Below are 72,089 nucleotides of genomic sequence, written 5' to 3' on the forward strand. Positions count from 1 at the left end.
AAAATAAAATACAATGAAGAAATAACTAAATAAATAAATGTGTAATTAAGTTAGTAACTGAATAACCCTTTCATAAATGTAATCAGTTTCCAGGAAAAGTAATTATTGCATTACTTTTCTGAGAAACCTTAAATTTTGCAAAAATAATTCTGTTTTTTTTAGAGCAGGTTTTGCTCTGGGACATAATGTTCACATGTATGTTCTTCCTTTTCCATCTATAATGTTGAAGCGGTGTCTGTTTACTTCCATCCTGTAAATGACATCAATCTGCATATCCTGTCCTGTGTCTGGCAGAGAGATCCAGGTCAGATAGACCTGCCAACTCTCCTGATTTTAGAGGGATTCTCCTGCTTTTTAACTCTGTCTCTTGCTCCACTCCAGACTTGTAACTTCTCCAGATTAACCCCTTATTTTTAAGTCTGGTCATGTCTCTGATATTTTTTTCAAGTCAAAACAAGTGAGCAACTTGTGCTTTGCATTCACACCTCAAAAAGCATCCACCCCTCTCCCTGGAGTTGGTTTGATCCAAAGATGCTGCAGGAGATCCTCTCTGACTGCAGGTTGTACAGACACACACAGGTAGCTGTGTGATATTTGCTGCTGAAAAGTTGACTTTAGTATCAGCTCTTTGTTAAAGACGTGTCAACATGATTGTTCTCATCATTACATGTGTGTCTGACGCTTTTCCCCACATTTTATTTGCAGCTCCTTTCTGTGCCTGGCTGAGCGAGCCAGGTCAGGAGTAGCGCGCCTCATTTTACTGTCAGTAATGGTAACGGTGTAATAACCATTAGAATAGTAATTAATTAGATCAGACTGTACTGGAAAAAGTAAGTAATGGCGTTAGTTAGTTACTTTAGTTGTAATGCCATTATTCCCAACACTGCCTGATGCGCACAGATACACAAACACATTTTTTCCTGATGTTGCAGCATCATAGATCTCCAGCCCTATGCTGCCTCATGTCCAACAGGCCACCATGCGCCGCAGAAAACACTTTGCGACAGATTTTACCCTGTCCTTTGAATTTGTTTCATACACACTGTAAAGCCATTCATTTTAACTTTCACACTCATGTCTGTGTTTCTGCATCCTTTGCTTTTCAACAGGGCACGGGGCGAAGTCCCAGATGCAGCCACAGCCATGTTTACTTCTGATTTCCTGTGACTTTCTCTCACCCAGTCAATGATGAGCACTTATTCCATGCTTAAAATCAACCAATCGACTGTTGTTTCTAGTGGGCGGATGCAAACACATGTTGAATTCAGGTTGAATGGTGCTGCGTTCAAGGCAAACTGGCAATACAGGACAAATTGTGTCCTGTATTGATTTAAAAGGGACACAACATTTAAGAATGCAATTCTGTATTTTACAGGACAGGTGGCCTTCGTGCAGCACTCCTAGTGAATTTGTGTGTGTGAAAATAAAAGCTGTTATGATGATTTTAGGCTTAACTCTCTACTTTAACCACAACCATGTAAGTGTTTAGCCGACCCCCTACAACAGGAGCCACTGCTTTAAGTACGAATGCTGCAGCTCCCAAAATCGACAATCCTTTTGGCGTTTAAAATGTGAACTATTTAGAGTGAGAATATTTCCAGATCCCTGATAAGCTCCTCACAGGGCCTTCAAAGAGTCATGGTCCAGCTTTTTTTTTGTCTTGAAAGGAAAAAAATTAAAGGAAGAATTGATCTGCTCAGCGTCTGTGGGGAAAACCAAACACAGTGGAGCTTTTTCCACTGAAGGGGATCACTGAAGAGGAGGACGACGTACTGTATGTGCGTACATCAAAGAGAATGACATAAAGAGTGATCAGCAGGCATCTCAACCTTCTGTGTGGGTTTGTTCGCTCTAAATGCATCTGCACTTTGAAGTGAAGAGCTTTATTTAGATCACATGGGGACGCTTGAAAGGGTTGGAGAGATCGAGGGGGGCAAAATGTTCCATCATCAGGAAAGTGCTGTACTGTACTGACTTAAAGATTCATGTAAACTAACGACAAAGCGCTGGGGATCAATAATTCACTGGGAGATGATCACGGATGCTGTCTGAGTGTGATGTTTCAAACATTAGCATTACACAGCCACTCTGCGTAACACAAAGTATGTTGAAGCAAACATATGAGCCTCATTACAAAACCTGTCAGTGCATTAATCTGCCAGACATCCAGAAGATCCAGATCATGCAAACGAAACGCAGAATTATGCATTCACAGTGTGAGAAACATCAGCCCGCTGAGCTGCATCGTCGGTGAGCTTCATGGAGACGTGTTCACAGAACAGCCAACCTGTGGAGGAGGAAGAGCATGAGCGCCATCCCTGAGCTGTTTCTCCTCAAAATACATCCAGCATCCAGCCCCGTGGTGTCCCCCCTCCCTCCCTGGCTCCTCAAAGCTTCCCCAATGAAGGAACTTGTCAGCCGCACACCTCCTCTGTGTCATGTTTTTCCTCCCCCTCCCTCCTCTCTGTAACTTTCACTCGCTGTGCCTCGTCTTCTGTGGAGCTGGTCTGTGGTGACAGTGCTGCCTCTCCCTCTGGACGCTGCTGGGTTGACAGGGAGAGGGGGGGCTCGGGAAGCTCAGAGAGACCTGCTCGCACTCATGCCAAGACAGGCAGGGAGAGAAATAGAAGTGAGGAAAGGATGTGAGGAGTGAGGGAGACGGGAAGGCACGCAGAGACAGGAAGGAGGGAGGAAGGCTGTGATGGGAGGCCTACAGGATGGGACGGAGGGAGAACACTGAGAACAGGTTAAGAAAAAAGGACAGAAATACTGAGTGATTAAGAAAAAGAGGCGAGGAAGAAGGGAGCAGAGTGTCAGGGCTGTGGGGAGATGAAACCTCCTCAGGCTATATCTCAGTCTCAGCTCTCACGGTGAAAAGACTAAAACTTGACTCCTATGCTGTAAACTTTGCTGCGTTGTAGACAGATTAAGAGTAAGTACGCTGAGGATGAGAATGAATACAAATGTTAACTCCCTTTTGACCGCAAAACACAGAGACTATAATAGAGCTGTCAGATGACTTAAAGGTGTAGTCAGCGATTGTCTAATCTGCACTATTTGTCAAAATCGCCATATTTCTCCTCTCCATCCACAAGATATCATCACTGACAGCATGCTGAGAAAAAGTCCGGTTTCAATACGCAGCCTTGGCTCTGAATTTCAGCAGGTAAATACTGTGGCTCAGACCAAGCCACCAAAGCAGGGTACACCCCCACACATCCAGGGGGCGGATCATACTCATGCGCAGATCAGACAGAGGGGGGAGGGGGAGTAGTGTGTTGCGTAGCGTGCACAGTTAGCGTAGCGTTAGAGACAGGTGAGCAAGATTAAACACTGCAGTCCACTGATTGGCTGAAAGGATCGTCACTTCCTGTGTGAAGGCTGATTTATGCTTGGAGCGTCCGTGGGGTCCATGCGGCTTTGTATGGACATCCACGTCTGCGCCAACACTTCCGTGGCCCTTTTTGCACAGAAAATTTCCACGCCACACACACTCAAAAATCTCTAACTTGCCAGGCAGAGATGTGCAGACAAGATGGCGGATGTGCTTAAAGTGCAGAAATACGGGCATCTGTATGACTCTTCATACAGGGATCACTGTGGTAAATGAGTGGTAAATAATTTATGGCGTAAACTTGTGGCCACTATCAGCAGAGAAGAGGAATTAGTAAGAAGAAACTGGAAAAATCTCTGGGACAGAGATGTGCGTGTGTTGTAAACAAAGGCAAACTTCTTCCACTCTTCTCAGTACTCTGGTTAATGTATGTTTATGCTACACCCCCCTGCAGTTTGGGAATGGACACCAACAGACACCACGGGGTGTGTTAAAAAGCATAGAAGCCTCACGTGTTCTCTTGTGCGGATCTCATGTGTCTCTTTATGTCCTCAAAGGGTACTCATTCAAAAATCAGACACAACAAAATAAAAAGTAATTATGATAACAATCCTGAGCTTAAAAAAACAAAAAAAGTCCTCTTACATTTTAAATTAAATTGCCTGAGTGAAAAAACTCATTTCTTTCTTTTTTTTTTATTAGATAAAATAATGATAAAACATAAAATAATGAAAATGGTGACATTGTACAATCGAATGGGCATTCGAAGGGTTTAAATAGTAAAAAACAATCAAATATTCAGTATATTTATTTAGGACCAAAGCTGATTAAAAGATTTGAGCAAAAAAAGGTAGAGAAAATATTAATTTTGTGTGCTCCAAGAGAGTTTTCTGGCAGAGAAATTTTTTTGTTCTCTGTTTACCTAAAATAGTTGTAAGTTCACCCCGTGTATAGTTGACCCTAGAAAGAAATGACTCTGAGTTTTAAGATTTTTTATATAAAAACAACAACAAAAAAAACTTCTTACAAAATATTGTTTGATATGTAGAAACAACCAATACTACAGCCAAAAACTGAGCAAAAATCACCTGAAAAGACAAAAATGTTCCCCTGGGGGTTAAGTGCGTAGTCTGACGTTCACCACTACACAATCACACCTCTGATTTTATCAACCAGTCTTTCATGTCTCTGCTCGGAGAACAAACTGGGGATCAAATTATAAAGAAGTTCAGTTACTGTGGTTGTTTAGTGTCTCACACTGCAGGTGGCAGAATAAACTCCATCCATCGTCTCCCAAAGTGTTTTTTAAAAACAGCAGGCAGAGCGAAGTAGAAAAATGTTGCACATGCAGTACCTAACCTCATAGAAGATGTTTCAAACATGAGTCTACTTTCTCTTCCATTTTCATTTACAGCCACATCGACCCCACTCAGGCCAATCACCACTGTTAATCCAAGGGGTCTTCATGTGTTAATCACTTATTCCCTGCTATTCTGTCTTTTTTTTTTTTTTTTTTTGCAGAAGAAACAAAATGTGGGAGGTAGGGAGTGGGGATGTCCTGCAACGGCAACTGCTGCTACAAGGATTCTAGCTTCTATAAACCAGTCAGCTCTTTAAAGGGGACATATCATGCTTGTTTCTCCTTTTCACTTTGCCAGACTAGGATGCCTGTAAAGCATTTCTGCCCTCAGTACAAGTCATTTAGTTCCTTCATTTCCCCACAATAGTGTTCTCAATATCCTCATTTTAGGCCATTCTGAAGATCTTGTTGAAACGCTCCGTTTCCAGAATGACCTCCAGTAACCGCACAACGTCACAGCCCTTTGTGCTCTGATTGGTCAGTTCTATCAGAGGGGCGGAGGGGGTAGAGCCAGGGGCGGTTTTTGCTGCATGGCAGTTTTTACAAAATCGCCATATTGGATGGGGCAGACCGAGCGAGTTTGCTGTTTGTCAAAACTTCACCGTAAGGCATTGATAGCACTAATAAAATGGCAGAGTGTAGGATACGTCCTTTTGTATTGGACCCCGAGTCAGACCCGGACGGTTCTGCAGCTCAGGAGGAAGAAAATCCACCTGGACACAGATCATCTCAAGACGCTTCAGTGTGGTGAGTCAAAGCGGTACTGTATCATGTATAGTTTATACGTTTATACTCGGCTCTTGGTGGGTGTATCCCTCGGTGGCTGTTGTGTGACTAACTGACATCACAGAGGAGGAGCTGCTTTATCAGATTACTCCAATAAAAAGAAAGGATCCTCGTGTCGTCAAAATCTCGCGGCCAAATGGCAATGACCTATTTTCAGAGGCATCAAATCTTGTTCTAGGATATCAGAAAAAATACAATATCTCATTTTTTTGAAAATTCAGGGTGAAAGGTCTTGTTTTCAAATTGATTATATTATATGCAAGTGTTAAATCAGGCATCAGGATGATATGTCCTCTTTAACCAGATCAGCTATTTGAGAGTTGAGATTAGTTCAGTGATGCAAAATGAAAAAGAGCATTTGATAATGGGACTGGTGTGTTTGGAGTTCAGGAAAGGTTTGGTCTAATTACCAACCCATGGCGCTGGAAAGAAAATGCATAGTGAACATTGTCCACCAAAATAAGTCTGAAAAACATGGGTGTGCATGTCACATTAGCTCGCCTGGAGAGCAAACACTGGCGTCTGTAGTCAGTAATGTTAGGAGTGGAATATAAGCTGAGGAAAACTGTCTGGTCTGGTAACCTAAGAGACTCTTCTGGTATATTTTTTAAATTTATGACAGCTCTGAGGATTCTTCTTATTTAAAACAAGTCAACTAAGATGTTTAACAGTCGGCTTAAGACCATTTTCCCATCAACATGTGCCTCTCATGCTAGCTTAATTAACTAACTAGCTCTAGCTCAGGTAATCTGTCAGTGCCAGGTGTAACTGCAGCTGGTTAAATGGATTCTTGCCCGTCAAAATAACAGAAAAAAAAAAAAACAACAACTTGGTTTCGTCTACCTCCAGGCTCTGTCTGGCCATCTGGAAATTCTTAAAGATGCCAGATGGGCCGGTCCAGTAAGTGGGCCGCGAGATAACAACCGGCAACGTGTGATAAGAAGGGTGTGGACAAAACTGACAACCGCTGAAAAGTCATCATGTCATGAGGTAGATGCAGGTCTACCAGCCCAAAGGCTAGTCAAACTATAAATCAAACTAGTATATGAAATTGGGGGTTTATAAGTTTGATAAATGCTGTCTGAAGCTGTAAAAACGTGAGATGAAGAGCAGCTGTGGTGCTCGTCTGCACGCTAAGATTTTCAGAGTGAGCCTCAGTGAGAAATCAACAACCCATAACTTCAGAAGTTGCAACAAATTCCATGCATTGCATTTACTGCTGCAGGATGCATCCGTGCAGCACAAGGAGAAGAGCTTTAAAGGAATGTGAGGGGGGGATACGAGAACAGTCAATCAGCCGAGAGAAGCAGCTCATAAAGGAGCTCTTCCTCTCCCATTTCAAACCAACGCCACATTTGTTCGCACTCCAGATCCTCTACAGCCTTTTATGCTTAGTTTTTATTTTCTGCCACACTCCTTGTTTAAGGCTGTGAAGTGTGTGTGCGTGTGTGTGTGTGTGTGTGTGTGTGTGTGGGAGGTTTAGAGAGGTGTGTGGGTGCAACTGAAGCATTTTGACTTCTTCAGAAGAACAAGGTCTGTGCAGCTAACATGACATGTGTCTCACGCTCTCATTCCTCGGCTCCCCATCACTTCCTCCTTCTCTTGTCATCATTATGAAGTAAATTGGCGTGCGGCATCACAGCCGGATCGTCTTTTAATGTGAAGTAGGTCATCACATACTGTGGTAATGACTCGCTCAGGATCCTGCACGCTGACTCGGAGCATTTGCCCGTGTTATCATTAAAGATGTCTGCTCTGTGTGCTCTGAACACGACACAAATTAGTTAAGCGTAAGTTCTTCCTTTCATCCCGACGGGACGCAAAGTAAACGAGCTTATTACCAAAATCATGAAGAATTGGACCTTCAGAGATAAATATTTCTGTTTGAGGTGTAAATTCAACTTCAGCTATCACAGAAAACATCCAGCAGTTGTTTCAAACCCTTGATGACATTTCAATAAGCTCCCAAGAGGTGGATTGTGATCAAATTAGAGTCACATCATCCAAACTCATCATACTCAAGAAACAAAAACAAACACATCAGAATCTTTTTCATCAATTATGAATTCACTTTCTGCAAAAGAAGGTTTTTGATGTTGATTCATCATCATTTCTGTTAAAGGAATCACACTGTGCCGTGCAGAGGACAACTGAAAAAATCATTCAAATGGTGATGCAAGCATGAAGTTTTGCACAAATACATTCTAAAGGAAAACCTATTGGAAACAGGGGGTTGATGCTCAAAGTTTACAGATGGCAACCTTTTTTTTTGTAGCCTTGGTTACATCAGCCAATCACAGAGCACGTATTACGCAACTGACTTAGTGTGTTGATGATAGCAAGTGGAAGAAGCTAATCAGAGCAGCTATGATAGTGGACCTAGAATAGAATATAAAATACTTTATTTATCCCCTAGGGGAAATTCAGGAGTCACAGCAGCAGTCAAGAAAACAAAAATAAGAAAGTTTATAAAAAGTGCAAAAAGGTCCACAAGAAAATAGATGACAACATCCCGTCCACCACTCTCCAGCCCAGCCAGTCTCCACCTCCACAGGGTCCAGGACTGAGCCTCCCCAGCAGTCTGTTCAGTCTCTGTCTCCTGGATCCTGTCTGCTCACAGCAGGCGAAACTCCTCCAATGTGGCGCTGGCGTCCGATGTCAGCTCTGTCAGCCACGTCCGTGAACAGCACGATGCCACTCTGCCCTCCGACAGCCCCTCTGCCGCTGGGCTAGCACGGCTAGCTCGTCCATCCCACCAGAGCTAGATCCCACGTTCCCAATAACGATGGATATAAGAACAGGTCCACGTTGTCACCTTCCAGCTCACACCTGAGAATCAGCACGTCATCCTCACCTCTTCCTCCTCACCTTGAGCGAAATCATCAAGTCTTACACTAGTTAGCATTGACATGCTACAGGCTGCTAACAGCTAATTTCACATGTAAACAATGCAGCCATGGTTACATGTAGGATCTCCAGACAAACACAGGAGAAAATTAGTAAAAATATCCCTGAAGACACAAAAAGTTTGGTGTCCATGACCAACAATGAGCCATACAGAGTAATGATCCACTCCAAATACAAAGACGATGAAGAAGAGACGAAAACAATTACGAGAAAGGGACAACGCAGAGAGAGCTGCTGCAACAGGCAGCTACTCGGGCAGCGCCTAGCAACAAAGACGAAGAAAGAAAAACAACCAAAGTAAAACGAAATACCTAACAGATTAAGCTGTTTCCTGAACGACGATGAAGCTTGGCTCGACTTTCACTCACTTTCGAGAACTTGGAGAGCAGCTCAGGACGAAGATTGATATGGGTTAGCTTTCTGCTAACCAGGTATGTGTCAAATACCAGTGATAAACTTGTACTAGCTTGTAGGGCTAATTGTTGTATAGTAGTATCAGGATTTTTTTGTTTAACAATTGTAAATCGCAATTTTTTTGTAAAAAATAAAAAAAATAAAAAAATAAAAATAAATCATTTTTTTCCCCCTAAATTGAAGTCTTTTATTTTTGTCTTTGTTTTTAAGCTGGGTTGAAAAAAACATTGAGATGTCAGATCCCCTGAATAAATCCTAAAAACTGACGCTCATGTGATGTGCATTTTTGGGGAAAATATGGCTCCTGATATAGTCTGTAGACATTATCATCATTCAACACTTTCACATGGTCTGGTGACAAAAATCGGGAATATTGTAAATGAATCGAATCAGGAGAAAAGCATCATCCTAGCCCTACTAACATGACAAATCAGGTGCACGGCTCTAGAGTCTCTCCCACGTAGAAACGTGAAGCTACAGCTAGCTGGGCTAATGAGTCTGAGGGTGTGTGCTGCAGCTGGCACTGACCCAAGGAGGAGGAGCCCAGTTTGAATTCCTCTAGTAGAGCCTGACGACCTCCTCCTGCTGTTTGAGTTTAGAGGCAGACTGCTTAAAGCTGCCTGCATGATTTTTTACATTGACCCCCTACAGCTCTTGTCTGGCTGAACTTTCCACCTTTAGTCTTTCCTGCAGCTCAAGGGTTTTGGTGTTTTTGAAGTCCAGTTTGAGGTGAAACATTGTCCTCATCCCTCGTTCCTCTTGAAGATGATGTTAACCTTTTCGATGTGGCTCTTAAAACTAGCCCCCACCTGCCATCAAAGGGTCTCTCGGGCACTGTATTGTTGTGGACCTGATTGCTATAAGTCCTGGGACCTCCTGCTTTCCTTTGTCCAGGATCCTGGGGCTAGTATGACCTTGCAGGCATTTCCTTGTGGTGGTTCTAGTGCCCCTGGTTGCTCCTTACTCCTCTTTGTTCAGGAACCTGTTGTTTCTCCCTGTGGCCTCTGTCCTGCCTTTAGTTAGGGGCAGGTTGGGTGGCTCGATTACTGGACCGCTCCTGCCCCCCCTTGTTCAGGGGTCTGGTATTTGTATCTGGCATCCAGGCAGGGTATTTCCCTTCTTTTTGAGGAGCCTGGTGGTTCTCCTGGGTGCCTCTCGCCCCGTTTTGATCAGGAGTCTGACATGGATGGCCTGGATGTCCAGGCAGGACATTTCCGCCCTTTTTTCCAGCATAAAAACATAAAACAGTCTATCCCAACAATCTTCACCATTAATTGACTGAGATAAGACCTCGCAACCACTGAAGCATCATACTGTGTCTGACTTAAGTAAATCCACGGCTTTTCTCAAACATCTGAGAGAATCTTCATTTATGTCAAGAGTCTGATTGAATATTGATAATAAGTCCAGGAGTTGTGTGCTAGAGACCTGCGAGACCTGTTTTATCTTTATAATAAATAAATTCATCCTATCTGGACCACAGATTTCATCATCAGTAGGGCAAGAAACAACAAAACGTGAATCTTTATTTACGGTTTCTTTTCCCCCACATTAGCAGATCAAATATCAGCAGAATGTGGAGCATGGATTAAATATTGAGGCCAGACTCTGCAGGTTTGCATCGCCTCTTCTTTCCTCAACAGACTGCTGCGAGCTCAGACCCACACCACAAGTCTGGACTATTATTTAAAGAAGCACCCATGGGGGTCTAATGTTTGACGTCACGGCCATTGTTGTGGGTGTGATTAGCCAGAAATAGATCTGGAATCAGAGCAAAGAGTGGCATCTTCAAGGCAGTGTGATCGGTGTGTGTCCATATACGGCTTCCAGCTCCACTGAACCACCAGAATAACTGAGCGGACATCCTTTTTTCTGCATTTGAGTGAAAAAAGAGCATCTCAAATACACTGAAATAATGTGCTGGAGTTTAAAAAGAGAAATGAGTCACTACAAATTCTCCCTCACAGGAATAAAACACTGAAATGTTAATCTGCTCGTTTCCTTCCTGTTTTCATGAAGGTGGGAAATGATCGAGCTCAGTCAGACAGATTAATTTCAGGGTCCTTTGCTTCAGAAATTTCTGTTAGTGCCACGTTGAATTTTTACAACCTTAAATTTAAGATGACAGCACTTTACATTTTACTCCATTAGATTCCTCTGAAGTTAAAGACTGAGAGTTTACAGCTGTTATTAAGGCTCTGCTTCGGCACAGTGAGTCCTGACAAAGTTAGCATGTTAATGGTGAAGTAGAATAGTTGTTTCGCACAAAGCAACAAAATGTCCAGACTTTCCTCACAGCTAGAAAGATATAGTAATCATGTTTCAGGCATACAAAGAGATTCATATTTTCTTTACTGAAACAAGTGTTATTGCAGGTTGTCGATGCAAGAGGAGGAGAAAATGAAGGTGTTGCAGGTACCTGAACAGTTGATTGCTATTTTAAAATACTTCTGTAAAAACTGAAAACTAAAGCTTGGCTCACACTACAGGATGCTCGTCCCAATTTAACCCCGATTCAGTCCTCCCGACGATTGGGCAAGAAATCTGGTCGCGGACTAAAATCAGCCCCGACATTCGGCCTAGATTATCTTCTAGTGTGAGCGGTTGACAGATGAATCTTTAGCCCAACGATTGTCTCACAGACTCGTCGGAGCTGCCCTGATAATTTTCAAACATGTTTGATATTTATCTGGATGATTACAACATTCATTCTCAGTGAGGATGACAACAGACAATTAGAAAGAGCCACAGAGACCGGACAGCAGACAACAAACTCAGGCTCAAAGTGCAACTGAAAGGCTCTGGGTCAGCTGACTGCATGCTCCACTGGCCCACTCGAGCCAGTTCAATAATGCCTTTAAAAATAACACATAACCACGCCATTTTCATACAGTAGCAAACTGTTGTTTTATCAGTGATGGGTGTGAGATCATGCCATTGTTGGTTGATACAGCAACAGTTTCACCTCTGTCCCTCTGCGTGCGCGTAATGGATGAAAGGCACCGCTGCAGACAGCTCCGCTCCTCTCTCCTCCTGTCCCACCAGTGCGCTAAAAACCTCAGATCAAACAACTGAGCACATGTGGTGCATCACTCTCTCTGGTCAAATAATCTTGGTGAAATCCTGTAGTGTGTGCTGGTCAGTATGTTCAAATCTTGTTTTTAAGAGAATTTAAGAGATTTAAGAGAAGATGATCTGTGAAGATTCTCCTTATGTGTGAGATACAACCTGATTTCAGAATCTTTTAAGATTTCTAAAATCCTGTAGTGTGAGCCAGGCTTAACAGTGTCAGCGTTTGTCTTATTTTTAGTCAAATGTCTTATTTGACTTAAAATAAGCCTTATTTGCCTGACAAATCCAGGAAAATATCTCAATCCAAGATATCAAAAAAAGGACACCTAGTCATAAAAAATCTAAATGGAACTAGAAAAGTTGATTGACCAGATTGCTGCAAATTCAAGGAACTCAGAGTACTTTTTTATGCTTTCTTAAGCTCTGAAAGGCAGACATCAGGACAGATCATAAATGGAAAATCAACCATTTCCCTCGGCATTTCAGTCTTTTCTTTTCTTTTAGTAAGTGTAAGGAACTATGTGCAGCATGAAAAAGGCAAAGTTTGCAGAATCAACCAAAGATACAGCATAAACAGGCTGGAAGCAGAAAAGCAAAACAAAAGCACAATCAAACTGCAGATTATAGGGGACCACACATTCTATATATCATGACCTCCACAAATTCTGTCTGAATGGATTTGACGTATTAAACCCAGTTGATTAACACTTGGGGCTCTAATTTCGTGGCACAGCGCAGGGGGCGCAAGCCTGGCGCAGCCTGCGCAGTGCTAATTTCGTGCAGTGCACCTCCATGCGCTGCCAATTTGACAATTTGGTAGACCGTCTGCGCAGAGATGGGTGTGACAGCGCGCCTGGGGGAGTTGATGGCGCACCAGGGGGAGGTGTCAGCAGATTCATGTTGGCGCAGTGACAATTTTGTGCCAAAAAAGTGCGCTGAAAGCTCGCCAGCTCCAACCTGGTCTATCCTCGGCGCAAGGCGGAGCGCACCCCACGCAGCTGTAATTTGGTGACAGGCGCACATGTGCGCACATGTCAACAAAGCCTCAGAGGCAGGTTTCCAAAGTGTCAGGCACATTTTAATGCAGTAAACAGTCACAGCAATCACTATTTAATGTAACCAGCATATACATTTATATCTATATTAACTGTCCCGTCACATCTGAAGTCAGATTAAAGCCGTTTGTCATAATGGAAAGTTAACCTGACGGCAGCTGGAAGTTTGATGCACATCTTACAGTTAAACAATAAACAGCCTTAACATCTGATACTGAGTATATATCTGGTTCTCTTATTTCATTTAATTCAAAGAAAAGAGGGAGAGAAAAGACGAAGAAAAAAGAGACGAAATAAATTTATGTCACTCAGGATTTACCTGTGATTTCCCATATTTCTCTGTTTTAGTCTTTATTTTTAACCTGATCTAAAAAGATGGAGTACATTATTGTAAGGAGGATGAGGTGGAGACACTGGGAGAGTATACAGTATATCACCAAAGGTTCTGCTATTTGGCGATGACAAACCAGGAGTGCAGGTGGATCAAAAGTATTCTGAATGGATAAGCCAGCTGTGTAACTGTCTCTTAATTTTTTACTCCGAATAAAGACAAAGAAACAGATTAAATCTGTCCCGGGAGCTGGCCCACACGGTGACGCGCTTCGTGTCCTCCGATGTGCCCCGCTGTCCATTGTCCTGCTGCAGGGACAGCAGCTCTGACCATCTCCGCTACCAACACTCTGGTGCTGAGGATCACTCAGACCAATCAGATGCTGCGCCTCGGCCGCAGGGCATTTAAAGGCGAGGAGAGGCGCTCATTTGATTGGTGAAAACAGCGCTCGGCTGTGTTAAACCCACTCACAGCTTTTCTCCTCCCTCTCTGCCATTTGCGCAGAGGGAGGCGTGGACGCGCAGCTCTGCGCTCATTTGCGCTGATGTGCGCCTGTACTGCGCCTCTCTTGGCACTGCAGGAAACTTGCAAAGTGCGCCGGTCACGCCCTGTGCGAACGGCGAAGGCGCCTGCGCCTGCGCCTGCGCCTGCGCCTGCGCCTGGTCTACGAAATTAGAGCCCTTGAACTTTTTTTTTTTTTTGTCTGGACCTGTCAGGTGAATGTGGCTTATACTTGTTCTATCTTCATGAAAAATGGGACACAAACTTAGTTTCATTCATTTATTTATCAATTTATTTTATTCTATTTTATTATTTATTTGTGTATTTTGTGCTGCCATTGTTTTGTATTACAAGCTTTAACACTAAATAAAAATGTGACAGAAACTTCATTTTAAGTGGGTTTTTTTTTATTAATTTATCTTTTTATTTTATTGTATTTATTGATTTATTTGTTTATTTTTTGCTGCCAAGGGTTTTTATTACAAGCTGAAACAATACATAACTGGGACATCATTCAAGTAAAATTAGTTTGATTTTTAATCAGCATGATGAAAAAAAGCTCAAACCATGGACAACATTTTTGAGAAGACAACTTTTATTATGTATTATGATCTCAAAGTTTGACCCATGTCTCATCTGTTAACATAGAGGACACAGGCTTTATCAACTTTACCACAGGCTGCCAGCAGGGGGAGTTCTCCACTTTTAGGCAGCTGTCATGTTATCCTTACTTTTGCACAGCTCTGATTTGAAGGGTGATTATTGCAGTGTCCGGATAATTTGAACAATTAACAGCATGCATTTAAGGCTAGGAGGTAGGCTGAGTACTTTACCTTCAGTTAGCGGCAGGTCTGTTGGTTTGATTACTGGGGCAAAAATGAGCCTGAATTCTTTACAAATAAAAGTGCCACTGGTGTAAGAAAATGAACTGGTTTGGTTTCTTAAAAAAAAAAAAAAAAAGGATATTGTCTGAAAAATTCAACCAAGTGACAAGCAGAAAATATGAAGCTGATCCAGAAATACGAAAAAGTTTATCTTCGGTTCCTCAAGTGTCCACCAGAGGGTGTGTGCAGAAACAGCAGAAACCACACACACATCCAAAAAGATAAATAAGTTTTACAGTCTGTTTCCAAACGTTATTTCATATAGATCATTTCTCCATCAGTGCAGACTTAACAGGGGAGGAGGTTTTTTTTTACTCAAACTGAAGAGTTTTGCCCACATAAGGGCACTGCTAATGTGAGACTCTCCCCACACAGCCCTATTTGTAAACAAAGACAAAGGTCAGATAACACTTCATACTAAGCTCAGTTTGGCAGAGTTCAGATTGAACCTTTCTGCAGAGCACGGGGGCGACGCCTGCTCTGACTTTATCCACCAGTGAAAGATTCAGTTCTTCTTCTACTGTTGTTTCAGGAAGAAAAATCTGCCTTTCAGTCGAGACAAATCCACTTCCTTCTTGTAAAAAACAAGCTGCACTCTGAGTTCTCTTCAATCATTCGACTTTGCTTTGAAGGTAAGAAGGAGTAATCCATCTTGTTTAAAGACACTGTCTCACCTCTGCATGGCTGGATGTTTATTTGCTGAAATAAGGTTCCAAGCGTGCAGGAAAGTGAAGTTTTTTAGACGGTAGTGGAGGTGAAATAGCTTGATTTCTTCACAGTTTGCAGCGTGGAGAAGTCTCAGAGAAGACATAAAAGCCTGGGGGCGCTTTACAGAGGGATATAGGTTATTTGAATAAGACTGTGCAGCAGACATTGGTCTCTTTGTATACAGCTTTTCTCCAGAGATGTCTGTTCTTGTTAGAGATTTCCCTGTGGACTGTCTTCAGAGCAGACAGGAAGTGTTGTGTTTTATAAAACAAAAGCTAATGATAGTGAACGTGGCTTGAACTACATATGTCGGCTGTAAACACAGCGCCTAAAGAGGAGTAACACACTGCTGGGAGGTTTCCCTCTCGCTGTGGTTTAAGTACTGCTCCTTCTTTGGATTCTCTGCACAGTTTTTCTCAAACGCCACGCTCTTTGAATGAAACTCGATTTAATACGAGTGCTTTGACTGCTGCATGTACACAGAACAAGTTTACAGATCTCCTCCGCCTCGCCGCAGAACAGATCATTTTCTTTATGTCACTTGTAAAAGAGGCATTTATAACTGTGAAATTCAGTCAATAAATTCTACGGCCCTCTGCGGCCTTTTCTCCCCCTGCAGAACACATCACAAAATGTCACCATGAAACGCCTTCAGAATATTCCCCCAAACCCTGCAATAAACACCAATGAGCGGGGACATAACTCACACTGTAAACACCTCAGGCTCTCTCACAGGAAGCTCCCGTCCCCAAAATAATGTTTCATTGCATTAAATTTGATGCATTTTCTCCACGCAGGGACAATATCTCCTTTCTTTCTTCGTTCTTTTTTTTTTTTTTTTGTGGAGGGAGACTCCTCTTTGACACAGCCAAGCTGAGCTGCAGGGGTTTTATGATGCACTGAGAGTAACCCTTGACTGGTTTCATGAGCTGTGAAGTCACCACGGTCAACTTATACAGAAGGGTTCAAGGAGCAGAGGTGTGGAAGATGCAGAATCAGCTCTGCAGAGAGCGCCAAGGCAGCCCCATTCATCCTCAACATCTAAAGAGGAGCCGCCTCAGAGGTTTTTGTTCTTTGTAAGAAGAGAAAAGTGGATTTTATCACTTTCAATCTGGTGTTGCAGCAACATTTAGTCATAATATATGTGACACACACACACACACACACACACACACACACACACACACACACACACACACACACACACACACACACACACACACTCAGGTTTTCAGGAACAATTAGGCAGACACTGTCGTTTTTAAAATTCAGAGCTCTGCAGATTTTTATGTAAGACAGGATTCAGTGTGCATGAGGTTAAACACACAAACAGCTCAGGCCTAAGTGCTTTCTCATGTCTCCGTCAGTGGATTCAGCTCAGCAGCGTCCAGGTGTGCAGGACTCCGACTGCAGCAGCCTGGATCCGGACCCTTGCAGAGGTTTTGACGTAACGCGTCTAAGGACTGATTATTAATTACATCTATCAAACTAGTTTGTCTGGCACATCATCTAAAAGTTATGCCATGTTCCATTTACATCGGTACTGGGAAGTGAGGAGTGGGAATGACGTCATCTCAGAGTTTAAAGTGTTCCAGTTGCCATAACAGCAATATTCCTCTATGAACACCTGGGGCAGCCATCTTTGATTGTAAAATCAGGGGTGGTATGGATCCCCCGACTTCCCAGTAGTGAATTCCAACTTCAGGGGGCATTCTGGTTGAAATTTCCCGCTCGGAACACGTAAGTTCGGACTTTCAAGTACAAATGAAATGCACCATTACAAGAAGAGAAAGACTCAGTCCATGTGTTTGGACCATGGGTAATGTGGATAAGAGTCAGAATGAACATTAAGTCCAGTCCAGAGGGGTGGGGTCGGCCAATTGTAATCCAGATAAGTAACCATGTGACAACTTGATCCAATCAGGTCTTCTTCTTTCTTTTAAAGTTATTTTTTGGGACATTCCATGCCTTAAATGAGACAGAGGAGGAAAGTGGAAAGAGCAGGAAACAAGCCAAGAGCAGGGAATGATAAGTGGGACTCAGGCCAGTGGCTGGATTGAAACCCAGGCCACTCACCCAGGGGTGAATCTCATGTGGTGCGACCCAGACAACCAGACCATCTGCACCTCTAATCAAGTCTTCTTTGGACAGAAATTACTGTTTCTGTCACGTCATATGGGGCAGAGAGGACCTGCACAAAAATCAATCTGTAGCTGTTCCAAATTTTCTGTTGGACACCTTAAAGAGGGCGTGTTGGGCTTTTTCTAGGTTTAATTCTGTCTCTCTGGTGCCCCCATAGTACTTTTACATTATTTACAGCTCATAAAATTCTCTATTTTCTGTCCCTGGTGTTTTAGAAAATACTTTTTTCAGCCCCTTTCTGTCTTTGTATTAGCTGCTGTCTCTTTAAGGCTCCCAGCTTTACGAACCCCCTTCACTCGGATTGGCCAGTCCCTCTGGAGGATTATCAAGGTTGGAGCTTAGCGTTTTAGGTTGGAAACTCTCAATGACCTTGTCATTTGGTACAAGTCTGGTGAAACAGAGCCAGAGCTGGCCAAAGGGAAAGGCGAACTAAGTGCCTGCTTAGGGGCCCACAGCCACTGGGGGCCCCCTAAAGAAGCTGACAAAATAAAAAAATACATTTTTTCTATTTGATTTATTTATTTTCAGCATCTAAAAGTGATTATTTCTATACAATCAATGATACATTACTGTACAAAAACACAATTTCATGTCACATAGTGCTGCTACTGATGGGGGTTAAGTGATTCTTACCGTCTGTTTAATGTCAAAGCTCCACAGATGTGGGCTTCCTGCTTTGCAGTGCGCACTGTGCATCCAGGTAAATAAAGGCAAAACAATGACGCGAACAAAAAGTTACCCTTCAGAGAAGAGAAGAAGAGAAAAACACCAAGGTGAAGTGATTTATGCATGTCTTGTTAAAGGAATGTTTATCAAAGAGATTTGTGGAGCCATTAATAGGAAATAAGTTTAAATTCATGCTAACCTGTTTGTGTTGTGCAATACTATGAAGCATGAATCGACGGCCCCAAATTAAATTTTACAGAGGGCCCATGGAGGCTTGTACCAGCCCAGGAGTGTTTTGACCACTTTACAGATTTAAGGATTTCTATGTCATTTGAACGTGTAAAGGTTTGAAAACCTGCACATGCTCAGTCTGAACAAAAATCTGTGCACATCAAAGCAGTTTTGTTTTGATTTAGTGGTTAGTGTTTGTGTTCTTGTCTTATTAAGACTTCACGTAAACAGTGAAGTCTGAGTTTTTAAGTTGTCTGAAGAAAAATTTCACATGGAGGTTGAGATGGAAACCTCAGTAATTTATGAAAAAGCTGTAATAGATTCTGTTTGTTCTCCTCTCACCTCGTGATGAGGCAAAGACGGACTGATGCAACAGAAGCAGACTTTTAAAAACTCCTCTGTCAGAGTATTTATCCTCAGACTGAGACTTGAACTGTGACCTTAAAACTATGGAATTAAGAAGCCTCATATTCAATTTGATTTTTTATATTTGATTTGACTTTATTTATTCCACTCTGTCAAAATAATAATAATAATAATAATAATAATAATAATAATAATAATAATAATAATAATAATAAACATTTAGTACAAAAAATGGAAAAGTTCTTGTTATGTCTGCCTCACAAAATATAACTTACAAATCACTTAGTGCAAAAATGAAAAAGAGCTGCAGCCATACATGCCATATTACATCCACACCCCCAATAATTAAAATAAATAAAGAACAGAAAACAGCTAAGAAAAGAAGCAAGGATCCATATCTCTGTGTAGACTTCCCTAATTTTCACACACAAATAGTGATTTTTATTTCAGCTCTCTATCTCAGTACACTAATAATCTGGTCCACTTCTTATGGTCTCATGACCTGTTCCGTGTGCTGCTTCTTGTGTATATCTCTCAACAAGTCTGTTTGGGGAGATGATTTCACAATCAGGATGAAAACTGGAATGGAGAACTGATTGCAACAACTCAGACTTTTTTTTTGAGTTGTTCTGACTTACTTGATGGGATTTTTATTCCCTTACATTGTTCTTTGTGCATGTGAATGTGAACTTTGTGTCTGTTTCTATTATTGTAACTCTGCTCTTTCAGCCAGGTAATTTAATCCTCATTACCTGTGGTGATCACTTCATGACGTCATGATAAGAAAGTGTCTGCAAGTGTCTTTGCAAGTCGGACCGTGTGCAGGTGTTTTTCTTTGAAATTTCAGCTCTTATCCCCATATTTTCTCACCCTTCTAGATTTGAATTTTTTTTTTTAGAGATAAACTTTGATTTTGCCTCTTTTCCATATTATTCCATAAGTTTATCTCTCTTACCATGACATGCCATTCCTTTAACTTGGTTGTAAATCTACCTCTTTTTTTTTTTTTACATTTTAAATCTTTTTAGATTCCAACAGTTTCCTTTTTTTTACAAAACAATTCTGGATGCTGCTTGGTTACAGTTTTGTAAGAGCTTTGTACATGATTTGTAACATATTGAAATGCATTATATCATGGAACTCACGTTTCAAGTACTCAACAGATGACAGATTGAAAATTCTCACCTTTTTGGATACTAACAGTTAAAAGTAAATAGTAAAGCCTGAAACGCCTCGTCACACTGTTCCTCCTCACTCTATGGAAACTTTGACGTGATGCATCGATCTCAGAGGACGGCGACATAAAAGAACATATGGCGAGCTTATAGGAAACGCTGCACTGCGGCGACAGTAAACAAAGTAGTTAACCTGAGCTTCATCTAAAACAACCAGACCAGTTTGATACCACACACACGCACACACACAAGGCAGGAGCGTGATTGGTCCTGAGACAACGTGTAAAAAAGAAATGCACGAAAGAAGCGCTTGTCCCTGAAAAACTGATGTTTGCTTCTTTTAGGTTTTGAATGCAGTGAATTCAGTTTTTACTTTAGAAAATGATCAAATCTCCTCCAGCTCTCCATGATAAAGCTGCTGGAGTCCATTCAGAGGTATGAGAAGGATAAATATTGAGAGTGAACTTTGATTTCTGTGGAATTAAAAGCATAATTACTAAAGTGGACCTTGGGAAACAGGACAGAGGGCCGCTAATGTTGACTCACACGCGGCTGGCATCGATAAAAGGCGCTCTGAACCACGGCGAACCTTCTGAAAGAGTCCCAAAAACAATTAGAGTTCATTAAAAAATCAGCACAAAGGCATCTGCTCATCTGAAGAGAGGACAGCATCGGGCTCTGTTTCTACAGCTCTCAATCTGGATTTCAATCAATCTGACGTTTGATGATTAATGTTGTTTTGCCTACATGCTGATGAAAACAATAAACGTGTCATCTCGTCAGGATGAAACTGGCAGACGAGGAAACAATTCAAAATTGAGGACAAAGGAAAAGCTTTTCACTTGAATGTTAATCAAAGGAGGTCCGCACACGGCTCGTGACCTCCTTAATGAACACATCAGCATTGAGTTATAAAAACAGGAACATACGAGCAGCAGCCCCCCAGAGTTTACGGCTTCATACCTGCTCTGGATGCAAACATCCTGCTGCTGCTGCTGCATCGTTACACAAAGCCGGGGTCTTCACAGAGGGCAGTCGTCCCATTATCACAGGCCCAGGCTGGTTTGCAAATTCACAGGCACTCAAATCTTAAGCAGCATTATGAAACATGCAGAACAAGCAAAAGAAGAGGAAAGTATGTAAAGTGTTTGAAAAATTGCATAATTACTTTTGAGTTTGAGTGAGCAGCACCTGAGGCATGGAGAAATCCTCGCATCCAATTAAAAGAAATCTGTCTGAATATTCTCATGGCATTGAATTTATTCATAAAGGTCACACATTTAGGAGTAAACTTCTCAATAAATTACTTTGTGCAATTTACATGTGATTTGAATAATTTCTGGAGTTTCAAAAAGGAACTAAATGAGGGCTGTGACTCAACCGAAACTCCCTGAAGTCTTCAGAGTCAGGACGCAAAAACACGCGGAAAGAACGAAGAGGAGAGGAGAGGAGAGGAGAGGTTGTATTTATTAAGACTTGGAATGAGACACAGGTGGAGTTAGAACAGCCTGCAGCGGTACACTCTTTGGATCAGAACTCTCTGGGCTGACAGATGATGTACGTCTCTCTCCTCCAAGGCGGCGGATAACCCTCCCCGACCTCCAGGAACATCAGTTTGTAGAACATTGTGTTAGAAATCCTCCTGGGATCCAAGAGTGGAGCTCTGGAGCTAATAGGTACAGATATCCATTTTCTTTCCTGCCTGCGTCTTCTTCCTCATTCCCCTGCACTGCAAAAAATATCCGTCTGCAGAAACGCCAGGAAGTGGGAGCTGCTGAGCAGAATGAGTTAAATTCATTCAGCTGGCGATGGAAACCAGTCTAGATTCTGGAGCCAGACGCTCAGCAGGGGGGCAGGGGGAACGATCCGATTAGAAAATGAGCAGAGATACGGAGGCAGAAGTATTTTATTCAACCGCTGTATTCAGCAAATCTCCTTAAACCGTCAAGGAGAAGTTTCAGTTTCAGCGTTTACCGATGAAACATTCTGTGACCTACATAAACAAACAGGACCGCCAGCTCCAGGACCGCGGAGCCATGTGTCATTTTTTTCTCAGTGTCTGAATTTGATTCCTACTCTACAGGCAGAGGGCAGATGTTTGCAGCAGACTGTTATGGTTATGGTTTTATTGTTAGAAATACATTTTAAAGATCAGACGGAAAGATCAGGATTCAAAATGGACATCCAGTTTGTCCTCTGCTTTTATATTCTCCATAAAAAAATACAGGATGATTGAGTCACTATTGAATAAAAGCATCATTAAAAAAAATAAATAAAAACCAAAACTAGAAGTAACCAAGGAACAGTTATGATCCTTATTTCCTGTGCCCGTCATAGTGCGATGAATCAGGGGTTAAATGTAGGTAGATTTAAAAAAATATGAACATTTTGCATTTGTTTTGCACTATAAAAGTTGAAAATATCACTTTTTACTTTGGGCCCTTTAAACCCGGGAAACAAACAGCATTTCATCCCAGCTCCTGTGATAAAATACATGCAGTTCCACAAGTGACCACAAGAGGGCTGGCTTCAAAAGCCCCATAGGCCTTAGTGAAACCAATTCTAAAATGAAAAAGCTGAGATGAACATGTCTACAGCCTTGTACAGAGGATGTTAAGGCCTGTATCGCTCATTGGTGCAGGCTGCACAGGGGTTTGAATTATGTTTAAAGCTGAGGGGACGGACTTTAAATATCAGAGCTGCTCAGACCTTTTAAACTTTAAATCTTTGCTTCAAACACGTTTCTATCCCCTGCTGATTTTACTCTTATTTATTGTGTTATCTTAATTATTTCTCTGATTTTTAGTGAAGTGTTTTGAATTTGTGCAGCACTTGTGTGAACTGCAGCTGTTTTTAAATGCGTCACATAAATAAACTTTGACTTCACTTTGCTCTTTGTCTGGTTGGCTGAGTTGGTGTTTGGCTTTAAATTTTTTAAGTTCTTCATTACTTCATAAATTAAAGCTTTCTTTATTAATCATTAAGTTTAAAATAGATATTCAATGGTTAAGATATTGATGCAAGACTTGAAGGTGTTTAAATACTCTTGCAGTTTCTCTTCTTTGCATAAGACCTAGATACTTTTCTCTATCCTGGTTGATCAAAACTGTATGGAAGCCAATTAGGGCCAGCGTTGATGGAGGAAATAATTTTGGTTAAGTCAAGATTAAAGTTGAAATTATGAGAAAAAAGTCAAAAGTCAGTGAGAGTAGCAGCAGCTGCTCGTACCTGAGCCTAAACAACAGTCTTCAGGATCTGTGTATGTTAAGTTAATTGGGTTTTCTGTTCAGAAAAGGATATAAGAAAACAAAACAAACAAACAAAAGGTTTTCATTTTATAATTTAAAAACGGATATTGAAAATTGGAGGCATGTTTCCTTTTTTAGGATCTAGAAGGAGCAAATAAAACTTGGAAAAAAATGGTTGATTGTCATTTTTTACCTTTAAAAACAAGGAAAAACAATGTTATAGAAACAAAAAAAGAAACCACCGGTTTTTTAATATTGTGCGCCTGGAAGTTGCCTTTTTAAAGTAAGAACACAAGTGAGGATGGTGCAAGAAAAAAAAAAACATGCCTTTAATTTCAATAATCATTTTTGAATTTGAATTTTAAAAGTAGGTTTTGCAGGAATTTCTGCAACTTATTACTAAACAGGACATCCAAACTAGGCTTATTCTCTTTGGATCAGTGCCAGCAGCAACACACACCCACAGCCTCCGACTGTAACTACGTGAACACACTCACTAGCCCAGCAACCACCTGTAGCATCGCGTTTCGATGAGGGAAGGACTTGAGAGCCGTGCACCTGACTTGGCATGTTAGCACAAGCTAATCACAGGTATCTGACACATACCTGGCTAGCAGAAAGCTAACTCCGGAAAGCGAGTGAAGGTCGAGCCAAGCTTCACCCTCGTTTAGGAAAAAGCTTTTTCTGTTTGGTGTTTCATTTCACTTTGGTTGTGTTTTTCTGCATCCGTGCTATGTCCACTATCGTAGCCGCTCAGGGTAGCTTCATCGTAGTCAACAGGCAAAGTTACTTGTGCACTGGGAGCACTGTGATTGGCTGATGTAACCATGCTTACTCTCCACAACCCAGAAATGTCTCGACACAACCAAAACATCAACATACAGGCAGAGGAGGGGGTTGAGGCAGACACAGACACCAACACACATGTATAGAGCCCCACGGGTGACAAACGAGCAGGATTATTCCTGTAAAAGTTGACATTTTAGGAAAATCCTGCAGACTCCACCTTGACCATAAAAAACAAATAACTACTCATTTTTTATTTAAATCATTTCATGTTGACTTGTTTCTCATCATTTCAACTTTAAAATTAACATTTGGACGTAAATCTTGACCTGCCCAAATTATTTTCTCCACGGCCTTAATCTGCTTCTGTAGAAACTGTCACATAAAGGTTTTGTTTGCACTTCTTAGTGCTCATGAATGGGTTCTGTTTGAGTGTATCACGTGATCAAACACATCCAATCAGCTGACTGCTTTAAATTAGTCACAGTTTAAATCTTCACCTGCATTTTCTGGAAGAATTTAAGTATTCTTAGATTAAATAAAGTCCCTTAACTTCTTTTGTTCCACTCATGCACTCGGAGGTGCTTTTCCACAGCTTCATGTGAGCTCAAGGATTTAATATTCAACATGTCCACAGTTATAGAAAACACTTTATCTTCCTCTTTAATGAACAAGTTCTTTCTTACATCACCCAGTCCACTGTGACAGACTTGTTAATGGACATTTTTTGCAGCGTGCTTCACCTCCGACAGAAGAAGACATAGATGAGAACAGGCTTCTGGGAAATGAATGACGGCTGCTCCCAGCCAACCAGAGCAGGGATGCTGCGAGCACCTCGCCCGCTTCTCTGATGCTATTGGCTGTCCTCTGGAGAGTCCGGGTTCGTTCTGATATTAATGACTGCTGAGGAGACGGCGGAGCATCTATGTGGTCCGCCTGACACTTGATCGAGGAGAGAGATGCGCCCTCAGCAGCCGCGGTGAGGACGGGAAGGGAAGGGCACGGGGAACACATGAATCTCCATCCAGACTCCAGTCTACCTGCGTTTGGACTTCTGCGCCTCGTTTCGGTCGCCCCCCCTCCCTCTCTTGCAGAAGCCGTTGGTGGAGGGGAGGCTCGAACTGATTTTTGACCAGCTGCGTAAGAAGACGGAGAAGAAGAAGAAGACCACACATTGTTGACGGGCTTTATGTCGCGCACTGGGCTTTTCTCCTCCCTGGAGCGGCGCACTTGATGGAAATACAGAGAGCACATTCTGCTTGAAGGGCTGCGATGGTCAAAGCGGGTAAGTTTGCTCTGAAATGTGCGCCTGTCAGGAGAAATCATCGCACGGGTTGCGTCTGTGAAATGCATTTTTCCAAGTTGACGAAAAACGCCTCGATCTTGAGCTTCTGGTGTTTGAGCGGACGATTATTCTTTAGAAAAGAATCCTTCCGCTTGTCAGAGCGCGGACACTCCTGTGTGATTTCAGGAATAGCAGGAATATGACAGGATAGTTCTGCTGCCTTTAATTATGGCCTCGAACACTCACTAAACGTGGAGACGCGCTTTTGCGCAACTATGAGTGTTGCGCCTTCGCCAAACCCTTTTCTGACTGAGGCGGTTTCTCTTCAAAACGGATCAATAGTTAGGTAGACTTGTTTTTGTGTCTTATTGTGTGTGTGTGTGTGTGTGTGTGTGTGTGTGTGTGTGTGTGTGTGTAGGATGGACAGGCAGTTTCATGTTCCAGGTCCTGCTCAGTGCGCGCATACCAGACACGTCTCGAAGAAATCCACAGAATGGTCCTTCCCCCCACCTCCCTCTTCTCCCCTCACCTCCTCATCCTCACTCTCCCCTCTCCTCTCTGTCAAGCCTTCCTGTCGCAGCATTGACCGACACCTGCCATGAAAGCAGACATCTCATACTCAGGGTTTTAAAGAGGGGGTAAAAAATGCTCTGCTTTCAGACATCTGCGCACGGTGCATGCCGGGCTTTTTTTTCTGGAATTAACTCCGCCACAGAGTGGCACCTCTGAGCAAATTCACCATCTTTGCTTCACCTGCTGGTGCTGAGTACACCCACCCACACATCCTGAGATCCAGCTGGAGAGAGCAGGAGAAGGAGGGAGAGTATTCACTAATCCCTTAACTGCATTGGGGCGTCTCTCCCCCTCTTTCTCACCCTGCCTCCCCCTCTGTATCATCCCCCCTGTCTCTCCTCTGTCCAGAATCCATGTCACCCAGCAGATGCATCACTCATGAATATTTCAAAGGCAGATAAACAGATAATGGCCGATAATGACAAATGTAATTTTCACAGAGGGGGCTGCTGGATGTGATTGCTGTAATCTTCAGTGCATGCAGCCGGCTCTGGTGTGTGTGTGTGTGTGTGTCCCCGTGCTTGTTCCCGGTGATGGATACAATAGAGTTTGGCCTCCACAGTGCGAATGAGTCACCCCAAAGCAGCTGCTCGATATGAAACACAGTCAAATGCCACACGAGAGCCACGGTGGCTTTGTAACCAGCACGGTGCCCACATGCTACGTTATTGTCCCTGCGTGGAGACGCTTCCTCGCCTTGTGACGTCCTCTGAGGCCGTTACAACTCAGACAACTCAGACAGAAATCCTGTAAAGCTGATATTAGCGAAGCGTTTTCCTGCTAACGTTACACTAAGAGGACATATGTGTAAAAGAAACAGTCCCAGTTTGAAACACCAGCAGAGCGGCGATGTGTTTCTTTATTAATTTGTCACATTTGTTCAAAACAGATCAATAAAACATGTCCACGTCAAGTTATACGCTCAAAGTGAGTGGCTTTGCGAATTGCCTATTGATCTGTGTGTGAAACACTTAAAGGCAGCGTGTGTGAGAGTGTGTGTGAGTGTGTGTGCAGGGGGGTGGAAACCTGCAGTGGCCTTGTGGAGGTTTGGAGAGTGTGATCGGCAGCGTGGTGTGGGTGTTCCATATTAATTCCTCTATAGGCAGACGGCAGCAGGTGCCCGTGAGGTGAGAGGATGTGTGGGTGCCGTACCAGAGGAGAGAATTCAAACCGTGCCGTCAAAACCCCGTTTATGTGCAGGTTTTTGTGTCATATCGGTGGTAACAAGAAGCCCCGGGATCCATCGGTGCTCCTGAGTGAAATGCATGTAAACATATTCACAAGACGGCTGCAGGGGATCAGCCTGTGCAGCCAAGCATAGGCTCTGTGATAGCAGCGTGTTCCCAAACAAACACAGGCTCCCATTAAAATGGAATAAGCACAGACAGAGGGCAAAAAGAACAAGGGAGAGGAACGGATGATGCGCTTTTTTGTCTTAGATCTGGTTGATGGATTATAAAAGGCCTCGCTCGTCTGAATAGACACAAAGAAGAAGAGAGGGAAGGGATCAGAATGTGGAGGACGGCAGCATCTATGACATTTTCAGCCCATAGCAAAGGTCAGAACGGGATACGGCACTTCCTTTGTGTCCAATGACATTTACTTTTACATTAGTGCTTCAGCTATTTAGCCAAAGTGTGTGTGGGTTTCAAAAACGCCGCTTTAACAGAAGGCTCAGTGAAACGATCGTCTATAAATAGACGCATGATGCTAACAGAAAATCAAAGATGCTAACCTGTAATTAGCATGTTATGCTGCAGATTCATATCAGAGCTGGACATGATGGAGACATATGCAGTTTCAAACAGGAGGAGAGAAGAAGGAGGACATCTGAGAGCTGCTGCTGGGCCGTCCATCTGTTCTGCACTTGGATTGATACATTCTGGATATCAGCGCGCTAATGAAAAGCACTGAGCATGACACAAAACTGAGAGTATGAAACAGATTTCACAGGTATGATTGCAGAATAGTCCAAATCAGGCGCGTGTTGTGTTTCAAAGAGACAAACAGCCACGTTACTATCTGACACATCCACTTCTCTGATGTGTTTCAGCTGGAGACGAGTTGCAGAGAATGGAAACAGAAGGAGAAGCCCATATCAAACCCCATGAAATCATAATAAAGAGCTTCGTGCCGGGCGATAAATGCATTTCACTGGCATATAATGATTGATTCCGTCTGCCGAAGGATCTTATTCCCTGCAGGCATGTGGCCCCTTGACCAGCCATATATTATTCATATAAATATAGATAGCTGCGCATCTCAGAGGCAGCACACACGCCACATTTGCACCTGCAGATTCAATTTGGCTCTGACTTTGAGGGATACGCCATCGGCTCCTCTCTCCCTCCTCCTCCTCCTCCTCACACCTCCCCTTTTTCATTCTGGCTAGCAGCAATACACGGAACATTATGCAGATTTTTTTGTCAAGAGTGAGTGCGATTATGTTGGGGGAGAAATGAGTGTTGGAATGTTCGCTACGCCTTTGACCTTATCAGCGGCAGCCCCTAAGCTGGATACCTGGGCTTAATTTTAATGGATGCAGCACGAGGCGAATTAGACGAGGAGACCTAGCTGTGCTCTTTTCATGGCCGGGCGCGGTGTGCATGCATTATTCCAATGAGCTTTGTTTTTCCACATTCCCTGTGTGGACACAGTTAAACATGCATCCTGGCGTCTGCGAATGCATGCGTATTTAAATGGATTTGTGTGAGTTCCAGGCTGCAGCGTGGGCGCACGAGTGCAGGTGGGCGTGCTACTATGTTCGATAGTGCAGCATGTGTGTTCTTCCTCACTCAGCCCAAGGGCATGTCTTGTCCAGAAAAGGGCGGAAAAGCAGAGACAGGGTTCCTGTGGTTAATTCGGAACATTGATTTTACATTAACAGTCGGCTCGCTACTGATTCATGGTGGTTCGTGCATCCCATCTCCCACACACTCGCATATACATACACCGGAAGCTTCATTATGCATACATACCGCATAGAAGTTTCCCTTTAATGGACTCTTCCTTACCTAAGAGAAAGTATAATAGTAAATCAATGAGGTGAAGGGTGGAGGGAGGGACAGTCAAGCCTCCCCGGAGGCTTCCACCCTGCAGAGGGCTTACCCAGGATGTCTATTGGAAGCTGATTGGTTGTGTTCTGCTGCTCTACACATCCACTGTGATGCTGGGAGATTTCTGTTTTTTTTTTTCCCTCTTAAACTGTCAGAAAAACATGAGTGGATGGAAGAAACCATTGTAAAAAGATGGTACAGAAAGATACTGTCCCATAAAAACCAGACTACATCAGGATGTCATCTTTCATTAGATTGATTGAAGTGATCCAGACTTAGCATCACAATATTTCTCTTTTAAAAAGATAATTTTATTTTTCGTTGAGTATTACATTTTCAAATGATGCCAAACAGGTCAGACATAAAAACAGACGAGGGAAAAAAGAAACTGCGTGTATGCTTCACAGTGACTCACTTGGTGGATGGTAATCTACCGTGGCAGAGGTTTAACGCGACTGAAAACAGCACCAAACCACATCCTTTAGGGGTTAACGGAAAGTCATGCAGCACCGTCCAAAATAAACATGCACAGGCTCAACAAATAGGCTGTCTCCTGAGACGATATGCAGGAAGTCTAGATTTGGCACAGCAGGGGGTGACAACTATTGAGAATGCAATTAGGCTGACAGCAAACGAGCGACGAGACAGTAGGAGGCCCCGGAAGATAAAACTAGAACCTGGACATGCAGCGAGAAAAATCCGCTTTCATTTCTCCGTCGTCCAGTGCTTTCATGAATCACTGCGAGGGTTCGATGAGCAAACATCAGAGCGGGAACGCCAAGGTTCATCGAAGGAGATGAGGATGGAGTGGTCATATTTTTAGGAAAAGCAAATGAGAAAAAGAGCCGAGAGAAGAAAGAGTTGGAGGACGAGTGGAGGAAAAAAAAAAAGCCCTGCGAGGCTTATTACCAGTGGATCAAAATTCCCAGAGAACCATTTGTACAATACAAAGGCTATTCGCTTGAAAGAGGAGGCAATTCTGCTGCGCCCTACTTTCCACTTACACCTGACCTTTATGTCTTCCCCCCAGTTTTACACCAGCTAGCATAATGTCTACCTCTCAGCAGATGCAACACCGCCTTGTTTCCACTTAAAGCGTGCAGGTCTCATAATCATCTCCCCAAAGGGCCGATACGCTCGTCGCTCAAACATACATGTGCACTTATTTCACAGCTCAGATCTGGGTTTGATTTCCGCCTAATGCTTGAAATACCCCCAGATGACCTTGTGTGATTTTCTTTTTGCATGATCTGCAGGTTCTGTAGGATAATCACATTGTTTTTTGCAAATATTAGCATCATTTCTACTCATACTTTTTCTCATTATTTTCTTCTTACTTTCTGCTGCAGTTCTCTCTTCTGCTCATTCACAGCCGCGTTCTGCAGATACTTGACCTCCGCTGTGTCTGTGTCTGAGGTTTGTGTCTGTTAAAAGGATGTTTTAGCTTCATAAATAATAGTATTGATTAGGCCTGTCACAATAAGAAATTTTGCTAGACGATAATTTTCCAAAATATTATTGCAGATAAACAATATTATTGTCAATAATATTTTGATTTTTTTTTTCATTTTTTCATTGATGTAATTATGATAAATGGGATAATAAAGTGAGAACACCAAATCAAAAACAAGAAACTTTAATTTCTTACGAGTATTTAACTGTAATTAAAAGGTCAGGATCTTTTCAATCAAATAAATTAAACAAAAAATATAATAAATTTAACAAACAAGAAAGAGAAAAAAAAATACAATGAAAATGAAATGGACTCTCTTTCAGAAAAAAAATACATGTCAATGAAAATAATTAATACTAATCAAAAACAATAAAACATAGACCCTGTTGCTAAAGAAAAAACGAAACTCAAAAAAAAAAAAAAACAACAATAAAAACTATAGCCTAAATAAAAGGGAGTTTATACAGTTCCTGAACTCTTTGTAACATGTACTTTTTCCCAGTCATCCGTCCTGTCTGTCAAACATTTTGAACATTTCTGGCTTTCAACCGTATTGAAGGGCTGCATTTCTTTGGCAATGTAGCTGTCTTTGAGCGCCCACCATTTGGTGCTTTTATTTCTATTTACTTTGCAGACCAGAAGCCTCAGTAAGAGCAGATTGTCAAAGAACAAGGCTCCGCTGCACCTCCCTTTCTTCTTCTTCGTCGCCACTATTTTCAAACAAATGCGACATATCAGCTCGTTGGTGTTCATGAGCTCACACTTTGTTCATTCTGATAAAAAAAAAAATATTCCCACTCTGGGACTGTGGCAGGTGGCTTAAGAACCGTATCTTTGATGCCATCACTCATATTAGCGTGTGTTTCCTCCTTACCCCTCAGGACGCTCGCTTCAGCTCTCTCCGTGTGTACGTGCGAGCAGCCCCGTCTTCACCCCAAAGATCGCATTTTTGACAGATGCTCACTCCGCTATAAATCTGTTATAGAACCTATGCACCCCGATGTTAGGAAAGATAGACGTAGTGAGCCATCTTCTCATTCAGCCTCTTTGGTGGAAAGAGAGGAGGAAAACAAACATGCACGTGTCAGTTTATCGAGGCTGGCAAACTTACCGAGGACGTTTTTATTTATTGTTTGGTTAATTGATTTATTGATTATCGTGACAGACCCAGTATTGATACAGTTTTTGCAGCGCCATCTTTAAGACCAATCCGAAACAGGGTGTTTAAAATGAATCCACCTCTGTCCCCTGAGCTGTATGAGGAAGAGTTCAGGACACCAAATGAAAAACAAAGAAATATAAGATTAAAACAAGAGAAAAAAAGTCTCATAGTCTATTCTTTCAGTCTACAGTTAGCCTGTATGTTATTTGAAGGAGTTTTAAAGAGAATTGTGGATCATTTTGTAAAATTATTCTTTCTACAGATTTCATAAACAGCCAATAGTGAAGCACCAAGTTATCATAGTCAATGGGAGGTTAAAATACTATCAAATGCATTTTTAGCAAACATAGATCAACAGCAGCTAATTATCACATCTTTTTTTATCCAATTAATTTTTTAATCCTGTAATTCACTTTACTTCTAATCGTTTTTAATCCTTAATGATGCTAACCCTCATCTTTCAACATATCTGTGAGCTGTAGTTACAGTAAAGGGAAAAAACTGGACTGACCTTTCTGTAATTAATCTAATATATCTTTGTAAGCAGACCTCTCCTCAGCCTCTTTCTATTACAGTGAGCATTCAGTCTTTCATCTTTATTAACCGCTACAACAACATGGACAGGTCCAGACCATAGACTGTAGGTATATAAAATGGACAGGGTGGCTCTGCCTTTTACTGTTGTACGGTTTTGAAGCCAAAATACCCCCCTCATACCACGTCCGTAGTCTGTGCCGTCAAGACTATGAGGGACTAGGAGAGAATCTGAGTGGAGCCGGGTGACAGATAAATTTGTTTTATCTAAACTCTTCTTGGCTGTTGTTCCTGACGTATCTTACTATTCCTGAAAAAGCAAGAACGTCAGTTGTCAATCATCGTTAAACCCACTTTTTAACTTCTAATAACTAGTGAAAAAGAAACTTTTCAGATTAAAGAGAGCTTGAACACAACACAGCTCAATAATAACTACATTTCACCACAGCATACGGATGTGAGAAACATTTCCACTAGTTGTTTTTATTTATTTTTTTAAAGATTTAAAGATTGACCACGGCTAATCTGTAATGACTGGGGAGATGGAGTTTTTGACCTGTACTGCAGCCAGCCACCAGAGGGAGCAGTTTTTGTGGTTATTTAAAGCCGAGCAACATGACATCTATTTTTTTTTTTTTTTTTTACAGTCTATGTTGGACCTTTGTAGCGTTTAGTGAGTTACAGAGGAGTGGATGAACTTCTTCTAACAGACAGAAACCTTGAGCAGAACAAGAGTTGTAACTTTATGACTCAGCTTTACTTTTGAACATTTGTAAGTAATTCAGAGTCCTTATAAAATGGCTCATCCTTAACTTCCTACATGTCTGTGAGCTGCAGTTGAAGAAATTGGAATAAAAAAGAGGCATTTTTATGTTAAAGATTTTTTTTTTCAAGGGCTAATTTTTTAAGCAGTTTTCTGCTACAGTAAGCCAATAAGAGCATCCTGTCCTCCTGTGCTGTGACTTTGGATGTGTTGGTTTTGCGTTGAGGTTTTGTGGATTAACCTAATCAATTCAGGCTCAAACCATGTATTACATTTAGGATATAGGGTTATATTTCATGACACGTGGTCATTTTAGTTAAAGGTCCTCTTAAGTAACAATCTCTGAAACGTCTTTAACCAGCTCTGTTTCCAAGCGGATAAGTTCTGTTGGTCTTGGTACAGCAAGCATTCTGTGGCTTTTCCTTTGACTGAAACCGCGACATGTCCCCAAATTACTGAGCCCTACCATCCCACTTTTTGGTACCCCTCTGTTGGACTCCCAGAGACACTGATCCAACCCCAGAAGGTGGAGCTAGAAACACTGCAGTCTGTTGATAAGTGGAAAGAATTGTTACATCCTGTGCAGCAGTGGTTATAAAGAACAACACATAAGCTTACCATGCGTAAATCTCCAGTCGACTTTGTAAGGATAACTTACTTTCAGTCTGGAAAATAGTGTCACTAGCCAGCGTTTCATGGTCGACCTCAAAGGTATAGACCTTCCTCTGTATTTTTGAGGAAGAGGAGGTGGCAGCTGATGTGGCTATCAGTATCCAGCTTAAACCCCACCCACCTACCTATGGTTGACTGTGAAAACACAAAAAGAATCAGGCTTTACCAATCCAATCCCAACCAAATGGTACACTGCAAAAAACTGAAATCTTATTAAGTGTTTTTGTCTTTTTTTAAGTAAAAATTGTCTTATCATACTCGACATGAGCCACTTTCAACTTATCAATCCAGAAAAATGTCTCGTTTCAAGTTATCAGAGTACAAAAATGAGGTTTGAATCGCTTGTAACCAGTAAAAAAATCTGCCAATGGAACAAGATAAAATTGTGTGAAAATTTCCTTGAGACTAGAACAATGTCTTAATACAAGTAACTTTTCTCTTGTTCCATTGGCAGATTTTTTTTACTGGTTACGAGCCATTCAGACCTCATTTTTGTCCTTAAATAACTTTAAACAAGACATTTTTCTGGATTGGTCATGTGAATTTGGCTCATATTGAGTCTTAAAAGGAATTTTCTACTGAAAATAAGACAAAAACACTTGATGAGATTTCAGTTTTTGCAGTGTACTGATCCACACAGGACTGCTTGGTGGAAATGGATTTAGTAAAGTTTCCGGCTGTTCTCTATTAGAGAAGTTTACTTGTGACCTCGATTTGATAAACTCAAGGATCATCAACCCACCCTGAGTGCAGCTTTGGCGCTCTGAAAAGTCTTGGGACTTCCTGGTTTGTGGAGAGGGCCTATCCATGATGTAGATGTCAATATGGTCTAAAGTTCACCTGTAAACACAAAAAGTCACATTAATAAGCCTTTGAGTATTTGACTGGCTTTAAATGTAACTTCCTCATAAACAAACCTTGATTAACGGTGAACTCGTCTCCACTCAGAGCTTCTGTGAATATCAGAGTGACAAAGCAGTGACCTTTCTGTCCCCTCTCTGCTAAGCCCCATCCAAGCCCTGTGAGGCCAGGTGCAGGATTTACGCCTCAGTCCAATAAACAGCATTAAACAAACAGCACCGCGCGCCTGTTTGGCTGCGTGGCCGACTCTGAGTCTGAATTAGCACCGCAGAGTCACCGGGACCAGCGCTTCCTGCCCTGACTGTGCACACTCATTAATTCAAAGTGGTCATATCTCACTGCGCTCTAATCAAACTGTATTTGAGCCATTACTGTCCAGAGCAGCCACAGCCTTAATATAATGGAGGCAGCCTTGTGGGAAAGTCAGTGGAAGGTGTTGCCAAGACCTGAAAGGAAATGCTTTTCACCTTGACTGTGTCTGAACCTCTTAAATGAAAGCCGCGTCCCATTTCAGGTACATCACTATCTGTCTGCAGCCTTTTCCAGATAAATGATCTGAGGTTTGTGCCGGGGGAAAAAACATTTCTGAACCAATACAGGGAGTTATGTTAGGTTTCACCCAACAACAACAACAACAATGAGACGACATAAATGTGCTGAGGTTTAATTGGGAGGCATTCCAGGTTTTCAGTGATGTCAACTGTCACACTAATGAAGAGTGAAATCTGAGACTGAAAAGGACAGACGAGAAGACATGCCAGGTTCCCACAGTGATGCAATGTAGTGTCATCTCTCAACAGGTTTTCTGGAATGTACCAAAAAAAAATACCCATATGATGAGGGTGAAGGAAAAAAAACACCAACAAACCTTTTCCAAACTGGACAACACAATCTGGATTTATTCCCCTCATGTAACAACAATCCATCAAAAAACTCCTCAGGACAGGGACACCACCCCTTCCTTCTGATCAACATTATAACAAATATGGCAGGCTTGAACATACCTTATTGGTGTCTGAGAAAATTCTCCCCTGTGCAGTGTGTGTGAGCACCTGAATGAGCATCATTCTCCAAAGCCTTTAAAAGCCAGGCTGTGTAAGGTTTAAAGAGGGGTACTGTGCTTCTCTAGTCTTTATTCTGTCCCTCTGGTGCCTCTTTAGCATTTTTACCAGATTTACAGCTCATGAAAATCTCTATTTTTCTCTCCCTGATGTTTTAGAAAACCCTTATTCCAGCCTCTTTTTGAAATACTCCCTTTTAGCTGCTGTCTCTTTAAGGCACGGACCCCTTCACTCTTATTTGATGGCCCTAGGGGGTCATGCATTGCTGTGGGCAGATGGGAAAGCAGAATACACGCTGACTTTTAACTCAGGGTCAAATGCAACTTGATCAGTTTTTGCAAAAAGCCTTGAGTGGAACTGCTTTTTTTCTTCTTCTTCTTCTTTTTTTGGCCCGTTCCATTTTTTTTCTGAATCATGGCAAAACAGTGAATCCATGAGATGAAACAGATGACACAAAATGAAATTTTAGGTTGTTTTTGTTTTCTTTTTTGATTTTTTTTTTTTAATTTTTAACATAGGTTTGAGTATTTCCCCAAAAAAATTCAATATCTCTTTTGCTTTTGTAAAAATGTAGACCTGTGCTCAGCACTAACTGACTTTATGTGATATTTTTCTGCTCAAAGACTAGCTTCAACACAGGGAAAGTAACAGTTTGTTAGAAAAACTCACTCAGAGCTGTTATGGGACTCTACACTCATGAGGGCTGGGCCATATGATATTTTTTTCATATCAAAATATTTATCCATATCACGATACATATGATACATATGATACATATGATACATATGTTGATATTTTGTCTTAAATTTGAAATGATGCTGTGATGCATACAATCAAAGCAGAATGCAATACTCAATATGTGTTGGGATTTTTTCAATTTATTAATCATTTGGATTTGATTTATGAACACACAGAATCTATAACTGAAAAAAAGGAAATGAAAAGCAAAATCCAAGCAGGAAAAAAAGTTTTTTCTTTTTTTTTTTTTTTTGTAAACCATAAATCTGTAAGGAATTATTTTAATATCTTAGAAAGCAAATATGGATTGTAAAATTAAAAAAACAATGTACACATTTATCAAACAACAGTTACATACAACTTTTTTCATTAAAACTGGAAATTCCAAAGAGTTTTATGTGCAACTGTAAGGTCTCTATTTAAGATTTAATGGATAATTGTCATGAATCGTTTGATTGTGCACACCAAACAAAAAAAAAAAATTATACAACACACTGTTGTAATTCAAACCCTAAAAGTCACAAATTGATTACACACTTTTGCACATGTTGTTTTTCCACCACCTTAATTCCCCAAAATCCCCCTCTCTAACAGCAACCACATAACGTTTTGATTGGTGGATGTGCTGCTCTTTTCACCAAAAGGAAAGAATGTCTTTTTTTTTTTTTCTTACTTCCAGCATTTTCAGCTTGTTAGTGCTCTCCACAGAATCCCCTGTTTTAACTGTTTCATCCTGCACCAAACTTGTGACAGTGTTCAGACAGCAGGTTTCAGACCTTTTTGCAGAACATATGTTGCTGCTGGTCCATTCAACACTTCGAATCCAAACTATCTCAAAATGATCAAGCCATTATTTATCTTTGACTGACCAACTCACCTAAAGTGGTGGACTCCACCTGTGTGTGTTGTATGATGAGTGTAAGTGAGTGGAGGGGAAGGGTTAGTTGTCACGTTGAGAAAGTATCATTGTGGACAGTATGATACGGCACATCCCTGTGAGTCTTTAACACAACACCATGTTTCTCCAAGCACCAGTTACTTTAAATGAGGACTGTCTGTGTTTTACCACAAAGAATGAAATTTTGCGCACCAAACTGGTCTATTTTTGGAGAGAGCGACCTCCGTATGTCACACAGTTAGCGGCACTCTGGAACACATCAGACACCAGAAGCGGGCTGGCTGTAATGTTCACAGTTAGGATTAACACCAGCCGGCGTAAAAAGCCCATGGGCTACACTGTCAGCCGGCGACTGTAATGGAGGCGCTTTGGAGACCATGGCTTGAATGATTGTCCACCCGCCTTCGTCTGACACCTGGGAACTCATGTTAGCTCCATGAGTGAACACCTCGGCCTGACCTATAAAAGGCTCCCATTGGCTCCTCCAGCAAATGTCAACACTAACATTTAACGCTTCAGACGCCGGAGATCCGTTTTCCTCTCTGCAGTTTACATAACCAGCTGTTGATTGTATCTTTTATCTCAGACATTTCCAGCCCCATAATACAAGCATCTGTCTCTGGCTTCTATTAGCAACAGCTCTATTAACCACATTTCTCTTTGTCCAACAATCGCACAGCCAAACCCCAGTTCGAGCCAACCGCAGCCAAATCAAACACAATATGCTCCGAGCTGCAGAGGGCCCTGTTTTCCTCCAATCTTAAAGTGGGTTTTGGCTAATTCCTCTGCTTCGCACTTTTGCCAAGGTGGATATTTTTGCAGTGACAGCATTCCTGGGATCACTGGAGGTTAATACACCACCACACGGCTGATACTGCTGCAGGTTCCTGTCCTGGCAAGTCCTCCAAGATCTCTGCTTTCTTTCTCTTTCCGCTCCCCTCCCCTCTCGCTTCACCTCAATTACCGACAACTGAGCAGTGAATTGTGGGAAATTAGTTCTACATTGTAGCAGAGGGGGTGTGCGGCCAGGCAGCTTGAGTGGACCTCTTACTAATAGGTTGGTACAAGCTGTGTGTGGACTCCAAAGCCAAGCGAGTCACGGTGCAAGGCCACGAGTATATAGGCTGTCACTTCACTGGGCTTCAGCAAACGCAGTCAATTTACAGCAGCAGCAATTTACATGTTCAACTACCTGTGCCTGATGAGGCCGCTTTGCTTAAGATGATGCAGGAATACACAGATATTCAGTATCAGAGAGTTTTAAAAGCACAGTTTATCCCTTCAGCAGGCGTCTTAATGGAGGCTGCTAAAAGCTTTTCCATTCGCCTGATGCATTAACACATTTTGATTAAGGATCATCCGACTGTGCCGCTTGTCATTTACATTCATCTTATCTCAAAGCATCTGCTGTCTAAATATTTTCCGTACTTGTGTTTCATTGCCTTCAATTGTCAATATTAGAAAGTGTTTGATTCAGTGACTAAGTCCCTGAGTCAACACTTTTCAGCTCAGGCGGAAAACAAGCCTCAAGACTCAAACGTCTGAGACATCAGACACACAAGATGTCACCCTAAATTCTGTCAGTAGCTCCTCACCAATGACCCCGGATATTTCACTTTAACAGGCCGTCACTGGGAGCTCAGCTGAGGCTGTAAATTCATCCTGGTTCACAGAAACACTGAGGACGTGGAGAGGGAACAGATGTGACAGTGAAAAGTGTTTGATGAGATATTTAAAGGGATCATTTGCAGCTTTGATTTGAATTATGTAATATCAGTTCTTAGTGTTTAAGTAGCAGCTTGAGTTTTGTTGCTCTAACATTCTGTGTGTAAGTCTGATGTGCACAATACACTGGCTTACCTGTGTTTTGGTGGTGCATCTTTTTCATCATCAAGGCTAAAGCTCTGCAGGGTGGAGAATCAGGCCACAGAAATAAATTGATAAAGATTAAAGTGGGAGTGTTTCAAGAGCAAAGCTGTGCTTTTTTGATATAATGTGGTTTCATTTTAAAACGAGTAGACTGCTCAAGAAAGACATCATAACTGAAGTCCATGATTAGCCTTTATTTTATTTTATTTTGAAGGGACAGATCAGGATTAAATTTAATGCACAATGTTCTGTTGATGCACAGACCACTGTCACTTTTTTTTTTTTGGACCAAATCTTGCACGTTTGTTAGCAGTTGTATTATTTACTCCCTGTAAAGAATTAAAGGATTATGTAGTTTGAGACACAACTCAAAGAAGTCATGACTTAAACAGTAAAACTAATTTAGCTTATTTTAAAGATAATGACTCCTATGGATCAGACAAGTTTTCTTTTTAGAGTGTTTAACTTCAAAATAAATGTTAGAATGCCACGGGATGGACTGACAAAGTAAATTTTAACTCAAAATAATCTTTGCGTCTTGTTTAAGTCTTGTGGGTTTTTTCCTGGTTGTCTTCGACAGTGTTGGGAATAATGGCGTTAAAACTAACACTGTTACTGTTTCCAGTAACTGGCAATCTAATGAATTACTATTTCAAATTTGTAACCCCGTTATCATTACTGACAGGGAAATGAGGCGCGTTACTATCTGGCCTGGCTCGCTCAGCCAGGCACAGAGAGGAGCTGTGAATAAAATGTGTGGAAAAGCTTCAGACACACAAGTAATGATGAGAACAATCATGTTGACATGTCTTTAACAAAGAGATGATGTTAAAGTCAACTTTTCAGCAACAAATATTACACCACTACCTGTGTGTGTCTGTGCAACCTGCAGTCAGAGAGGATCTCCTGCAGCGTCTTTGGATCAAACCAACTCCAGGGAGAGGGGTGGATGCTTTTTGAGGTGTGAATGTAAAGCACAAGTAGCCCACTTCTTTCGACTTAAAAAACACATTAGAGATTCAAGACCAGACTTGAAAATAAAGGGTTAATCAGGAGAAATTACAAGTAGGGAGTGGAGCAAGAGACAGGGTTAAAAAGTGGGAGAATCCCTCCTAAATCAGGAGAGTTGGCAGGTCTATCTGACCTGGATCTTTCAGACAGACTCAGGACAGGAGCTGCAGATTTAATATGTGCGAGTGCTGAATGGTCTGTGGGGTTAAAACTGGAGTTTTCAGAATGGGAGCAGACCTACAGGCTCTACGTTAGTGTCATTTTCAGGATGGGAGTAAACACACACCACTTTAACATCAGAGATGGAAAAGACAAGAACATACATGTGAACATTATTTCCCAGAGCAAAACCTGCTCAAAAACGGAAATCTTTAGTAAGAATTAAAGGTTGTTGAAAAAAAAATTATGCAAAAATTGCTTTCCCTGGTAACTGATTACATTTATGAAGGAGTAATTCAGTTACTAATTCAAATACTTTTTTGGGGAAGTAACAAGTATCTATAACTAATTACTTTTTTAAAGTGATGTGCTCAACACTGGTCATCAGCTACTTCAAGAGTCACAAATATATTTAGTTCATGTTCAAACTATGTTTGAAAAGCAGGAATGGGCATTTTAAGCCAAAGTACTGTTCTGTAGTCACTAGTGTCTCTTTGCTAGTTATTTCTGATTGGTAGCTGGTAATGGCAGCATGTGTCCTGACCTGGACTTTCACCGAATCCACCTTTCCATCCTGAGCTTAACTGCAGAACATTTGTACCTCACTGACATACCTCTCCTTAACTGTTTCCTTTATTTTCCTGTGAAAACCGCAAATCTGTTGACTCCAGGCATGGCCCTGCTCATTACAACAGTTTGTTGTTCTAGTAAAGTGAAATCTGGTCCGGTGTGTCCCTACTATGACATCCAGCAAAGTGAAAGTCTTGTGTGTTAGCTTCAGAAGCTCCAACCTGCCAGATCTGACAGTTGGCCAGAACATAATAAAGCAGAGCCAGTGGTAGTAAACACACAGGCTCAATATGAAACTTATCAGCTGATGTGATGGAGCAGAGATGGACCAGAAGCAGATCTGGTGGAATTCAGCAGATTATTCATGAATAGGGTCTAATATATCCAGCTAATGCTACTGATGTTGTTACTTCTTTTTCTTTAATGCATCTAACATTCTTCTTCTTCATGTTAATTGATGCTGTTAGCAAACAGCACCCCGTAGGGTAGAGTCATGCATTGTAACCAGGGGTTGATTAAAACATTGGAAAATTGTCATTTTAAGATGAGTTAATATTCACATTTCCTCTTCTGTTTTTCTTTTTTAAATGAATAAATGATTCAGTCTTTCAAAGTCATAACCCATGCCTAACAAGGGGCGAGGTGCAGAAACTGAGTTGTGTTAACTGAACAGTCTTAACCCTCCTTACATCAGCAATAAGTCTGATTTATCCGCCACACTGCTGTTGGAGTACACTAAACACACTACACTGAAACTAGCAAGTGTTGGATAATCAGAAACACAGTTTCAGCCTCATTAATTAGCACAGAAACATGTCTGCTGGCCGCAGTGAAGCCATCCTAATCCGTCCTAGATTTTTGCCAATGTGGGACATCGACATCAACACTAAAATAAAGACAATAATGAATTCTATCTCCCAATCTGTCTCTCTTACTACTGGTCGTGTCCTTCCAGATTACGTAACACATGATTCAATATGCTGTGATTGGGCAGCGCTGTTTTACATTCACCACTGACACTTCCTGTTCTTACGCTCCTGCTGAACACAAAGTATTGATCACAAAGGGAAGCCTTGGCCTACAAACGTCCCCCCTGACTCTGTTAACTCTAATCATTTGTAAAACAAATATTGGACAATAAAGCTATGCAATAACAATCCTCCTGATTACAATATATGGCAGGACATTGTGATCTCTGCTGAATAAAACCAGAGGCGAGGAGCGGACGCCACGGGCTGCATTACAGACTCCAGCCTGTGTTTCTGGGGCACAGATCAACTGCGTAGCACACAATGAAGAGCCAGTGCTGAGGGAGAGAAGCTAAAGCCTGTTTATCAGAATGCTCGCGGTGTTGCAGCTTATTAAAGTGCCAGGTGCTCCTGAAAAATAATCCTGCTCCCTCCCCTCTCTTTTCCTCCCTCACCCTCCAAACCCGGCTCCAGCCAACGCCGGAGCAGAGGTTGAGGAATGAACCCTTGGCTCGCCTTCGCCGGCGGGGCAAACTGCACCATTTCTGCTGCCTTCAGAAGTTTTTATTTATTTATTTATTTCTATTATTTTATTTTTTCCACATCTCCCCTGTGGCCACTGAGGTGGAGACAGCAGAGTTGATGAAATGAAACCATTTCTCCCCCTCTCTTGTTCTCACTTCCCAGCTGCCGTCACACTTACTCTCTTGATTCTTTCCATTTTATCTCTCATGACTGTTCCCATGATGTGGGGTGTGCTCTTATAGACCTGAAATATCCTGAGCGCCATCGAGCCCATCTGTTCAGTCAGAGGCGGTTACGTTCTGCAAATTACACGGTGCACTTAAACTGCTGGGCTCGCGCTGTATAACAGCAGATAATGGGGACACAAATTATATGTCAAACATACATTTCAAATTGCACGTCAGTAAAGAGACGTCGAGCCAAAACAGATGTCTAACTCATCTGTAGAGGATCGTTTTTTTATGACGTGAAGAGAAAATGTGTACAAGTCCGAATGTAAACAGGCTCTTTATGTCATGATGCTTTTGTAGATCATTATTAGCAATATACACAGAAAATCAAAGTGTGTCAAAGCTTTTTAACATTGTTTCAAATATGTAAAACACTATGTTTATTTTGGACTCTATTTACGATTTAATGTCATGAGTTTAATCTTTTTTGCTCTATTTCATTTCATTCTACACGGGGAAAAAAATCTTGTTTTTGTCTTTTTTTTATTGTAGAAAATTCATTTTTTTTAATAAATATGAGCCACATTCACCCGATCAGTCCAGAAAAATGTCTTGTTTCAAGTTATTTTAACACAAAATTAGGTCTGAATTACTTGTTACAAAAAATTATAATAAAAAAAAAAAATAAAAATAAAAATCTGCCAATGGCAAAAGAGAAAGTGACTCGTATTAAGACTTGTTTCAGTTGGAAAAAAAAAAAAAAAAAAAAAAAAAAAAAAATCAATCAAATTTCCTTGTACCATAGGCAGATTTGTTTATATGTTACAAGCAATTCAGACCTTATTTTTGTCTTCAAATCACTTAAAACAAGACATTTTTCTGAACTGATCAGTTAAATGTGCCTCATATCAAGTAAAACAAGACACTTTTTACTTAAAATAAGACAAAAACACTTCATAGGGTTTTCATTTTTTGTGGTGTATTTTTTATCTGATAATAACTCAGAAAATGTAACCTCCTTATAGTCCCTATTGTATCTTTTTCTTGCCATGCACCAAAGAAAAAAATCAGTGACCTTCACATGAAAAACAAAGACATAAAAATTAACTGCGTATGTTTTTTTTTTTTTTTTAATGCCAACATTTTCTCCTACCTCTCTCTCAGCCATTCATCATTGCAGATCAAGAAAACACCCTTCATTTAATCACCGTTCCTCAAACCAGCTCAACATTTCACACCTTTATAAATCTCATTTGCAGTCTTTGTGCTGAGATCTTGGTGCCTAAACGTTTGTCACATAGCCAGCTTGTCATGTCAGTCCGTGTTTCTGTTTCCTCTCCTACTACCATTAACAAACTCTTTTCCAGAAGCAGTGTGTGCTGACTCTGGGTGGCTCTGTAAGGACTTGGTCTGATGCGTTTGTTTTTTTTAGTGTTCACTAGGTTTTTTCAATACAGCATGCCTGCTGGAGGTAGCTACAAGCGTTCTGTGGTTTTTGTTCTAACTTTTTGTTAGTGGTTGACTTACCTGTGGAAAGAGGATAGGTGGCCGTCCCTTATTGTAAACATGGATCTTCAGCTCAGACTAAAACCTGTGCTAATTTTCAAACCTCTACACAATTATTTGTTGGAGAAATCTCTGAACCTGTAAACTGATCAGAACACTCAGCTGTAAATAGAGTGAGATCTGTATGTTTTTTTCAAGGCCAATATCCAAACCAATTATTAGTTGACAAAGAAGCAAATAACTGATATTTAGAACTAGGGATGGGTACCTTTCACATTTGAAATGACATGGTACAGATGTCCGGTACCTGGTTATTGGTATGGGTTCTCAATGGTACCAATTTGGGGTACTTTTGTGTGTGGAAAATCACCGACTCCTCTGCTCCCCCACAGTGAAAAGGATGCATTTAGGTACCTAAACATGGTACTGTTTGATTTTACATGAATCAGGTTTGGTAATAATTTGGTCGATACCTATAAAAGTACCTAATTCGGTACCCATCACTTTTTTGAGCTGATATTGATTTTGTATTAGAAGTGAAAATATTGGGGCTAATTTTTTTAATAATAAAAACTCCAGCACTTAACTTTGTTCAAATGCCTTTAAGCATATGTTTATCAAACAGCTCCCAGGCTCAGCAGCATATCTCACAACGTTAAAGCCAAAACTCAAAAAAATTAAAAGCTCCTTAAAGTTTTCTACAGTAAATTTAAGTTTTCCAAAATTTTATTACTGAAATGTCATTTTATCTTTCACTTATCCTTGTTAAAGGTTAAACAGTATGAAAAGGAGCAGGGAGTTCTCGGGGTCAGTAGCATCTCTTCTTCTGTTAAATTTATAACTCTTAGGTTAATTGAAAATTTAAAGCAATAATTGCCATGGCTCTGCGTTCGAACAATCAGATGGTATTGTGGGTGGGACAGTGTGGGAGACAGAGTAGTGCAAAAGTGCAGTGGCATTGGAGCCAAAATAACACCTTTTAAAATTGATCTCTTGTAGGCCATCAAATCTTTAAAAAGGCAGATGCTGATATATCTGGAAATGGCAAATATTGGTGCTGATAATCGGCCAGGTCTGTAATTGGTCAATCCCTAGTTCTAAATAACAGCACCAGATCTCCACCAAATCTTAATGAGACTTGTTGAAAAGGCGAGGTCATCAGTTTTCTAAAACACCAGGGAAGGAAAAATAGGGATTTCTTTATGAGTTGCAAATCAAAAAGGAGGTTAGACGTGAAAAAAAAAAAAAAAAAAAAACCCTCTCTTTAATATTTTTTCCTTGTAACGTGTGACAGAAATGGCTCCTTTGATGTTTAAGGAAAGCTCATAAGGAATGAGTATCATAAAATGAATACACATGTAAACAAACAGGTCTCTCCACTCAGAATGAGTCCTTTTTACGATGTGATGCTTGTATTTATACTTCTCTGTTTTCCTGCAGGGTTCAAAGATTTAAAATGCGGGGCGTTCATTTAAATAGTGCTGTCAGGATTGGCTTAATGTAATAAAAGTCTAAATTGCATGTTTATGCTTGAATCATATTCATTTCTGTCATTATGCTATGGATGAGAAAATTACTGTGGCAAATATTTCAGTGAATCTTTGTGAAAATGATCCAAAACTGAACCAGTGAGTGATTTTTGATGAATGAGAGCGCTGACATGAGTGGATGAGGAAGGCTTTCATGTCATTTTGTTGAAGTCTTACATATAATTTATGGTTTCTATCGGTTACATTTATCAACAGAAGAGAAATGGACTGTTTTTATACATGATTGCGTTTAAATTTTTGATGGTTGCAGCAAAATGCAGATCTATTGAATGCAGAGAGTTGGACCACCTTTCCACTGGTTGCTATAGTCACTGACATATTTCATCGCCTTTAAACAAACGGCCCTCAGGGATTACATTTAAGCCCTAGGATGTCTGCCATTTAAGAGTCCTAATAAAACGAACTCCTTCACCAATAAGAGGCCAGCGCTGCTTACATCAGGCCTGAAGTCCTCAAGATGCTTAAGTCCCCTGAATTAAGAGTTGAAGGTCAAGCAGATGTATAGGAGTGATTTCCTGTCGTCTTTAAATGTCAACATGCACCACAGCACGTACAACAAATGTCAATATGACCAAATCCTTCACTTATGATGTTCCCTGACTGTTTTTTCTTAAGACTTATACCTCTCCTCTGTTTTTGTCATTCCCACAGGTAGGAATGGAGCAAGCTGTGGACTGTGGAAGATAGTCAAGACAATCAATGAGGACGTACGTCTTTAGAGGAGGAGCTGATCTTTCATGGAAAACTACAAATCTGCTCAACTTTCCCCCTGAATCCCGTGAGATATAACATCAGGTCGTCCATTTTTTTCCACCCCCCATCCTATTTTCTTGGGTCTGCCTGACTGCAGCCTCAGCCGCGAACCTTGACACCAACAGGCAGCATTGAGTGATTGGTCATTACTTCCAAGGGCGTCTACACAGCAAGACAGAAACCACCAGGGAGACCCGCTGCAGTTGGTGGCAGCAGTGGCAGGGGCGGTGAGTCAATCGCCTCAGCAGCTGCAGCAAATGATTCATTATTTGTAAAGTTAACAGCTCAGACCACTTAATCTACAAGGACCAATTTCTTACTGGAGGGAATCGGTCCAATATGAAGGACGTGTCGTTCGTGGATCGTCTCTTTGTTGGCTTGGCCATGGCCTCTTTTGTTTTGGCCACAGAGGAGAGGCCGGATTGCCCAAAGCTTTGTGTGTGTGAGATTAGACCCTGGTTCTCTCCAAGTTCAGTGTACATGGAGGCACAGACAGTGGACTGTAATGACTTGGGACTCTTTAGCCTGCCGGAGAAACTACCACTGGGCACACAAGTACTATTACTGCAAACAAACAATGTGGCTAAAATTAACAGACCCTTGGCGTACCTGGCCAACATCACAGAGATTGATCTCTCCCAAAACAACCTGTCCTCCATCAGTGACATCCATCTGGGGAGTCTTCCTCAGCTGCTCTCCCTCCACATGGAGGAAAACTGGATACGAGAGTTACCAGAACAAAGTCTCGCTGAGGTCCCCAACCTTCAGGAGCTTTACCTGAACCACAACCTCATCTCCTCTATTTCCCCCACGGCTTTCCAGGGTCTCAGCAACCTCATCCGGCTCCACCTCAACTCCAACAAGCTGAAAGTGATTAAAAGAGAGTGGTTTGAACCCATGCCAAACCTGGAGATCCTGATGATTGGTGAGAACCCTGTGCTCTCTGTCGACGATATGAACTTCAAACCTCTCAGTAACCTTCGCAGCCTTGTTCTCACCAGAATGAACCTGTCCCACCTTCCTGACGATGCACTGACCGGACTGGATAACCTGGAGAGCATCTCTTTCTATGATAACATTTTCCCAGAGGTGCCTCATTCTGCTCTTAGAAATGCGAAAAACCTGAAATTTTTGGATCTGAATAAAAACCCGATTGCGAGGATACAGAGAGGAGACTTTGTGGATATGCTCCATCTGAAAGAACTGGGGATTAACAGCATGCCAGAGCTCGTTTCCATCGACAGCTTTGCCCTAAATAACCTCCCTGAGCTGACAAAAATAGAAGCCACCAACAATCCTAAACTCTCCTACATCCATCCTAATGCTTTCTACAAACTCCCCCGTCTGGAAACACTAATGCTTAATGGGAACGCGCTCAGTGCTCTCCACAGGATTACTGTCGAGTCCCTCCCAAATCTCAGAGAAGTTAGCATGCACAGTAACCCCATCCGCTGCGACTGCGTGGTCCGCTGGATGAACATGAACAAAACCAACATCCGCTTCATGGAGCCGGATTCTCTCTACTGCGTGGAGCCTCCAGAGTACGAGGGCCAGCATGTCCGACAGGTGCACTTCAGGGAGATGATGGAGATTTGTCTGCCACTCATCTCTCCTGAAAGCATGCCCGGGCATATTAAAGCAAAGAACGGCAGCTCTGTGTCCCTCCATTGTCGAGCCTTTGCTGAGCCAGAACCAGACATCTACTGGATCACTCCATCTGGTACCAGAGTCCTGCCCAACACTGTGTCCGACAAGTTCTACATGCACCCAGAGGGAACCTTTGACATCTATGATATCACAGAAGGTGAAGCCGGTCTCTACACTTGTGTCGCCCACAATCTTGTCGGAGCTGATCTGAAATCAGTCTCGGTGGAGGTGAATGGATATTTCCCCCGACCTGAAAATGGCTCTCTGAGCGTCGTCATCAAATCAGTGGAGTCAGACTCCATCCTGGTGTCGTGGAAGGCTGGACCTGGCACCCTGGCCTCCAACATTAAATGGTACACAGTGACGGATAATCACCATCCCACCACAGCGTTCACCACAAGGGTACCTTCTGACATCCAGGTCTACAACCTGACCCATCTCAGCTCCGCCACTCACTACAAAGTCTGTGTGGATGTCCGTGGCGTCCATTTCAACTACGACACCAAGTGTGTTAACGTCACCACCAAGGGATTAGAGCTGGCGGTGAAGGACACAGAGAAATGGGACGCAGCAGTGATCACTGTCTTTGGCGTGCTCCTGGCGGTGATTTCAGTGGCATGCCTGCTTATTTATGTGTCTCTGAGGAACCACCACCTTTATGGGGATGTAAGGAAATGTGATTCCAAAGCTTTGCTGACGCCAGTGGACGCCGCTGGTCTGCACTCTCCTTTCTTTACAAAGCTGTGGGTTTCGGGTAAGGGACTACCGAGTGGAGTGGAAGTGAAAGCAACAGTGATAAATGTGTCTGACAATGCCTTTTAGACATGCAGCTTTGTAGAGCACCTCACACCGACTCCACTGACAGGACGAGGCAGCGCGCAGGGTGTTGGGGGTGGACGGTGTGTGGCTCTGTTTCAAAGGCAAACCCATCGCTGGTTCCTGCTCAGCTACTTTGGCAAAACTATTACGGGGCTGGGATGGACCGGTTAAAAATAGACTACACGCGCTCCCAGTTTGAACCCAAGCTGAAGTGGTGGCTTTGTAATCGCTAACATCAACAGGAAGGGGCACTTTCTGCAAAACGATATATTTCAGTACCATTCATACAGAGATGCAGGCAGAGGAACAGGAAGTGAAGCTGATGATGATGATGATAATGATGGTCAACTCTCTTGTAATTGACTGTTAAATGTGTTAAGAGTTGTGGAACTGTCCGTGTGGTCCCAAGCAATACCGTCTGTGCTTTGTAAAACCTCCATAGACGAGTTAGACATTCAGAAGTAACACCTGTCTATAACGGGAAGGAGATTTAGTAGAGTAGACAAATAACAGTGACTATGGTGTAAGCCTTTTGATGAAATATACCCCCCTTTTTCTATTTAAAAATGGATTCTTGATTTTTCATGGAAATATTGTTATATATTCTATTATGTTGATGTAATGACAAATCCTCTGTGTCTGAACAGTTTAAATGGGTTTTAAATTGAGGCGAGGAGCAGACTACTTTTGATTACAACGTCACATTAAGCTTAATGAAATTCAGCTACAAAATGAGTATCTAGAGAGGATGTTTGCCAAATGGCTGTTTATGCTGTGTAGTTCTCATTGCAACGGTGACTTGGAAATTATGATGCGCTGGACTCAAACGAATTGAACAGGTTGATTAAAGCTGAGGTGATTGATGAGTGGTCTGTTATGCCCTGGTAAGTGCCTACAACAAGAACTACATGTGGTAAACAGAGAGGAAGGAGAAGAAGGAGGAAGAGGAGGAGAAGGGACGGGTCAGCCACAGCGACACACGGCCATCTCATCATTGCAGGATCACAAGCTCTTCTCTTCTTCAGTATTTTTAGTGGAAATACTTTCTCAGTATTTTTAGCATACATGTTTTAAGACTTTCGTTGTTGCTTTGGATGTAAAGTTAAAAAGCCATTTTTATATTAACTGTACTATATGTGATCAATGGGCACAACAGACTAATTAAGAAAAGTGCTAAGAAAAAAAATAAATGTCATTGTTTCTTTTACAAACAACTGCCTTCCTATTTTCCTTCATTTTTTCTCCTAAAGGCCCTGTGAGGACTTCTAATTTTGCCTGTTCACAAATTCAAATGAGATCATCAGCATCTAAATGTGTTATTTCTATCGACTGTGTGATTAATGGTCATGGTCTCCTTGATGTCGCCCATCTGTTTCTGAAACAGATCTTGAAGCAAATCATCTATGGGGGCCATATTGGAAGTGATGGGGGCTTCAAGTACAGCCAAAAGGTGCCTGTCAGTCACATGACCTGAGCTGTGCCTCTGATTGGGGGAGCTTGCAATCTAAATATCCTCTTAACTGCTGAGTTAGAACAAAAATCATCCCCCTGTACAGTGTGTGCAGATAGAGAAAGTAGATAGACAGTAGTCGTTTTTTGAACCAGGCTGTAAACATGTCTATTTCTGCTGTGAAAACTGCTTTTTCTGGCTGGGAGTGTGTGTGACTTCCTGTATTTCTGGAGCCAGCCTCAAGCCGACACTTAAGAAACAGCAGATTTTAGCACTTCAGCATTGTCTCATATTCTTAGACCGGATCACCGCTTGGTCATTTGTCAGTATTATTGGACAAATCCATTTTTGGCACTTAGACTGAAAGTCCCTTTAATGACAATGAGCAGGTCAGCAAAGTTTAGCCTACAGAGTGAAGTTTAGCATAGAGACTAGGGCTGCAGCTATCGAATATTTTAGTATTCCAGTATTCTACTGAAAATCCCATCGATTAATCAAGTAATCGGATAAAATACATTTTTGTTTAGTTAAAGAGCAGTTATTTTTCAAATGATAATTTTTCTCTTTAAGAAATAGAATTTTCTGATACAGCATGTCAATAAGAGCACTTGCTTTGGTAGCTCCAAAATTTGTAAACACACTTTGACACATTTTTTGTGCCTTGTACATCTCATCAAATGTTGGGGACCCAAATGGCACCCGTTTCATAGAATGACCCATTAGTCTCCAAACTCCAGAAAAGAAGCTAGATTTGTTGCTAGTTGCTATTTTGTATAAGAGGTAGCTTGAAGGGCCTGAAAACTCTCTTAACATGGCCTCATCTCTATTTGAAATACCACTCTTTGATCTTTTTTAAAATTAAATGATTCCTCGAGGCAGAGAAAATTACTCGAGTATTTTTTGTAATCGAGTACCTTGAATCATTCGAGGAATCGTTTCAGCTCTAATAGAGACATGAGCTTACCAGGTGAGAAAAAGGACAAAAAAGGACACCAGAGCAGAAGAAAGTTCAACGGTAGAGTGACAGAGCACAAGCTAAAACCAAGCAGCAACCTCCTGTCGAAAACATGATACAACGTGGAAATGCTAAAACCTGCTGTGTATTGAGTGTCTGCTTGAGGCTGGCTCCATAAGTACCAGAAGCCCTATTTCCACCAAGCAGCTCACTTTACATCAGATGGTCTCGGTACAGCACCCACTTGTGGCCCTTTGTCTAAAATAGGGACAGGTCCCCAAATTACCGACCTGTACTGTCCCACTTTTTGTACTCTTCTGTTGGGGTGCCAGACATACTGATCCAACCCCAGAAGGTGGAGCTAGAAACACTGCAGTCCGTAGATTGTGTCAAAAGAATCATCACTTCCTGTGTGACAAAACAAAAGAAACAAAGCTTGATTGTTCTTTGTATCAAAGAGCCACATGCCAATCACAAAGAAGATCCATTCCTGGATGTCTCCCATCGTCACTCTTTGTTCACAACTGTGATGCTTTTTTTTTTTTCGTTGGACTTACTAGAGGGGTACGCGGTGCCATGCTGCAATGGGGTCACGCAACGACATAGCTGACATGGTCTCCAACTTACATGCTGCCTACCAAGAAAGGGCATGGTTGACTGTGGGAATGCAAACAGGATCAGGCTCTACCGATCCAACCCGTACCAAACTGATCCAATCCATACTGGACCGTTAGGTGGAAGGACGGTTATACACACCAAACCAAAAAAAAAAAGTTTTCACAGACACAAAAAACAATGTTGTATGAGATAGTAAGATTGTGAGTTCGCCCAATCAGAGGCACAGCTCAGCTCATGTGACTGATAGGCGCCTTGTAGCTGTTAGCATGGAGACTTAAAGCCCATCCCACTTCCAATATGGCCGTGCAAGCAGGTTTGATTTAAAACTCTGTTTCAGAAACAGACGGGTGACGTCAGGGAGACTACGTCTATTACTTATACAGTCTACAAACAAAACACAGGAGAAGCTGTTTTTGATGATGTGCATTCCACCTACAGACAGTGTAACATATGGACGTAGTATCCATCTGTTCCTGATGCAGCGTAATTAAGCCAATTGTCAGCAGGGGGCCATATTGGAAATGCTGATTCAAGAGGTGGAGTTTGACCCTCTTTACTAACAGCTAGAGTCACATGAGCTGCTCCTCTGATTGGACAAATGTGTGATCTTAACATCATCCAACCTGATGAGTGAAAAAGAAAATGTGTGCTGATATTAAAATTACTGATGAAGACCCAAACTGAGGAATTGGTTTGGTGTAAATGGTTTCCAGTGTTTCAGCCAGGCTCAAGCAGACTGTCAATGAACTGCAAGTTTCAGCACTTCCATTTATAAACTGGATGTTTCCCCCTTGATTTCAACCCACATACAGCTACTTATAAAATGAAGAGGAAGGCTACGTTAGCTCTGCTTGGTGAGGTTGGAGTTGGTGGATAAGCACTGGTAGGACATAACCAGGATTCACTAACGTTACACCTGACAGACATGTCTCAGAGCACCGAGCTAAATAAATAGTCTACTCACCTCCTTGAAACTAAAAGAGGGTCAATTGTGAATGATATGACTCTTAAGGTTGGCTCTACAAAGTGAACTACGGGAGCCGGTTCCTGGTTGCGAGCTGGGTTGTTTTGTGTTTTTTTTAATGTTAAATCTGCACACATTTCACAAAGATGTGTGATTGTGCCTATGTGCCCACATGACCGGTAAACAACTGCACAAAAACTGTGTACTGTACCGACATCTGTCCCCTCAGAGAGGATCTCTTTTAGAAACGGGGCTGAGAAGAAACAGGATGCTGCTGTTTTTTTTTTCAGGTTTACACATTTTAATTTGGTATTCAAACCACCAAGTGTAATCAAATTATTTCACTAAGGACAGAAGCGTAAAAATGATTTACAGTTATAGACATGGACATTTTGTCTGATTGAGATGGGGCTTTAGCATGTTGAGTATAAAAATAAAGCCATACAAATAACAAAATTTGATATAATGTTTGTTTTTTTAAATTGTATTCATAATTTTATATTATCATTGGTAACAATGTGAATTTAGAAAACAAAAAATGTAAGCTACTTGAGAGCCAAAAGACTGACTTGTTTACTTAACTGAGCCAAAAGAACAGGTTCCCTTAAAAGATACGTAATTCCCATCACTACTGTACTCTACAAACTGAGTTTACAAAGTTTTCTTGTTGTCATGTTTCAAACAATATAACTGTTCAAGTAACTACAAATTTACACATTACCTCATTGCTTTGCATCCTGACAAAGTTGTCCTGCAAACAGAAAAGTAGTGAAAAAAAAAAAATATGGCGTCATACCTGGAAAACACGACCAACCCAAGCAAACAGCTCATCCTCACAGAGCCTTTAAAAGCTGTGGCCTGCTCCATCCTAGTAAAGTTATACTTCATTAATTCCCGGGCTGTGTGAAATACATAATAACTTAACTATGACATTTCTACTGCAAGCGTGTAAAACAAAATATTGATAATGACCAAGTGGTACCAACAGAAAAAGTCTTTTGAGTCAGGGCTCGGGGGGAAAGTCGGAGGACTTCAGCTGAACGGCTGAATGCTCACCCTGACCCTGAGAGGAGGAAAAAAGCAGCAACAAAAGAACAGAACTCATTAGCCGCCTCATTAAGAACATGTTCGTCCTTCAGCTGGTCTGAATTTAGTCACTGAGTTTCAGCTACGGCTGCAGGGACACGGCGTCCCTACAACACAGAGATAAAGTACAGTACAGGTCGGCGTCTTAGCGCACTGTTTTATTTGTCTGGCTGAATTATCCGGCACACAGAACATTTCACATGAGAAAGCCGAGCATGATGAATGGCTGTCAGAGGCAGAGTGACAAGCTGGATTTATCAAACAGGGCGCAGCGCTCATACATCAGACCAGCCTTCAGCACCACGGACAGAGGCTTTTAGAGCGGGGCTATCTGTCAAAGACAAAGGGAGTTAAAATATGACGCCGTGTGCTCCTCAGGTAATGCTCGGGTCAGGTACGGTTAGGAACACACACAGATTTCTGCTCACACTGAAAACATGCAGGTACATGACTGCACGTTAATTCAGGGCCAACTGCGAACACAGAGAGACTCATTTGTTGGGGACACAGACAACACAAACAGTGCAGCACTACATCAACAGACCTGTCATACCCAGAGGTGCTGTGCCGCTTTAGTCCTCCAGAGTCTGCGCTTTGAAGAAACACAACATGACAGGCAGAAAAGCCACTAAATGAGATCACCGACCAAACATGTTCCCTGAGATTAAAGCAGCTCCTGGATATTAGCCATATTGTGCGCCTTATTTTTTTTATTTTTCTGAGCTCATGACTAGATTACATACTTGAGTGAATAAGCTGAATGTTATCCGCGAACTCATCTCTCTGCTGTCTGTCCCAATCTCACACATTTCAACAATCTCTTTCTCTCCTCTCTCTGTTGTCACTCTTCGTCCTCTGTGAGGCATGTGCACTGCTTTCATACATTAAAGAAACCTTTATTAGAGCAGGAAGAAAAACCCCTTGGATTCATCTTAAATCCCACATGAAAAGAAGCAGTGAGCTGTCACCCTTTAATCCGCCGTGAGAAGAAATTATGTTTCTTGCTGAATCTTCAAATATTTCAAATATTTAAAGCACCTTGTTCCTGGGGAAAAAAGGCACTCTGCTCAGACGTAGATATAAAAGCTCGCTCTGCAAAGCTTAAAAACGGATGTTCTGGATGGTTACAGATCATTTTTGCATGGATCACTGACAGGCAAGGGAAAATATGTGATGCCCTCTACCTGTGGGAGGTCCTTTCAACACAAGGCCTTCTCCGTTGGTGTGATGGAAGAACCAGACAAAAAGGTTGAGCAGATTGCTGTTTTTAATGTCAGTATTTATCTGAATCCTGTCACACAGGTGTAGTCTTGCGTCTGTGTGGCATTTCAGAGTAGGCTACATTCAAAACTTGTATCTGCTCCTTGAAGTGCGCTCTGTGTAGGAGGCTTTTGTTATGGTATGGAGCATCAGTGTGCTATCCTGGTTTTTATTTTGGGCTCTGGTGTGAAATTCATTTTCCCAACCAGAGAGAACGATACCAGGTAATGAGAATCAGTAACATGATCAAGTTTACCATCCATCCATATTCTAAACCGCTTATCCTGTTCAGGGTAGCGGCTGGCTTGAGCCTATCCTCGCTGTCTTTGGGCAAGAGGCGGGGCAAACCCTGAACTGATCGCCAGTGAATCACAGGGTTGACACACATTGACGAGCTGTGTCCCAATTCAGGGGCTGAAGCCTACAAAGGCTGAGTTTGAAGGCTGATTACGTCACAGCGGTGCATTGAAGGCTGCCCCATTGCAAAGGCTCCTTCAAAATATGACCGACAAATTTGGCTGTCTTTTCGGGTGCTGGGAAGGATGGATTCAGGGAATCCTTCTTAGCCTCACATATACCAAGATTCATTGCACATAAACACTAAAGTTGATGGATACGACCAGATAGAGTCTTTTTTTATCCATTTGTGAAGAATTTCTAGCAATTTCTTAAAGATTGAAGAAGATTTAGGTCTACTGTGGAAAAATGTGCTGTTTCAACTCTTTTAAGTAACATACTGAGGAAAAACAGTTCTTATTTATAGATCTTCTCATTATTGAAAAAAAATCTATGTTCATGTAAATTCTCTGGAAAAAATACATTTTTTTTATTTCTATTTTTTTATTTATAAAGAATTCAAATAATACATTCAATAAATTTAGTACCTTAGAAAAATAACAAAAAACAAAAAACAGCTTGTAAATGTAATATCCCTTGTTCAAATGTTAAAAAAGTACTTTGTTGCCTAATTCTTACATGTACATTGTGGTTTTGTACTCTATTGATTAAGAAAAATTAACAAATCAATGATAATAATAATAATAATAATAATAATAATAATAATAATAGTAATAAAATAATAATAATAATAATAATAATAATAAGGTAAAATGTTTGGAAAATTAATAGTAAAACATCCTGTGTTAAATGTAAGGTTTTGGTGTACGTGTGTTTAAAAAGTAATGTACACTGACAGGTGAGGGCAGCACTACATGATGTCAGGTGTGACAAACAGGAAATGCTCTGTAGACCAGACCATCTCAATTTCAGTTTGGCCTTTGCGGTCTATGCAGCCTACAGAGGCCAGGTCCTCTGAAGGTTACAGCCTTCATGGGCTACAGACCCTGAATTGGGAAAATCTTTCACACACACACACAGTTTGATCACGTGCAGACAGACACACTCCATTAGGAACACACATCAAGACAACAGGTGATACAACACATCACCCACAGAGCACCACCTGACATAAAACAGCTTTAAACTGGACCGTCTGACAACACAGTTCTTACATGGCGCATTAGCTCAACAAGCTAGCACTAGTTTGTTTTTCACTTTTAACAACTGAGCGGGTCAAAGCTTTAAAACACAGTCCTGCATAACTGTGTCCAAATTAGTTCTGACATGTAATTAAAAAAATGAATCAAGTTAATCACATCTACTTAACCATTATTAATCACATTTCTCGTGGGCTTAATAAAGTCTATAGATAGATCAGATAAAAGTCAAGTGTAGTACTCTGTATGACCTGCAGAGGGTCATATGACAAATTCAAACAGTGTTCCTGGTTCCTTAGGGTCTTTTCTCTTTTTTCTTTTTCTTTTTAAGTTTTTCACCATATCTGGGACGTATTGTGTGAGTTAAAAGGCAAAAAATGGGAATGTTGCAGAGAGGCAACAAGTCACCAAAGAGGAGTGACTTTGTCCAGTCAGAGCCGCTCTGAAGGCCTCCAGCTGAGAGATCGTAGATAATTAGCATGTTTAATATTTGCAACTATAAATCCTGTGTGTGGGGCGCTCTGAGAGGAGACAAGCAGGTACAGCGTGTGATGTCACGTATACCAGAGCAAAACCAATCCAGTCACGAGCTGACTCGGCTGACTGACCGAAGAGGAAGTAAGAAATCTGTCTGTAATACTAAAAAAAAGCTTTACTCACCTCCAACTCGCATTGTTATTCATACAGCCCATATCCCCTATGTCTCCACAACTTGTTCCATATCATTTTTCCTTTTTTTGAGTTGTTTTCTGAAACTAAGAGGCTGAAAACAATCATCAGTGCTTTTTCCTGTCGGTCCATCATGTTTGTTTAAACCGAAGTCACGTTTTACTACCTGAGATTTGGAATATTGAGTGTGAAAAAGCTGATGTTCTGCTGAAGATTCAGTTAGTTTGTGGCTTTCCACACACTATAAGAAGAGACTTGTGTGATCTGTCTTTTCTTATCGTTAAGTGTGTGCTCTCTAAATGTGTAAAGGTTTAAAGAATCCTGTAATGTGTGCCAGCATTAATGTCAAAAACAGGAGGAGGCTACTTATTTCTCTGTTCTTATTGGTTTAAAGTTTTACGTAGAACATCTGCTGCATCTGTTACTTCGTAAAAATATATGAAATAAAATACATTTCAATACACTAAAGGTTACATTTGTTAAAAATAATCTGTCAGCCCAATCTTTGGCTTCAAAAAAGAAAATCAAGGCAATTTTATTCCTGAAATAGAAAACACCACCGCTGTTTTATATGGTGACAATTTTTGGTCAATTTTTTTTATCGATTTAAATTTAATTTACGTTTATTTTTGGGCTTTAATCCTTGCCTTTTTTTATGTTTTTGTAGTTTCAACCTTATTGGTGAGAAAGATAGAGAAGAATAAAACTGACAATAGAAATGAATTTAATTTGCAAACAGCCGGTATCTACGACAGTCCAGCTCAGAAAACAAAGCAGATTTCATAGGAAATGTTCCTTTTTTAAAGCTGCAGTAAAAATTTTTAATCACCCTTCTATCTGAGGTGGTATAAAAGGTGTGATAGGACTGCAAGCGCTGCAGAAACAAACAATGCTCCGCCTGCTGCAGGCACTTTTATACGTCTGAATTATCAGCTTATTAAAGTTACAAACTTCCACGTAGGTCAGCCAGCGTGGCTAAAGGCGAGCACACCCCAACAAGGAGTAAAATGTCAACGTGCGTTTACAATCCTGCACTATGTTTAATGTCATTGCTTGCTTTAAAGAGGCCTTTCGTGGCCAGCTCTGCTGAGTTAACAGGATGACCTATAGATTGTTCCAGCAAAGCACTGGTCGCTTTAATGGTGGAGTAAAAAAAGATTTGCTTCTGGAGTCAGACTCTGGAGGAACTCTCATTATGAAGACTGTTTTCTGTAGTAACTGTCTTTTCTGCAGGAGTGTATTCCGCTCTGTTCGCTCCATCTCTGATGTGTTTACGCTGCAGTCCATGTCACTCCCAATGACAGGTGAAGTTTTCAAACACCACGTCTCACCAGCGATGCACAATCTTCCCAGAGCGTCGCAATTCCGAACGTGCATCGGCGTGTTTTTCCTGAAAAGTAGAGACAGAGTGTCGCAGCACATTTGGCATGGCTCGTCAAAGAGCGGCCCAGTCAGAAGCCATTTGTGTGTGTGTGCGTTTCTGCTCCATTTGGCCTCTTCCTGTCTCCATTTCCACTCCCATCACTCGCAGGGCATCTCTAACATGTGGCTAAATAATTACTTGATTTTTCCTTCTCTCTGTGTCTGCGGTGCACACACATAGAGAAAATTGTTTACATGTTATTCAAATCTTGCATGACATCATCGGAGCTTTAAATGAAAATGAATGAAGCCCATTCACTCTGATGCATTAACTTGAGGTTTCTTAATGCAAGTAACCCAACTTATTGATGAATCCAGGTTCATAAGTCTTGTGTCAGCTTCAGTGAAACCCAACCAGGATTAAATATCACCCCAGAGGGCTTTTTCACTAATTGGAAGCCCCATTCATCTCAAACAGATGATTGGTTTCTCTGGGCTACAGATTGATTACTGCCTCTCTTTGTCTCTCTGCTGTTTCCTCCATGAGGGAAGCACGCAGCCTATACAGGCCTGAGCCAGATCAATGCACAGACTAATGAGTTACCCACATGCATGTGCTCACATTAATGCCGGACGGGGGTTGAAAGACAACGTGAGTTGGGGGTTGGAGCGACAAACAAGCTTACACTAAAGGACGTTGGAGGAGCATGCTCCTCTAAAGAGCTTTCACCAGGCTTTGTCAACCTTGTGGCACGGATGCACAACGGCTCCCTTCAGAATCATTAGAGCTCCAGGGCCATCTGTATTCCAGGCAGCTCACATTAATCATGGGCCAACATTAAAACCGTGTTGTTAAACGGTAGAAGAGCCACCTACTGTTATAGCCTTCAAATAAGTACCACCTTTTAACAGCAGGCCGCTTCATGTAGAGCCACGCTCAAATCCATCTGTAAAAAGAGCCGCTGCAGACTCCATTAAGCAGATGGCAGTCTGAGGAAGAGCTAGTTAATAGTTGTTCATCACAGCTGAGCTCTGAGGTAATGCAGACCAGTCTGTAGGACTGTTTAAATTGGGATAATTAGTGCTGAAAAATTGGAAAAGCATACATGAACGCTTATTTACAAACTGCTGATCAAACAGCGGCCACATTGACGGAGCATCTGCCTCAACCGTCACACATTTATAAGCAACCAGAGAGCCCGATGACTGCAATGAGAAACGATGGAGATTCTGAAGCTTTCAGTCGTTCAAGGTTTGTGTTTTAAGAAGATTACAAAACCCCGTCTGAAGAGCCTTCTTCAGACAAAATCTGATGCTTGGTGTCTCATCCATGCAGTTTTTTTTTCTTCCTCACCAGACCTCCAGTCCTTGCAGCACTAACAAAACCATTTAACGCTTCTTTTTTGGAGAGCAGAAACTAAATTAAGCAATTTGGTCGCAATAGCAGCAACAACAGATTGCATGCAACAGCATGACAGGACAAAGAGAGACAAATATCAAGCCTTCCAGACAGTAAAAGACATAAAAAGCACAATTTTCTTTCTGGCAGATCGAGGAGGTTTGTGTGTCTGCTGACATCAAACAATTAGATAACCAAAGAGAAGAAAAAAGCCAGGCCCAGGATGAGGAATATCAAAATTCAAAGTGTGTGAGCGACTGAAAAATAACATCATATTGAACAGAGACGATGTTTGAGTCTACTTTTCTGATGTCTGACTAGGGCTGGGCGATATAACCTGAAACTTGTATCAGGGTATTTTTCTGTCATATTGTTTTAACAATTTTTAACATATTTTTTTTTTCAATCCAAGGTAGGACTCCTAAATCATTTAATGCTGTTTTTAGATATTTATCATCATCACTCACAAAGGAAGAAAAGCAATAACCTGTCTGTACAGAACAACATGATGTTGTACTGGACAGCGCTCAGGCTTCATCCTTAGAAAAAGAGTCTATCAAAGGCATTTTGTAGCAACATGTTTATTGGGAAAAAAAGGGTTAAAGCAAATTTACAGCAAACTAGCAACACTTGTTTCTAGTGCTGTCAGGCGATTAAAAAAATTAATCCAATTAATTACAGGATTTGTAATTAATCAATCTAATTAATCACATTTTAATCTCATATCTGCTTAAGGTCCAAAAATAAAGAATATGAATTCCAGGACATTAAAATTACATTAAAAAACATGTAAAAAAATAAGGTGGGAATATAAACAACACATTTTAGGTACCCTGAGGCATAAGGAACACATGAAAAAGTTTTGTAGTTCTGTCTTTACAAAATCTACACAGTCCTGCACTTAAGATAAGCTGATTTGGTTTTTAGGACGGTTTTTGCTTCTGTCACATTTTTACTCAATGTGGACTCAATTTTCACTGCAATATGAAGTTCTTTACTTCTATAAGGTCAGGAGAACCAGGGCTAAAGGCTAAAAACTGTGAGGAACTATGTACAAAACACTTAATTCAAGTCTTGGATCAAAGAAGAGTGAAGAATTATCAGTTTTACATGCTCTGAACACACAAACTGTTGCTCATTGGTGCAGAGCAGCCCCAAGCTGAAACATGACACCAGGAAGATGGAAGCAAATTTTCAAAGAATTCTTAAGATTTAAATACAGAACAAATATCGATCATTCAGGGCTTGTTTAATGCAGTAAAAAGTGTAGAATTATCTGTTTTTTTACAGAATTGAGCTAAAGCAAACGGTTGATTTTCTGCAGATTTTCATAAAGGACGTGTGAATAAGCGAGATGTGGCCGGCAGTCTTACAAAAATGACTCGCTTCATTCCGTTAAAAGCATGCTGCCGACGTCACGTGTGATACATTCAGGCACCGTTGGAAATTTGAGAATCTGACGAGAACACCACTTTTTTTTACAGCTTTTGAATAGGACAAACGGTTTGTAAATGCCAGGCATTTGAAAATAAGTGCGTCTTTGAACCCCCAGCGGTTTTAGGATCCAGATTAATCTGCGTTAATTTTCATAATGCGTTAATTTGCGCTGTAATTAATTAATCTCATTAACGTGTTAAAATGACAGCCCTACTTGTTTCCCCTTTCCCATCAGCGGAAAAGCCTACTGACATGACAGCGGCTACTCCGTCCGGACGCATCATTCACAAATAAGAGCAGGCTGACTATTTATGCCTGAACTCTGTCAAAGCTCGGCTTAACCCATATTTTATGTAACATGACAACAAATTATACCGGTGACGGTAAAGAAAAAAGTATAAGCCCTTCTCTATGTCTAACTTTTTACTCTCTGTTTCCAACTTGTTTTGCTCTAACTTACTTCCTGTTTGCCTGTCTTTCCGTCTCGTGAGATAATCCACAGAGTTCGAGCTGCGTTGTCCTCAGGCTCCTCCCACACAGCAGGATATCTGACTGTAAATACTGAACACGTTTCATCTGTCAGGACTTCATCCAGCCTGATTTTCCTCAGTCAAAGTAGAATTACATCTTTATAATTTCACCCCGTTTGCACTCTTTTATGTTGGTCCGTGTAAACAAGCTGTTTCCTTCATTCCTTGGCAGCAGGATTGGACGGGCCTCGTGCTCTATCTCTGGCATGACTGATCTGAACCAACATGATGTAAGTCTGCTGAAAGCAAGTCTGTTTCATTTCCGTCCAACCTGGTTCCTCTCGATGTTTAAGGTTTAATTTATTCATCTAAGAAGGAGATATAAACAGAAAAACAACGTCTGCCTCTTCCAAGTTTGGGAACATGAAGAAAGTAAAAAACAAAAAAAGGATCACCACCTTCTTTCGACAGCTGAGCCAGAGTCAAAAAGAAATCCTTTTTCCTAAATTTCCAACATGGAAATAAAGTATCAATGCTGGATGTTCAGACTGAGCGCGTGCAGATTCCCAAACCTCTTAAACATTCAAATGTTATAGAAATCCCTGAATCAATCAGTTAACTCAACAGAATGCTTCTTTTTCAGAACAGTACTAGACTGATTGAAGACTTGCTGAAACAAGGTCATCGCACAAGGATCTCCCAACCAGGACTGCGTTCTGTCACTTACACTGCAAAAAACTCAAATCTCATTAAGTGTTCTTGTCTTATTTTCAGTAGAAAATGTCTTTTAAGACTTAATGTGAGCCACATTGAACTGACCAGTCCAGAAAAATGTCTCATTTGAAGTTTTTTAAAGACAGAAATGAGGTCTAAATTACTTGTGAAACGTTTTTAAAAAAATCTGCCAGTGCAACAAGAGGAAAATTTCTTTTATTAAGACATTATTCAAGTTTAAGCCAATGTTTTTGTAAATGTTTCTGGTTTCATTGGCAGATTTTTTATTTTTTTATTTTTGTTACAACCAATTCAGACCTCATTTTTGTCTTTAAATAACTTGAAATTAGACAGTTTTCTGGACTGATAAGTTGAATGTGGCTCATATCAAGTATAACAAGACAATTTTTACTGAGATAAGACACAAACACTTGATAAGATTTTAGTTTTTGCAGTGTAGCACTTCACAAATGATCTGTTCCAAGACAACAGGGGGCAGTGTATCACAAATGCATGTCTACCATAGCACTTAACTAGAGGAGAAGAAATCGTTTACACATTTTACAACTTTTTATTTTTTTATTTCTTGGCCAATTCCTCTTCTTTGCCAAGCATGGCCGCAATATCATGCCAGGAGTTGTTCATCACGGTTATCATGGTGATCTCTGTGTGATGGATCATATACACTGCAAAAAACTGAAATCCTACCAAGTGATTTGATCTTATTTTAAGTAAAAATTGTCTAATCATACTTGATATGAGCCAAATATCTAGTTTCAAGTTGTGTTAAGACAAAAATGACGTCTTAATTGCTTGTAACAAGTTTAAAAAATCTGCTGATTGAAAAAGAAAAATTTGCTCTAAAATTAGCTTGAAACTGGAATAATGTCTTAATACTAGTAACTTTCCTCGTGTTTCATTGGAGGATTTTTTTTAACTTGTTACAGCAATTAAGACCTCATTTTTGTCTTTGAATAACTTGAAATAAGACATTTTTCTGAACTGATGAATTGAATGTGGCTTATATCAAGGCTAAAAACACATTTTCTTTTTCTGGAAAATCTACTGAAAACAAGACAAAAGCTCCTGGTAAGATTTTAGTTTTTTTGCAGTGTAAATGCCAGGATTTTTTGTACTTCAGACACTTGGAGCTCTGGTTTTGTCTGCCCAGAAGTAAGAAAATTTCAGAGGTGAGTGATACCTTAATTTTTCAGCTCGAAAAGGACCACACGAGGAGGTTAAAATTATGTCAATTGTCTGCACAAAACCATCAACCTGCACAACGTCATGACGGAATTAAGCTTTAGAGGGATGGGCCTCAAACACCAAGCTCCGCCCCGACAGGCCATAAGATGAACGTCCAATCAGAGAGAAGGGGGTTTGTGGAGCAGGGTGCCTTAAAGAGACAGGAGCTAAAACAAAGAGGCTGAAATAAAGGTTTTCTAAAACACCGGGGACAGGAAAATAGGAATTTATGTGATCTGTTAATCATGTGAAGATACTACAGAGGCACCACAAAATAAAGACAAAGTAAATAATAATTACAAGAAACACCCTCTCAAAGAAATTAGAGACAGGAAAAGTAACTAAACCATCACATAGAGCCGTTTTAAGGTGATCATTAATCAGATTTCAATAATTCAATTTAAATGCTTACATTTTGATAATTAATAAGGCTGAGGGGGTTTATCTATTCAGAATACAGGTTTGTTTCTTTTATTCTGAATCATTATCACCCAAGTTTGTCCAGACTTTGCGTCCATTTATTTTATTTTATTTATTTTTTTTGTAGAAGAAAGGAGAAAATTATCAGACTAACTTTTACTTGACCCTTTTAGCGTCTCCTTGTTGTGTACGTCACTTATTGGTATTCCTCTGCTCCTTCTAATCTCCAAGAAATGAAAAAAACGAAGAGTGGCTTATTTGAGCAGCATTTTAGCATCAAAGCCTTTCAGAGGCTCCAGAGATTTTGTGTACTGCGTGAATGAGGCAGCGAGGAGGTCTGTGGCCTAAATAAAATGGCTCTGCGTGTCTCTTTCATCATAACGGGCGGCCTCGTTCTTTGATGTAATGATGGCAGTGTCGGGCGGAGACAGGGGTGGATTTTATTAGATGAGGGTCGAGGCTCATGAGGGCTATTGAGCAGAGGAACACATCAGCGCAGATAAAGTGCTGTACTCCTCTCCCTCATATGCTTCAGATCGACGTGCGTACAGTACGGCACACTGAGAGCAGCTTTTAACATGATGTTATTGGTATTTCCCCGCTTCTTTGGAGTAGTAATGTTGAAATGAGACGATGTGTTCCTCTGCTTTATCTTTCCTGATTAAATAATGTGATTTTAACTCCAGAATGAGCTCACAGGGAGCCGCTGTGGACCATCAATCATCCTCGGCTCCCCTTGGGTGGCACTCTGCGTGGTTCCTTACACCATGGAGCAGCAGTAAGGTTAAAGAAAACAACTATACTCCTTCAGTTCATTACACGCTTCCCTGGAAACAAGAACAACAATAAGCAGCGACCTAAGCTTGATCTTCATTATCTTTTTGATAGATGCCCCCCGTTTCCTCCCCGGCTTCTCTTGGTTTTTATTTTCGTCTCCACTCTGAGGTCTGTTTCTGCTCAGAAGACAAATCCTCCACTTTAGATTAGATCTATCCACAACAGAGCGACTCTTTTATATGGATGATGATGTGTTTTACATAAATTATCTGTCTGGATTATGTGCAGCTAAAATGAAGGGATCAGAGTAGTTAACAGAGCAGCAGTCTGTTTGCATGCCGAGCGATGATTGCTCTGACTGAAAGCTGCTCGTCTATGAAACAACAGAAACTTAGCGACCTATTAAACCGTATTATGTTAATGCTGGAATTAAAACTCCATCATGTTCATTACTGTCCCATAAAACATCAGTTTCCCTGGAGAACGTGTTGGAATGTTCTCTCTCTGACTGCTACTAACACATGGGTTTGTCAGGGTCGACTTCTGGTCGGAAAAACGAATAAAACCATCTTTTCTGTTCATTGTGCGTGACATGCTGCAACTCAGTCTATCTTGTGTCCAGAAGAACACGGGTGATAACAAGTTCCCTGGTTCAAATCTCTAACAGGCCATCAGGGAGGAAGACTCTCCTGGACTAGAAACTAGATTGTTTCATTGAAAAAAACAAGATACTAACTGAAAGTCAGTATGGTTTTTGGGCAAACGGATCTACACAATTGACAGCAATATGTCCAGTTTGCTGGTACTACATCAGAATTTTTGAAGATTGAATGTGGAGTCCCACAAGGTTCAGTTTTGGGGCCAAAACTTATTAATTTATATATCAATGACATTTGTGAAGTTTCGAAGTTGTTAAGTTTTGTTTTGTTTGCAGATGACACAAATTTCTTTTGTTCTGGAGATAATTAAAAAACATTATCTGAATGTATTCAAAGTGAAATGGTGAAACTTAAAATATGGTTTGATGTAAATAAGCTGTCATTAAATCTGATAAAAATTAAGTATGGTTTTCTCAAAAAGAACTAAAGAAAAAGTTCCATTATACATGGATGGAGTTAATATTTAGCAGGTTTCTAAGTGTAGGTTTCTGGGAATCACAATGGATGAAAATATGATGTGGAAATCACATGTATCATATGTCAAAAGAAAGTTGTCAAAGAATATTTTTATTTTGAACAAAGTCAAGGATGTTTTAGATTGCAAAGCAATGAGAATGTTGTACTGTTCACTTATACTGCCTTATCTGAGTTTATTCTGCAGAAGTGTGGGGTAATACATATATGACTAATATAAAGCCTTTGTTTTTATTGCAGAAAAGAGCGATCAGAATCATTCACAAAGTCAAATTTAGAGAACATGCCAATAGTTTATTTATTAAATCAGGATTATTGAAGCTTCCAGAGATAATAGAGCTTCAGACATGACTAGTTATGTTTGAAGCCAGAAACAGTGCTTTTTCAGAAAACCTACAAAAGCTATTTGTGTTTACCACAGAAGATTTGTTTTAGGGTGTAATGTGCACCTGTGTATGGATTTGGTTTTCAGCTTTCATGTATGGAACAAATGAATAAATAAATAAATAAATAAATACATCTTGAGTCTATAAAATGACTTCTTTTGTCTCCACAGGCCCTCTCTGTGGAGCAAAAAGACGCTCCCTCCTCCTCAATGGTCCTCTAACTGAGCATGTGTGGGGAGGAAATGTGAGCGTTGGTCTTTGGGTCTGACTTAAGCCAAAGTTACAGAGGTAATGAAGCAGATTGAATTGGAGGACAGGTATTTATCACGCTAACGTTTTGTTGCTTCAAGACTTTGATCAACAATGATTTAAAGACTGAAACACAAGGTAAAACACAGGCTAAGATCTAAACATGGGATAAAGACTAAAACACGAGCTAGAGGCTAAAACACGAGCTAAAAGCATAAACCTAAGCTAAAGGCTAAAGATTGATAAGTGATTTGACATCAGTCTCCAAACTCAAGAAAAAGGAGCTAAATTTTTCCCTTTCTTAAGAAGAGTTGCTAAAGGAGTCTCAAAACTCTCCAAGTAAAGCCAAAGTTACTGAGTTTGCAACATTGCAGTGAACGCTCAATATAAAATATCAGGTATGAAATCAGAGACGGATAAGCTGATCCATCCAAGTGTCTATACTTTACATCACGGCATGAGTCAGTTTACATCTCCTCGAATGTTTACCAGGAGGTGGGTCAGAGAAACAAAGCAGGAGCATTTCACTTCAGTCATACTTAAGGAATGTTTGCACATCTACGGTTTTAGGATGAAACTCAAAAAATTGTCGCGTTCAACCTCCTGTTTTCATGGAAACAGTGTTTTAGCAGATCTAAAACACATACTTTTGAAAGCGGCCTCCAGAGTGGATTTTTTCGGAAACGCTGCAGCCACCAGCATTTTCGCTGAAAACATTAGCTGGGTTTCCATTACACCTAGAATTGCGCAAAACCTAAATATTGCAATAAAGAAACGGTAATGGAAACACCACATTTTTAGAAAAACCTCTCAAGCTTCGATAAGAAGTTTTTACGCTCTCATGAGGTGGTTTTTCAGAAATTTCAATACTTAACTTTGTCACAAAAGTGCAACGGAAACACCTATTCTTCAAAAACACGTCACGTTGTCGTAACAACGCTCCTCTCTCACCTCCTCGTATGTGTCCACTGCCACACAAACAGACTCCAGCGTTCATATTTTATCAGCTCTGCTCTTATTTATTTGTTCAATGCAGGGTTAGGGTTGTTTGTGTTTTTGACCAACCCTTGTGAAGGCATCAGGACGGCTGTGAGCTGGTCAGAGTCAGAGAGCAGCAGGAAGGAGGTGTGTGTGTGTGTGTGTGTGTGTGTGTGTGTGTGTGTGTGTGTGTGTGTGTGTGCGCGTGTGTGTGAGAGTATGTGAGCTGGGGATGATGATTTTCATTCAGTGTTTTTTTTCTGCCCTTTTGAGTTAGCGTGAGCGAAAGTTTGACCAGAGAATGAAAACACTAATGTTAATGAATCAGCATCATCATCAGTGCAGCATCTGGACAGACGTTACATTTTGCTTTACTCAAGTCGTGCGCAATTCTAGTCTTAGGACACGGTCAGACTGGCCAATCGTGCCGTGCCTACGCACGCTTAAGCACGTTTGGAAAGGCCAGTATGACCGCAACCATGCCGTGCTCAAGCATGATTCCTTTCCGTGCTTTGGCACGCTTTGAAGAGGTGGGCTTCAGCACGGTTTACTTCATGCACGAGCACAAGCACGCGGACAGCGCGTGCGATCCATTACATATAATCACCGCGAGCGCATCTCTCAACAATCATTTTAAACAAAGCGGGGGTGTTAGAGGGCTGTGTCGGGCGAAAACGACTTAATATAAGTCCAAAAGTCTCTAAAGTTGCAGCAGTGCTCTCTGTGTCTCATTGTGCTGACTCTGATGAGTTCGCGCTTCATGTAAACAGACGCTTCACGATGACATAGGCGGGCAGTGCGCGTGTCTGATACCCGCTAAAGTCTGGTTCATATTGAGGTAGTGTGACCGCTGGTCGTACTCTCCAGCTGGGGAGCAGCACTGCAGGGGGGCAATCGTGCTTAAGCACAGCACGTTTTGAAGGGCCAGTGTGACACTGCCTTAATCGAAACACCGGCGAGGCTAAAATTGTTCTTTATCGAAACTTCAGAAATATCACTTTTATTCAGTTATAGCGCCAACTACAGGCCTGGCATGCTTACTACAGTAATTTAAATCCCTCAGCGTTGTCGTTTAATGCAGATTTTTTTCCCCTGTGTTTTGTGTTTTTGGGTGAAAGTCGTGTAAACAGGGCGTCCGACTGGAGGAAGACGTCGACAATATAAATATATATATATATACATGTAAAATACATACCTCAGTCAATTCTTTAAAAATGTCCGACCCATCAACCCATCATTACCTGGGCCCATACTCGCAAAAATTTTATCTCAACACCAGGAGGACTCCTCAATAAGATTTTTTAAATGTAATCTACTGATCAAACATTAAACCAAGACTAAGGGGCCGTTTACACAACAACAGTTTCAGGGTGAAAGGCAAAAATTTTGTTGTGTATTAGCCTTGCGTTCACACAAAAACTGCGTTTCAGCCAACCTAAAATGCTCAATTTTGAAAATAGCCTCCAGGGTGGGATTTTTCTGAAACACTGCCGACACTGTTGCCGTGTAAACGGCATTTTCAGTGTAAACGATGAGGTCACACTCCGCCTTACACCAAGAAAACAGTACCGTTTCTACGATCATCGCAAACTACCGTGTTGTGCTTGTGCTGCTGAATCTGCTGAGTCTGCTGACTGTCGTCATTTAAAATGTGCATCTGTTGCTCCACTTTTGCACTGAGTACTCCCCAATACAACAGATGATCAGCTCAACTCTACTTCAGTGGAGATCTACCAATAGCTGCTTCTGGGCAAGATAGTTATTGCACCACCTGCAGGCCTGGCATGCTGACTACAGCTTTTCAGTCCCTCGTGTTTTCGTGTAAATGCAGACTTTTTTCACTTCGTTTCAGCGTTTTCAGATGAAACATTGTCGTGTAAACGGGGCCTTAGATCCTGACTTGTAAAGTATGTATTCTGCTAATTTTCAGCAACTGTATCTGGTTAAACAATTAGATCTACATTAAAGACAGACTTTTAATAAATAAAACTCTGCCAAATGAATTTAGACAAGAAATTTAGGAGTCCTGAAATTAGGACTGACAAGCTCATAGTTTTTTAAAGTTTCTCCAAAATGGGCAAGTGAGGATAATAATGTCCCAAGGTACATTAAATTCTGTTTCCTAGTTTAGTGATTGAAAATGTGATTTTTTACAGAGAGGATACGTTTGTGACAAATTCAAACAGGAAGTCCTTGAGAATGAAATGAAAGGAAATGAAAACGCAGCACAAAGTCGAAAACACAGTGAGAGAAAACCAACCTGAGCCTGTTTCTCATGAAAGACAACTTTTGTTGCGCTGTTTACCAACCAGGGAGAGAAAATATTCACCAGAAAGTTTCAGTGTTTTACCCCCAACCAGCTCTCATCACTCACACAGCTGCTTGAATCCCTGCCATCCCCCCACCCACGCCTCACACAGTGTATTTTCATAGTTCAGTAGCCCAAATTGGATATTGTTTATGATGCATGATATTGAAAGCAGTCAGACTCCTGAGGGAACCGGCGACAGTTTCGTCAACCGACTGAACAAGCTAACAAACAGATCCAAGTACTTTGTGTTGATGCTCGGAGACATGTGGCTCCCCAAGCACAACAAAGGGACATTCATTCTATATTTATGCCTCCACTGAAGTGTCAGAAATATTGATGACCCTGGGCAGAAATTAGCCTGCTTGTCAAAACAGAAAAGTGCAAATGCAGGTTTTTTTTCCTCTTCATGCTGCGCAGCTCTCGCAGTCTTTGCAACACTCATCAAGAAAGCAGAAATGTGACTGAACAAGCACAAAGCCCCAACAAACCAGATCATTGTCAGGCTAAATTTAAACCGTGTCATTTTGTGGCACTGAGGCACAAAAATGCTCCAAGGTTATGGAAGTTACTGGCTCGTTTGAAGAGAGACAACTTGTTTTCTGTTGTTGCCATCAGGGACCTTCAGTATCAACGCGTATCTGTCTCTAAATGGAAATGAGGAAATAAACGAGACTAAATTGTTTGGAGGCTGGTGCACCAGCTTTTCCTCATGTTTGCTTTGTTAACCGAGTTAGAGGAGTCTGATCTGAAATCACTTTTCCCTGCCCGGACTTGTAAGTAACAGATGAAAGGATTGATTCTCGTCTGAGATCGATTCCTTTATTTCCTTGACTCAAAGTTCACATCAAACTCTGCTCCAGAAACAGCCGGGCCAGGTGCAGAAAACAATCAAAAAATAACAACAGAAAACATCAGGGCCCAGAGGAGACAATGGCAATTGATCAGGCGTTTGCTGAGAGAGGTGGCATCTCTCCCATCAGATTCATTAGTTTTCCGGCCACTCTGACATTTCCATTTGCACACTCCAATTGACAAAATAAAATACCCGTTCAGCTCCCATCCCTCAGCTCCTCCCTGGGTAATCACTCCTCCACTGCGCCATACACTCTCCTCTCCTTGGTTCCTCCATTCCTTCATCCCTTAGAGTGCCGCCTCATCATGACAGGGTATAAAACATAAACCGAGCGTACGCCTTTTGGCAGAGGAGTCAGAAGAGCGCACATGCCACTGAGCATCCCTTCAATCCTGGGTCACTTGTACAAATCACCTCAGGGAAGGGCACACTTCAACTTTTCATTTTCTTCCTCCCTCTCTTCGTCTTCCTCTCCCGCTCTTCCTGCATACCTAAACAACTCCGAAGAAGTGCAGCTATCGCCTCGAATTACCATCAGCATCCTCCTGCAAGGCTATCGACTGGGCCAGAAGTCTCTCAGACATCCGTTCTCGTTGAGGCGCAGCTTTTTGACTCCTCTGCATCAGGGGTCAAACTCCACATTCGTGGGGTCAAACACGGCCTCTTCAGACAGGAGGTAAATTATACACAATGAGTGGCAGGAGGGACGGGAGCAAGGCCAGGCCGCCACAGCCGCGTGAACCTGGAGGACCTCAGGGTGTCTTAATGATGTCTTCGCCGAGCCAGACGGAGACACATTGGATGATTATGCTGCAGATTGGGAGGAAATCTTTCGCTCTTTCTTTCTGCAACCTCTCCATCGCTGCTGCCATCCATCACACAGCTGCTTCTCCCGTTCTCCTCCAGTCCCCCTTTCCTCTGTTCATCCATCCTCTTCCTCCACGTCTCCATACATCTATCTCCCAACTCTGAGACTTTCTCTCTGCTCCACCCATTTCCAGCAGCGGCGACACACTGAGAGACTTCGGTCAAATCTGATGATGCTCCCTTCCTACGGTGGCATTTAATCAATTGAAATCTTATTTTGGGGATGAGCAGAGAGGAAGTTATTTTTTTCATGAGCTGCTCTGTAATAGAATAACACAGCCTGAAGGCCAGGTCCCTCATCACCAGGGACTCCATAGATTGAGGTGATCGAGTTGTTTGAAGATGAATTTTGAATACTTCGTGCACAGTCTGGCACGCTGCTCTCCGCTGTAACTCAGTTGGACTTTAGTAATAACATTTA

At 41.4% G+C, this 72,089-nt stretch overlaps 1 protein-coding gene across 1 annotated transcript; it reads left to right on the plus strand.

The window, feature by feature from the left end:
• Positions 1-24,854: 24,854 nt before the first annotated feature.
• Positions 24,855-48,736, plus strand: lrrn3b (leucine rich repeat neuronal 3b). Its single transcript, XM_074698573.1, has 2 exons — positions 24,855-25,251; positions 46,002-48,736. Exon 2 carries the CDS (start codon positions 46,443-46,445, stop codon positions 48,570-48,572), a length of 2,130 nt encoding a protein of 709 aa, XP_074554674.1. The 5' UTR covers positions 24,855-25,251; positions 46,002-46,442; the 3' UTR covers positions 48,573-48,736.
• Positions 48,737-72,089: the final 23,353 nt, after the last annotated feature.

Source organism: Halichoeres trimaculatus, unplaced genomic scaffold (assembly GCF_033239565.1).
Source record: "Halichoeres trimaculatus isolate MK-OKI-2021-1 unplaced genomic scaffold, fHalTri1.1 fHalTri1_scaffold_21, whole genome shotgun sequence".
In the NCBI taxonomy this organism is placed as follows: domain Eukaryota; kingdom Metazoa; phylum Chordata; class Actinopteri; order Labriformes; family Labridae; genus Halichoeres; species Halichoeres trimaculatus.

Bases quoted from the DNA above. Each gene is read 5' to 3' on its own strand.
- lrrn3b (XM_074698573.1), top strand. From the start codon at position 46,443: ATGAAGGACGTGTCGTTCGTGGATCGTCTCTTTGTTGGCTTGGCCATG.